The sequence below is a fragment of the Gastrolobium bilobum genome, unplaced genomic scaffold, assembly GCF_033153095.1.
Source record: "Gastrolobium bilobum isolate Gb01-03AN ecotype WA unplaced genomic scaffold, APGP_CSIRO_Gbil_v1 utg10255, whole genome shotgun sequence".
Lineage (NCBI taxonomy): Eukaryota > Viridiplantae > Streptophyta > Magnoliopsida > Fabales > Fabaceae > Gastrolobium > Gastrolobium bilobum.
This window is the reverse complement of record NW_026896644.1, coordinates 131062-203150: the sequence shown is the minus strand read 5'-3', so window position 1 is coordinate 203150 and position 72089 is coordinate 131062. Positions and strand designations below refer to the sequence as shown.

Below are 72089 nucleotides of genomic sequence, written 5' to 3'. Positions count from 1 at the left end.
CTTTACAGATGGTTTCCATTCCACCTACAACGACACCTATCGTGCAACCAGTTACAAGATGTGTGTACACTCTTGATCGCTAACAATCGGATAGAGCTTCAAACCTTGTGAGTGGTACTATTTATATTGGTGGTTGTGACATGGATGTGTTGTTTGATTCGGGGGCCACACACTCTTTCATTGCAGACCCGATTGCTGTGGGGCTCCATTTCTATGCTTTCTCCACCTCTGAGAGTTACTACTGCTACTGGGAAGAAATGCGACGCTTCATCTATTTATCAGGATGTGGCATTTCAATTGGATGGTTGAGATTATTTACCATATCTCATTTATCTACCCATGGTCAACCTTGAGATCATTTTGAGTATGTATTGGTTAAAGAAGAATTGTCCAATGATAGATTATCGTGCCAAGAAGATTGTGATGTCTTCGTGTGTTTTTACTACCAGTTCTTCTCCTTATTTATCAGTGTTTCAGGAAAGAAAGGCCTTGAGAGCAGGGGTATATGGCTATGTCATGTTGGGAGATTTGGTGAGTGGGACTCAATAGGAGGTTATCGGCATTCTTGTGGTGAGGGAATTCTTTGAGGTGTTTCTTGAAGAGATTCCTGAGTTTTCGCCACATCTGGAGATAGAGTTCTCCATTGATATTTTACTTGGTGTGGGGCCTATTTCATTAGCTCTATACCGTATGTCTCCACCTGAGTTAGCGGAGTTGAAAAAACATATTGAGGATTTTTCTGCGAAGAACTTCATCTAACCTAGTATGTCTCCATGGGGAGCATCGGTCCTCTTTGTCAAAAAGAAAGATGGAAGCATGCAATTGTGCACCGATTACAGGCAGTTGAATAAGGTGATAATCAAGAACAAGTATCCCCTCCCACGTATTGATGATCTTTTAGATCAGCTCAAGGGTGCTTGCGTGTACTAAAAGATTGATCTTCGGTCTGGATACCATCAGATCCGGGTTAAGCTGGAAGATATTCCTAAGACCATGTTTCATTCGAGATATGGTCATTACGATTACTTGGTGATCCTATTTAGACTCACCAATGCATTGGCGATATTCATGGGCTACATGAACCATATTTTTCAGCCGTATTTGGATTGTTTCGTTATTGTCTTCATTGATGACATATTGATTTATTCCAAGAGTAAGGAAGAACATGAGGAGCACTTGAGGATTGTACTGCATGTACTGAAAGAGAAGAAACTTTATGCGAAGCCGTCGAAGTGTGAGTTTTGGCTCACTGAAGTGAAATTTCTTGGGCATGTCATTACTACAAGACGAGTGGCAGTAGACCCAAACAAAATAGAGGCAGTATTATATTAGGAGAAACCCAAAACAGTTACCGAGGTTAGGAGTTTCTTGGGTTTGGCCGGTTATTATAGGAGATTTATTTAGGGATTCTCCAAGATGGTGTTGCCACTTACTCGCCTTACCTGGAAGGAGACTCTATTTGTGTGGACTCACGAGTGTGAGGAATGCTTTCAGAAGTTGATGGAGAGATTGATAATTGCACCAGTGTTGATCCTTCCTGATCCTGCAGAAGAGTTTGAGCTATATTGTGATGCTTTTAAGAAGGGGCTAGGCTGTGTGATGATGCAGACTTGTAGAGTTGTTGCTTATGCTTCGAGGCAGTTAAAGCCTCACGAGGAGAACTACCTGACTCATGATCTCGAGTTGGCTGCTATTGTTTTTTCCTTTAAAATTTGAAGGCACTATCTGTATGGAATGAAATTTTCGGTGTTTAACGACCACAAGAGCTTGAAATACCTTACGATCAGAAAGAGCTGAACATGAGACAATGAAGATGGATGGAATTTCTTAAGGACTACAACTTTGAGTTGAAGTACCACCCAGTCAAGGCTAATGTGGTAGTTGATGCTTTGAGTCAGAAATCTGTTAGTCTATCCTGCTTAATGATAAATGATTTTGATGTGATTGAGAAATTTCGAGACTTGATAGTGACATCTTTGTTTGGGGGTGCACTTCTGGGGATGGAAACTGTGAGAGTTTAAAATGAGTTGATGGATAAGATCAAAGAGGCGCATGTGCAAAAAGAATGTCTTGATTATTTGAAGAACCAAGATGGTATGTCTTGGAACGATCAAGGATTGTTATTGTTTCAGAACAGGATTGTGGTACCTAGGGGTTCGTTGACGGAGGAGGTGATGTCAGAGGCTAATAAGGGCCAATTCACTATCCACCCTAGGGCTACAAAGATGTACCAAGATTTGAAGAGAAATATAGTAGTTTATGTATCCAAGTATTTGATATGCCAGAAATTGAAGATTGAGCACCAGAAATTGTCTGGTATGGTTCAACCTCTTGAGATTCCGCAATGGAAGTGGGAGAGAATTTCCATGGACTTCATGATGGGATTTCCTAAGACTCAGGCTGGTTGTTACTCTGTTTGGGTCACTGTGGAACGATCGACTAAGTCTGCCTATTTCCTTCCAATGAAGGTGAGCTTCTATACAGAGCAATTGGCCAAACTATAGGTTCGTGAGATTGTGAGGCTTCATGGGGTGCCCGAGAGTATCATTAGTCATAGGGACCCAAAGTTCATATCCCGATTATGGGAGGCGCTGCAGGGAGCTTTGGTACTCAGCTGAGGTTTAGTACAACCTATCACCCTCAGATTGACGAACAGATTGAGCGGATCATCCAAATATTGGAGGACATGTTGAGGGCTTGCACTTTGGAGCAAGGCTCAGCATGGGATCAGTATATACCATTGGTTAAGTTTTCGTACAACAACATTTTTCATGCTAGCCTGGGCATGGCACCCTACGAGGTATTATAGGGTAGGAGGTGTAGGACACCTACCTGTTGGTCTAAGCTTGGAGATCGAGAGTTATTTAGTTTGGACTTTGTCCAAGATACTACCCAACAGATCCAGATGATCAGAGAAAATCTGAAGCAAGTACATAATCGTCAAAACAGTTACTAAGATAACATGCATAGGCCATTGGGGTTCAGTGAGGGTGAACACGTGTTTGTGAGACTTTCACCTGTCACCGGTGTTAGTCATGCCCTCGGAGTGAGGAAGCTTAGTCCGAGATTCATTTGGCTATACTAGATACTTCGTAGGATAGGGCCTGTTGCCTATCGGCTTGCCTTGCCTCTGAACTTGGCCAACATCCATGAGGTGTTCCACGTGTCTCAGCTACGGAGATACATAGCTGATCCTTCGCACATTTTGCAACCAGATTAGGTGGAAATACGGGAGAACCTTAAGACTCCCATAGGACCACTCAAGATCCTAGATCGTGGCGAGAAAAAGCTACGGAGCAAGGTAATTCCTATGGTCAAAGTGCAATGGGAAGGAAGACCTCCAGAGGAGTGTACTTGGGAGTGGGAGGATAAACTTCTCCGGCAACACCCAGAGTTCCGAGACAGGTATGTCTCTAATTTTACAAACAAAATTCTTAAAAGGTGGGGTGAATGTAAGAACCTGCTAACGTGCGCTGACGATGCCATGCAAATTATCGAGCTTTAGGTTTGTAGTGATAGGGCAACTTGGATCGTCTCCCGAAGAACCTGCTAGAAATCAGAAACACTTTGTAAAATAGAATATAAAAGGGAAGGGAAGGGGGATTTTGTTGATTTAAAATTTAAATAAAAACATAATTGAAATTGGGATTTAAAAATATAAATTAAAAGTAATCAACCTAGGGAATTATGATTCATTAATTTATTTCGTCATTGGATAAAAATAAAATTATCAATTTCTGATTAACCCCAATTGAATTCAGAATCCTCAAATTCAATTGCAAACCCTCTTTAGACTATCGCCTGACGTTTGGTTGAATACAATATTTAAACTATGCAATCGAAGTAGTTTAAACCTGTTCAACTTATGTTCATGGGGTTAGTTAATCTGACCATTAGATCTAACGATCAATTTTTCTTTATAGAATGCAATCGTATTATTCAGTTTGAATACCTACAACCGCATGATATTCAACCTGATTTGGAAAAAAATGAAATTGATTAAACAGTTGAAACAAATTCTCTAAAATAAACTAACGAACCTTGAATCCTTAGATTGATTAAAGGTGTTTAGCCTAGCATCACGAGGTTAAACATCATTCAAAATAAATAAAAATAGAATAAAAAGATGAAGAGAAAAGAGTGCAACATTTCGAATTCCAAAGAAACAAACTAAAAACAATTGTCCGATTCAAAATCTGACTACCGAAGGGTTTTCTAAAGTTTTCCTTAAATAACCCACATTCAGAATGGGTTAGGGTTCCACCACTTTGGCCCATACATAAAATAAAAACTTAATAAAATAAAATAAAACATTAAAACATGGCCTTGGGCCCTAAACACATCGGGTTCTAATTTAATTTACAAGTCCAAACGTCAAAATAAATTTCCAGCAAAACACGTCCATCTTGAACTCAGGTTTCGACCATCTCCCGTCCAAATTGGGCTTCAGTAGCTGAAATAGCGATTGTAGCCTTTCTGTTACCTACAAAACGCAACAAGAACGGAGTCAATCGGATATCTATATAGTGAGATGTGGCCAAAATACGAAAGTAGTGTAAATTTGGAAAATTTTGACAAAAATCAGTTAAACCCAATTAAAATCTAGAATTATAATTTGACCCAAAAGACCTTTATTTAACTCAAATAAATCCTAAAAATCTTAACCAAGAGTAATAAATAAGTGTAACAAAATATGCATTATCACTCGCACCACTAAATAATTAATTAGATAACATTATCGATGTCGGACCATGGATTTAATAAATATTATTCATAATTATGGTAATATAATTATTTAGAAAAATACTTAAGTCGCTTTTCTGATGAAAAGTCCAAATATCAGTTCTGCTTCGCGGTATAAATGCGTATCGGTGAAGTGTTCTAGAAAATTAATATAAAATATGTTAATTCCTAGTAAAATGTCTAAGTTAAGAATATAAATTTGGAAGAAAAATAATTAGTAGTGCTATTAGAACTAATATCGATGGATTAAGTGTGTGCACCTATAAATAGAAAATGCACATAAACCTAGGTCATTTCAACACAGCTCCTACGTGACTTTCATGCTGCCATAGTGCTCTCCACTTTGCCACTATACTCTCTTCCTCATGAAACCACCCAAGACACCACTTTTTCTCTTGATTCTTCATCTCTAATCTTGTAAATACTTGAGAGCAAACTTGGTGAGGGAGAAAAACCACTTCTTGAGAGGTTGGGGATTCTGTTAGTTAGTATTGAGGGGATGACTTCTTGGTTTGGGTGTGTTGGAGTCTTCTACATCACCATTGGAGCTCCAATGAGTGAACTTTGTGAAGAAATGATCAAGCTTGGGAGCTCAAACTCATGCCTCTTCTTGGACAGTACCTTGGAGTGGATTGTCCAACCCTAAAGACCCTCTTTTTTCTGTTTTCAAGCATTAGGTATATGTTCCTATCTTTGTCCTTGAGTTTTCATAGAAAAGAATGAACTTTGATGCATGTAAAAAGAGAAAGCTAAGTAACCTCAGAGTAAACTAGTAAGAACACACTTAAAGATGCATGATTGGACACCTGTTGATCTTAAAAATCAAAACTAAGTAACCTCAGTGTAAACTAGTAAGAACACACTTAAAGATGCATGTTTGGACCCCTATTGATGTTAAAAATCAAAGCTTGAATGGATATCTTCGCGAAAATACAAAATTGTATGGTGTCGCAAAATATCCCGGATATGTGACATCCAGATATTGATATCTGTATATGTCCCCGAGGAATATCCAGATATTTTGGAATTTTCATATTTTGTGTTATTTTGTCTAAACAGAACCGAGTGTGATGAGTTAAGATCCTTTAATGGTTAAAGTGAGCCTCTGTAATAATTTAACTAAGTCAAAACCCAAGTAGGTGAATGCTTATGGCTTTGGGAAAAGCCTACAGTCATTAAACGAAAAAGAAAACGTTGTCCTAATACAATGAAATTCTAGACTAAGAATATTGATGATGTGTTGTGTATAAAACGGATTGCAACTATCATATTGTGTGACTGTTGGTGTCTCTAATTATACCGAGCCTTTAGATAAGGACTTTAGCTGCAGGTAGTCTTTCGTCTCCTCGGTTTTATCCATTGATGGTTCCATCATACCTCATGGAGGGATGGTTTATATGCATGATGTTTTTTTATGAAAATATGTGTTATTACTTGAAGAATATTTTACATGCTGTTGAGCTATTTTGTGAGTGCAAATGCCATATATGTATGTGGGGTGTTCCACCCTAGACGGTAATCCCTAAGTATGTGGGTCACATATAAGAAGGTAACTCCATGGGTGAGGTATAGGAGAGGAGTCTTGTACTGTGGGATGTAGACGTACGTAATGCCTACCTTTTATTCTCTGGCCAATATGATGCATACACACATGACATAGACATGTGCTGCATTGCACAAATATTTGCCATTATATTGTTGTTATCATTTTTTAACTTATATTGCACATGTAAGTGACCTTGGGATGGAGAGATGCTTGAGGACCCTATGCCTTACTGAGATTTCTGTTAGAGATTTCACCCCGTGTGGGGCACATTTTTAGGTACACGTACTTCTGAGGTTGAGACCTCTAGTTGCAGGAGGCCGGAGTTAGTTGAGATGATGCATGCACCTTGGCATTTTATTATGATTTCTACCTTGTTGTTATATCATTATGGCTATTGTACTTGAGACATGATTTGACTATGTTATCTTATTTGGTGAGCATGGGGGTTGTCCATGCCACATTTGAATAAGCTGTGTTTAGTTCATACTGGAGTTGTATTATTGTATCAGGATTTGTCTGGTCTACGTGTTGTAGTTCCATGACTTGATACCTTATTTATGTTAATAAGGTTATTCAGTTTAGTTATTTATTACAATTTACATACATGCGATTTTTGGAAAAGAATCATTCGATTCACTGAGTCAACATGATAAGATTCATAATTTAAAATTTTAGCTTCCGCATTTATTGAGCTGCGCTTATTACCATTTATATGTTTAATACACCGGGTGCACTCGGAGTTTACATCTGGCAGCTCATAGTCCAATCTAAACTGCAAACTTATTTTAGCTCTTTCAATCTTGGTATTTTAACACATAATACTAGACATCTAGGTCTTAACACATATAACAACGAGGCAAACATAATAATACATTCCCTTTTGGGCAATCTGCTCACCAAAGTTACAACCAAGGTTAGAACCTCAGGTGAATTATTTAATGAACACGAGATATCATAATTAGGCCAACATGATAGTAAACTTCCCTTTGGCCAAAATACACAAACCAATGTCTCAACAAAGATGAAAAATATGATATGAGTTAATTAATAAGCACAACATTGAGTTCAAAAATTTGTTCCCTTTGGGCAGGAGGATCCTAACACCATTGTGTTTTGAATAGCTTTATCCATAACCCTCATATATAAGTTGCTCAATGAGAAAGCACTAGTTTAAAAAATTTATCCCTTTTGGGCAGATAGATCTCCTAGACAAATGCACCTGCAATTATTTTATCTCAGGCAAGCTTCTAATCAAAACACACAATAACCTCATTTAGGAAAGAAATTGTGTGAAATAACTATAAGCATTTCTTAAATAACAAAGAAATTTTCATGAACCAATATAAGCAATTTCACTTTGGTGGTAATCACCTATATTATGGCAACTATTGTACCTCTTGCCTAAAAAATGATATAGTCCACAAGAAGCTGTAACACCTTCATTAATCATGAATTCAAATAAAATAGCAGTGCCAAACAAGTTTTGCACTTAAGCAATTCAAACAAAAGCATACAACTCAATAAACAAAAATATTACATTATACATGTGAGGTTTAGAGTACATAATTTTACAACAATATCCAAGGATAATGAATATCATCATTAAGTAAAAATATGATAAATTAAATTTTCAATAGTTTATTTAATCAAAGTATACCAAAAAATATAACAACAAAGAATATGATGCAATTTAATATTTTTAAAACCTATTTATTGTATACAAAAAGTATGAAAATTATGTATAAAAGTTAAATTCGTAGATTAGAGTTCAGAACAGAAAACAATATCAAAAGCTCCACTATAGGCTCCATCTTCTCTCTCACTTTCCATGAATACAAGTAGGTGTTGCCGTACAAAACCCATCTTTATCCTCTAATGGTTAACTTAAATTACAAATAGATTTCTTCCATAAGAGCACCTCTTAAACTTTATATTGAAGCATTTTCAATAGTTTTTCGTATGGGTTTTGATCAAGATATTAAATTGAAAATAACAAGGAGAACTATATATAATTGTAAATTAATTTTCTTTCATTGCTTTTAACCATTCATTTGCTTGGTCACTTTCAAAAGCCTATTTATATATCACAGGATCAACTATCTCCTGAGCCTCACAATCATTTTCACCAAGATAGATAATAAAATCATCAGTGATGGTAGACTTTCTTTCCCTTTGTGATCTTCTCAAGGGTACAACCAAAACCTCTTCAGGTATATGATGGGTTTGTTATTCTTAAGAACAAAAATGATTGATTGACATAAATTAGTTATAGGCAATAACAAAAATAATTAACTATCATAAAATCTCCTTGGGGCAGAGTATATGATATATAAATTTTTTTGACCACATGAAGATATAAAAACAAAGAGAATTATATATAATTGTCTAAAATTTATTCCCTTTAGGAAGATAAATTTTAGAATTATATATCTCCATAATTCCTACATAAAAGGCATCACATGCAATTTTCAAAATATTTGTCAGCTTTGAGCAAATAATCATTTCAATTACATGTTCCCACCAACAAACTTTTATCTTCATATAATTTCCAAATTACTTTATATTAAAAACTCCCTCTGGGAAAATAATTAACATATAATAATTTTTTAATAAACAACTCATGAACCAAGCAAGACCAAACAACATAAAACACTTTTCCAACATGTTTTTCTAAAACATAAATTTCATTTATCAATCAAAATAGTCACGTCTACACATTTATCAATCAAAACTATCATCTTGGATGTGCCACATACGAGTCTTCTTCCTCTAGCCAGAATCCATCATTGACGACTATTTTGATGCTTTTTCAGGCGTAGTTTAAGGCATTTTTCGGTGCAATTTTTGCCCAAAAATCTTACAAATTCAAGGGACTATTGGTTTAAAACAAAAAACAGATCAAATTCATCAAGATTTGATGTGATTTTAATAACACAAACTTTATTCGCAATTGGGAAAAATTTGAGTTTCAATTTCAATGCAAAATGGCTCAACGAATTTTCCTAAACAATGAAAGAGCATCAATGTAGAAAAAAAAAATCACTACAAAATTTCATGTTTGCATCCATTAATCAAAGTCAATTTGCAAATATTTAGAACATTTTAAATGATGAACCCTAGAATTTGAAAACACAATTCCTCCTTCAATACTTCACGAAAACATATAGAAAAAACACTTATTATATATGTGGAACTTAAAGTGTATAAGGATTAGAAGATCAAACTACAAGATTTATCCTAGTTCACCTTTAAACCACACGAGAGCTACATCTAGACTACTGCCAATCATCTACTATCCGCAAATCTTCCAACCGGTGACTAAGAAACTGTATACAATGGAGTATTACAAATTTTTTGTCCAATCTTGGTCACTCTCTCAACCTATACACTTATAGGATCTCTCCTTTCACCAAAAATTTGTTCCTCCAACAAATTGATTACAAATAGATTAAGACAACATTTTCTTATTCCTATAAAAATGAAAAATCATAAATGACAAAGAAAATAATATTATCAAGCTTGTTCTCCATGTATGCCAAAATGCCTATAATATGATGATCTCAATGAATTTTGAGTTATTCTGTGTAATTTATTAGAAATTTTATTTGCTACATAATTGTGAGCTACATATATAATTATCAATTATATCATGCTATTTAATTATTGGGTGGATACCCACATTGGCCCAATAAGGTATAATGGGAGCCTGGTGGGCCCAATGACAAGGAATCAGGAAAAAGGTTATGGTCCCCCAATATGTCAAATCAGTTAGATAGTTTTCTCCTCCACATCAAAAAAGAACTTCTGAGAAGGATTCAACACTCTGGTGATTGGACTGAGGAAGACCACTAATCCCAAAATTCAAAGGCATAAAGAAACTACAACCATAGTGATGGAATCAGGTATACTTTAATTCCCTTTTTGATTCCTCGATGATCCAATATGATGTATCCAGGGGTTTGAGGTGATGGTTTTCACCATAGGATATTGGGAGAATCCCAAGAATTTGTATCAGAACCTCGATCATATTGAATTATGGGGGTTTATTGTTCAAACTTTTGGAACTTACATAAAGAATGAATCTTTTGAAAATCTAGGATTCACAGTTTAATAAGAGTTAGTTATTTAAACTTTTGAATCTGCATAAAGGTCGAATCTTTGGAAGAATTTGACTTCATAATTGATGAAGTTTCATTGTTTGAATTGGAAATTTGAATGAACAATGAATTCTTTTTGGAAATTTTTGGACTTGTGGTTTGAAAGAAATCAAATTTTTAAGGTCTTTTGGTTTTAGGGTTTTCCTAGATTTGATATTCTTTGTTTAAAGCCAAATAAGAAATTTTTAGGAATTGATTATGATGATGTTTTCACATTTAGAAACAAGGGAAAATGTAATTTTCTATTAAGTACCTGGCCCTTGAGCACTCATCTTTGGGGCACCCAGGCAGTCAGGATAAAGAAATTTTAAAGGATCAATACAATCAATCTAATATCATTGATGGGAAAGATTGATTTTATTACTTTAAAATGAGTTTGTTATTTCTTATTGTTTACTTTTGGAATTAAGTATGGAGAATTTATTAGGCAGAAAGATTTTCAGATTCTATAAAGTTGATTTAATTCCAAATGATTGGACAAATTTGTATTTATTGTTCATGCAAATAATGATCGGCCCAAAGAAATATTATTATTTGGCTGAGCAATAAATGTAGTGTGATCATGTGTGTATCTATTGTTTATGAAAATAATAGTCGGCCCAAAGGAAGGGTATTATTTGGCCAAACAATGGATGCACTTGTGGTAATAAATGTGCGACAATTATAAAGGAATTTTCATGTGAACAATAATCGGCCAAAAGGAAAGCTATGATTTGACAAGATTGATTGTCAATGTTTGATTACTACACGGAGAGCACCACTTACAAGTTGATATTTCTTGTCTATATGCTAGATATCTTGTTGATGAACCTGTTTCTTCTTCTTCTGATTTTTGGTCTATATCATGTATGTATATTGTGTTGTTTGATTATATATATGACATGACATTAATGTTGAGCATTTTGTTCTCTATTCAAGTTGCTACTACTGCTACTAATTTTACTACTCAAATGAACATAATCCCTATGCTGAATGGGACAGACTTCAAAGTGTGGAAAGAGAACGTGGAAATCGTTCTCTACTGTATGGATCTGGACCTTGCGCTAATGATGGAGAAATCCACTTCCATTGAGGAAAATCCGAATATGGAGAAAACTGACAAATGGGAATGCTCTAATAATGATGATGAAATGCATTATTCCAGAAGTGTTTCAAGGCTCTATTGCTGAGAACGCTGATGCCAAGAAGTTTCTCACAAAAATCGAGCAATATTTTGAGGCAAAAACGAGTAACACTTTGGCAAAACTCGTTGCCATGAGGTATCAAGGAAAGGGGAACATAAGGGGGTACATCATAGAGATGTCTAATCTTGCTAGAAAACTCAAGGCACTAAAGTTAGAGCTATCTGATGATTTGCTCGTGCACTTGGTTCTCATATATCTTTTTTTTCTACTCAATAGGGTCAGCTTTTTCACTCAAAGGGACAAATGAACTCATTTCTTAATTATGTGCAAGAAGAGGAATGACTTCAGCGAGAGAAGACTGATAGTGCTCACTTGACATCAACTATCAAAATAAGAGAAAGAAAAGAGCTAAGAAAACTGCAAATGAAGCACCCATGCAAAAGAAACAAAGGAAGCAAGATAAAAAAAATTACTTGTTACTTTTGCAAAAAAAAAAAAGATATACGAAGAAAAAGTGCTCCAAATATAAGGCATGGCTTGAAAAAAAGGGTATGACTCTCCCTTTGGTTTGTTCTAAAATTAATTTAGCTTTTGTACCTACGGATACATGGTGGGTAGATTCTGGTGCTACTACTCACATAAGTATTTCTATACAGGGTTGCCTAGGTAGCCGACCGACAAGTGATGTTGAAAGATACATCTTTCTGGGCGACGGCAAGAAAGTTTCAGTTGAAGCTATTGGGAATTTCAGATTATTGTTAAAGACTGGTGTTTATTTGAATTTGAATAAGACTTTTGTTGCACTGTCATTTAGATAGAATTTAATTTCTATTTTCAGTTTGGACAAATTTTGTTACTCATATTCTTTTGGGAATAATAAAGTTAGTCTTTTTCAAGATTCAAATATTGTTGGTACTACTTCTTTAATTGGTAATCTGTATATGCTTTTATACTGTAACTATTGACAATGAGGTAATGCACTCTAATGCAAGAGGTACAAAGCTAAAAAGTTAAATGAGAATTCTGTTACACTTTGGCATAGGAAGTTAGGCTATATATCTAAAAAGAGAATTCAGAGGCTTATTAGTGATGGAATTCTTAGTCCCTTGGACTTGGATGATTTTCAAGTGTGCATTGAATGCATTAAGGGGAAACAGACAAACATAAAAAAGGTAGGTTCATAAAGATATAAAGATGTCTTAGAACTAATTCATATTTATAATTGTGGGCTATTCCCCACAACATAATGGAATGGTCAATAATACTTTATTACGTTCATAGAAGGCTATTCAAGATATTGTTACCTATACTTAATATATGAGAAGTCATAATCGTTGGACGTGTTTAAAGAATCTAAAGCTGAAATTGAACTTCAACTAGGCAAGAAATTTAAAGCCATCAGATACAACCAATATGGTGAATATTATGGTAGATCTGATGGATTATGAGAACAACTTCCAGGACCCTGTGCTATCTTCCCGTAATACACAATGCCAGGAAAACCTAGCATGAATAGTGTTACAGAGAGATGAAACAGAACTCTTAAGGACATGGTGAGAAGCATCATTAGTCAATCTTGTTAACCTGAATCACTTTGGGGAGAAACACTAAAGACTTAAGTATATATCCTTAATAGGGTTCCAACTAAAGCAATGTCCAAAACCCCTTATGAGCTTTGGACAGGAAATAAACCTAGCATAAGGCATTTACATATTTGCTATTTTGTTGGATATGCTAAACACTCTTGAAGCTTCAAATTTTACAATCCCACTACTAATTCTTTCTTTTAGACAAAAAATGTGAGATTCCATGAGGATGTTGAATTTAAGGGGAAGGTAATATAAAGAATATTGTCTTTTAGGAGCAAGATTTTGTTTCTTTTCCCAATATTGTTATCATTCCAAATACAACTCCAGTGCAAACAAATGACAAGCAGATTTTCATTCCTGATGTTATTCCAAAACAATACAACAATGAAATTCCCCTTATAGAACCTATAGAGCAAATTCATCAATCTCAAGAAGTTCCATTAAGGAGATCTACTAGAGAAAGGAGAAGTGCAATTCCAAATGATTATATTATTTTTCTCCAAAAGCATGAAAATATGTTAGACTTAGAGGAAGATGATTCAATCAATTTTCAACAAGCCTTAGAAAGTTCTATTGCTCAAAAGTGGATTGATGCCATGAATGATGAGATGAAATCTATGAAAGACAATGGCATTTGGGATACTTGTTGAGTTGCCATCAAGAAAAATGTACTTCACACATAATTTCAATCAAAGCTACATTTGTTATAAATCCTATGCAAAATAATAAGCTTCCAATCAAAATAAAAAATGTATCATGACTTAAACTTATGAATTTTGGATATGTTATAGTACACTTCTCAAGCTTTCTAACAAAATAAAAATCACTGCAATCAAAGATCTACAGCTGAATATATAATTAGCCAAATTGTACTAAACAAAAACAAAAAAATCTGCTGAACAACCATGTTCATTAGTTAACCACAAACAATATATACAACCAATTTTTTTGAATTTTCCATAATTAAAGCATGTCATGTTAATTTTCAAATGCACTAGTTTCTTCCAAAAAGGATTTCTATATCTCAAGTTTTGATAGTTTAAAGTGAGCTCATACAAACCATAATTTAAAATATTGTAACAAACTTTCAAAAGTTATTGGGAGTAGGGGGATTAATGAAAAATCACTAAAATTTTTATATTTGATATTCATCATCTTATCTTTCATTTTCGATTTGTTTCATTCAAAAATAAATTTTCTTGCTTAACTTATGAACAAAATAGTTTAGCAATGTCAAGAATTCACTGTGTTAGTCAACCACCCATGTTTAAGTTTATGTGTAAATAAATTAATGATCAAGTGCACCAAATGATTTTCAACATAATACGATGTGCACATGAACCAATATCCTTCAAGGTATCAGTTGGTGCTTTTAGCCTTTAAGCACACTTATACCTACAAAACAAGTCATTTCAATGAACTTTTGGTACACAATACCTCTTGGGTCCTTGTTGGTTAGCCTTGGGTAGCCTTGTAACATGAGAAAAATGCGAAGGAAAGGTGCCCTTCACAAACCAAATTTTCTTGTATCCTTTTATATTTCTATTGAACTTGCATTAATATGCTTTATGTCCTTTTCTTCCACAAAAATTGTATTTTACAAATGGACTTTTAGACATATAGGCATAATACTCATGTGGGGTATTCTTTACATAATCATGATTCATATGCTTCTCATAGCCTATGCCATAGGTGTTATGTGAAGGTGTTTGTCTACCAAGCATCACATTCAATTTTCCCAAGTATATGTAAATTTCTCTAAGTCCTTTTTCAATCTTTCAACTTCATCTTTTAGTTTTACACAAGTAGTAGTAAAGGAAGATGCACCATCATTCCTAGATAAGCATAGTAAACATGTAGCACTAGTATCAATTAGTTTTAAGGTCTCATTTCAATTTTCAAGTCTACAATTTCCTAACTAAAAGATGCAATTTGCTTAATCAAATTATCATTATGCTTCCTAGTGGTCCTTAGGTTTTTAGCATATATCATTGTTTCATTATGGATTTAACTATATGCCAATTTTAACTCATCATAAGAAGAATCATAAGATGAGACTATAGACTCTACCTCATTTTCATAACTTTCCTCCTTCACTATCAAGCATAGGTTGGTTTCTTCATCACTTGATGAAGAACTTCCACTTGAAGAATCTTTATTCTATGCCAAGTATGCTTTTCTCCTCTTTTCTGCTTTTTCCTTTCTTTTTCTAAATTTTTGGCTCCGCTTGAAGGTTGGGACAATCACTCCTATAGTGTCCTTGATTGCCACATTCAAAACAAGTAATGAAATTATTAGAAATTAAATTTTCACCTTTGGTTTTACCTTAGGCAGTAGCTAGCTTGTTCTTTGAAGTTTTTTCCTCTTAAAAAAACTTGCCATACTTCTTAATAAAAAAAACAATCTCATCCATATCAATCTCCTCTTTATTGATTCCATCACTTTGTTGACCATTCGAGGTTATAGTCTTGAGTGAAACTCCTTTCATCTTTTTTGAAAAGGTCTCTCATAGCATGTCTTTTCATCTCAAATTTATATTCATGTAGCTTTTCAAATAAGGTAGCTATGGACATTGTGGATAAGTGTTTGCACTCTTATATGGTCGAAACTTTAGCATCTCATTGCTTGGTCATGTACCTCAAAATTTTGTTGACTAGTTGCTCATTATCACCATTGACTCCAAGAGCATTCAATCTTGTTATTGTGAGAGTGAACCACTTTGGAAAATCATAGACACTTTCCTCATCTTGCAATTCAAAAGTTTCGTACTCCATTGTAAGAGCATTTTGCTTTGTCCTCTTAACTCCATTTATCCATTACACATATTATAAAAGGTACAAGTAATATGAAACAAATAAAGCATGCTCATAATAATAATAATAATCATAATTGCTCTTTAGTACAATCATTTTCATTTGACTCTCAGATTGTCTCTAGGACACCTACTAATACTATCAATCTCCCACTTGGCTTATAGCCAATCGCGCTGACTCCTCAACCCCAATGACGCATAATGATTATCATGTTTTGTTTGAGAAACTCCTTTCATCAGAGAATCGACAAGTTATCATATGTGGGAACATAGTCCAACTTCACGTCCATCCTATTGACGATATCTTGAATTAGGTGATTCTTCCAGAGCACATGCTAGGATCTTTGATAAGACCTAAGTTCCTTTCCCTGGGCAATAGCCCCATTGTTGTCGCAATACAACTATATCAAGTCAACTATACTTGGAACAACCCCCAGTTCAGAATTGAATTTCTTGATCTAGACTGCCTCTTTAACTACTTTAGAAGCCACTATGGTACCTGCTCGTGATGCTCAAATATACAAAACATTCGATCTTGTACATAGCATGACATACATGACAGATGCAATAGCCGAAGTGTATGGTATCTGACGCATGCGATCTTTTTCTTGTTGTGTCTTAGAACACATAGCCTTGGAGATAAGTATGTCATGTCGCATGCGAAGAAAACTCCCTTTTTGACACTTCCATGCTAAACATGTTTAGCACTTTATCTATGTACATGGACTAAGACAGACCAAGCAGCCTCCTTGATCTTCTCCTTGAAAATACTTTTTGAAATGATTCTTGGACTAGTTCACTTCTCCTCTTTGTTTTTTACAGCTTTTATAAGCTTGTGCGACACACTCATCTTCTCAAGCTGTCCCTTTCTCTCTTAAGCTCAAAAGGATGAGGAAAGTTGTTTTTCATCCATTCCAATGGTGATGGAAGTCGTACCAGAAGAGAATAGGGGTGGTGGTTGGTTCGTACTTCTAATAGCTTTTTCTTTTTGGAGAGAGAATATGCTTCCCTACTCTCTTGGACCTTTAGCGCGTGTGGGTGTCGTTATTGCCTGCGCCTTGCATGGAAAATTCATAGGGATTCGTCTCTCTCTTCCTTTGTCTTTTTACTGCTTTTCTTTTCTTTAGAGTGGCTCTTTGATTTTTGTGTGTCCTTGCTCCGTTTGTTGTAGCTTCTCTTGTGTTTAATAAAACAACACAATCAGTTAAGGTTCGACCGGAAGAAAGGAAAGTGGATGATGTTGCAGCATATTTGCAAAAAGTAATACTATAACATAATATTTCAGGGCACAAAAATAAATTTTTTCACCAAACGTCTTTCTTAACAATTTAGATAGATCTCTTGTGGAGATTTATCAAATATGAAAATATATCATCTCATATGTTATTTAACATAAACATATTATATAAGAATCTTAACAATATAAAAGTAAATCAATAATGATGATTTTATAATTATTTATCTCAAATATTTTTTTATCCGTTCTCTTATCACCATTAATTCACTTTTAGAGTTTTTTATTTTTTATTTTTTTTGGTAAATGTAATCACAAATCTCACTAGATAAAGAAGCAGTCCAACATCTATTGAAGGAAGCATGGGGTTTCAAAAACAACACAAGGCCAGTAGAGCCCATTCAAGAAAGTTGACCGCTTAAAACAAAGCTCATAAAGGCATAGTCGTACAATGGAATTATAAGGGTGAGTGTTAAAAAAGAAGAATGGAGACAATGATCATATTGCCACTTATTAGGCAAAAATTTACCTTATTGCCATGTCTGAATTTTTTTTTGCCAAAATGCCACATCACAATCTCGCTGGTCTGACAAACGGGAATGGATTGGACACGTGTAAGCGTCTGAATGGTGAACTATTCTCGCTGGACTGCCCAGCTAGAATGACAGAATGTTGACACGTGGCAAAAGTACAGGCATTCTCTGGGTGTCTGTACTTTTGCCACGTGTCAGCATTCTGTCATTCTAGCTGGGCAGTCCAGCGATAATGGTTGACCATTCAGACACTGACACGTGTCCAGTCCATTCCCACTTGTCAGACTAGCGAGATTGTGATGTGGCATTTTGACAAAAAAAATTTCAAGTGTGGCAATCAAGTAACTTTTTATTAAAGGGGTGGCAATATGGTTAATATCCCAGAAGAATGTAAGGGTTAAGACGGGAAAACTCCTGCCGTTTTTGACCATTCCGCCGCTTTACACCACAACCCCTTTCGGACGTAATAGGAGCTGTAATGTCATTTTGGCTCTCTACTCTTCCGGTAACTTGAATAATCACAAGCATTTTTTTATACCTTTTTGGTGAACATATACTTGAGGTTTCATAACTAGTAGCTATCTATAACATTTCACTACATTTATCGTAGATGGCAAATTTTCTGACTCGCTGAACCATTTTTTATTGCTTTTGCTTTAGCTTTCGCGCCTTATTTCTACACTAATTGACACTTGCTGCGTGAGTTTCAGTTAAGTGGCTGATGGTTTTATTGGATTAATCTGCTTTGAGCCTAAAAATTTCTAGGAAGGCAAAATTCTTTCTATTTAATTTTTTACACAATAGTATATTCGTAAGTGGAAGTTTCTAATTAAGTTGGAATAACATTCATCCTAATTTTCTTTATCTTTTGTTATTATTTAAATTGTTTTCCAATAAATTAAGCATGAGAATTCAGGAGTTCTCGAACATCCTACCGGGGACGTTCCTCCATTTGGGTTATCCTTTCACTGTCATTGTATGTTCTTATATTAAAATTATACGTGACCTTATTATAAAAAAAAATTATATCTATTTCTGTAATAGATAGGATTCTACTGAAATTTTGAATATTTATAAAGAAACAGATAGAAATTCCCCATTCCCTTTCCACATCCATCTCGTCTTCCTAAGCGTGTCTAAGTGTCTTATCTCTACGCACGTCTAACCTCCTAAAATTTTTCATATGAACAAGGCCTCATCATTCTGTTCTTGATGTCCTTGTTCTGAAAGCATCACCTAAGTTCTTAGGTATGAAATACTTCTTTCATGTCAGTCAATCGTATTAGTTTTCATTCAAATGCTACCTCTCAGAAATAATCTCTATTACCATAATGTGTAGGCAAATCGAATATCATTTATGGTAAGTTTACAAGTGTAACGCTCAAATTCAGATGTCAGAAAGGGAGAGAGAAGAAATAGAGGGAGAGAGTGAGATCGAGAAGACAGAGAGAGAAATGAACCAAATTCTGCTTGCATTCAACTAACGATCATATAGTGCCCTATTCCCATTGGCCACGTATTTAATTACAAAGCACAGAAACTAAAAGAGTCTCTCAATTAACAATGCAACAATAGAAATTATTTAAAGCCTAATAACGTTTTTAACTGGTCTCATACTCCTTTAGATAGTTGGGTTGTCTGCGCTTCCGTTTGGTGTTCTCTTCCGAGTCTTGAGTTCGACTCTCAACGAGAGCACCAAATGTAACGCTCAAATTCAGATCTCAGAAAGGGAGAGAGAAGAAATAGAGGGAGAGAGTGAGATCGGGAAGAGAGAGAGAGAGAATAGAGAGAGAAATGAACCAAATTCTACTTGTATTCAACTAACTGCTAAGTCATCGTATAGTGCCTATTCTCATTGGGCCACCTATTTAATTACAAAGCACAGAAACTAAAAGAGTCTTTCAATTAACAATGCAACAATAGAAATTATTTAAAGCCTAATAACGTTTTTAACTGGTCTCATACTCCTTTAGATAGCTGGGCTATCTGCGCTTCCGTTTGGTGTTCTCTTCCGAGTCTTGAGTTCGACTCTCAACAAGAGCACCAAATGTAACGCTCAAATTCAGATCTCAGAAAGGGAGAGAGAAGAAATAGAGGGAGAGAGTGATATCGGGAAGAGAGAGAGAGAGAGAATAGAGAGAGAAATGAACCAAATTCTGCTTGCATTCAACTAACTGCTAAGTCATCGTATAGTGCCCTATTCCCATTGGGCCACCTATTTAATTACAAAGCACATAAACTAAAAGAGTCTTTCAATTAACAATGCAACATTAGAAATTATTTAAAGCCCAATAACGTTTTTAACTGTTCTCGTACTCCTTTAGATAGCTAGGTTGTCTGCGCTTCCGTTTGGTGTTCTCTTTCGAGTCTTGAAGTGGGCCTGATCCTTCACATGGGCCCATTACAACAATATAGCCGTAAGAGAGACATAATATAAAATTTTTGATTGACCTTCACTTAATAGCTTTAAATTTTTAGCTGAAATAGTTTTTTATATTGTATTAGAGTCTTCTGAGGATACGAAATCACGAATTCGATCCTTACGGTCCTTATTTTTTAGTAGAATTAAGTTAGCACAAGTTAAAACTAAATAAAGCAGGTTTGCACAATATTCACGCTTTAAGGATAAGAGACTTTTGTGTAAGGAGATGTGGTAGAGAAATATAATATAAATATAATATAAAAAACAATTGATTGGGTCATCACTTATTAGCTTAAATTTTTGGATTGAAATGATTCTTTACAATAACAAATAAAGAATTAATAATTTTTTATTATAATTTGTTTAAATATTGGTGCAGTAAATAAAGGGTAATGCTTTTGCCTTATTGCAGGAAATGCATTACCTCCTGTCATAGATTTTTTTAAATTTGAGCCATGAATTTTTTCTTTTCTTCATGTGGGCCCTTGAGAATGTCTCCCCAGGAAAGCCACTTGTATCCAACGACATAAAATTAGACAACCCCATAAATAAAATGCCTGTGTCTAATATCAGGAATGTGCAGTTTTAATTGATGGGATTGAACGCACTGATATTGAAGATTTTCAAAGTACATGCAATTCTATGTAACTGCTAAGATGAAGCCAAGCACATAACAACATATTTTTACGTTTACAGTGGCTAGCATGCTTTACACAGAAAATGGGACCTCCCTGCATATATGCATACTCTGCTCTTTTCAAATTTAGTTTTGCCACTTTGTGCAAATTAATAGAGTTCAAACAAATCACCCATGTGAGCTCTTGGTCGCTTATGCCTAATATTTGGGACCACTTACATGTGCCAACTTGCAGCGAATCTCACACATTTTTCTGTCTTGTGAATCTGAATTTGGTAACACAGCTTTTCTCATAATCACTATGCTTCTGCTTGTGACATAGTCATTTCCTTAAGCATTTCAACTGGGTTATAAGCATAAGGTTTCTCCTTTCCCTCCAAAATGCGAATACTGAACTAAGAAAGCATATGAAGACACATAAATTTAATGGAATTACATACATAATATGCCAATTGGGAAAAGTGAAAAATTCTGATATTTTTTTACAATGACTATAGTTGCATCAGGTTAAGATATGGCAGGTTAGCATAGAGAATCACTCATAACGATGGAAATAATAAAAAATACAACATAACAAATAGGCTTTTTATTACTAATTGAATGACAACATAGCAAATACAAAAATTTTGCAAGTCTAGTAGAGCTCAAAAGTACAACATGCTATAATCTATTAATGATTATCATATATATCATCTATGACAAACGCATCTGTAGTGGTATGGGCTATTAATTGGGTCATTTCCTTCTACAGGAACCTGCTCAGCTCTGCACTTATATTTACAGCCTCTACATTCATTGTAAGTGCAAGTTGGTGCTGTGGAACCAATCATCAGTCTCCTAGAATTCCTTATTGTCCATGCCTCATTGCTATCCTGATATTACCACATATTTACTGCATAAATTTATGTGCAGAGGGAAAATAGAGAAAGCAATTCAAGTAGATAATCTATGTATTTGGCTAACCTTCAAACTCAGTTCCCTTTGGGGTTGGGAGGATTGAGATACCAATCCTTCTGTTTCATTTCCTGCACCATTAGAATGATAAGTTTAGGATACATAGAAAATACATTCTTCAGCAACCAATGGTAGTAAAATTCATAGACACAAAGAAACTGAGCCTGGATAAGCCCTCTACAAAGTTGAATGCCAAAATACACAAACATGGTAGAAAACTGAGAAAAAGTGATTATGTTATGAAACTTGGGAATAGTCTACATGAAGAAAACCATTAATAGAATCTCTGGGATGACATATAATTGAAAGTAAATTTTAGTATAATAAGAAGAAACGAAAAGGGTGGGGGAATGAATGGAAGAAAGCATGGTAAGAACCAGGGGATAATTCATTGGAACTCATAAGAAAGTATGACATGACTATGACCTTGTATAACTTTAGCTGCAAGAATTAAGGTCAAGAGTAGCAAGAGTACTTTTGGAAGTTTGGGGTAGCCCATTCTCCCCTTTCGGTGTTGTAATGACTTTGAAGGGGATATGAGTATTGATGGTGAATATATTTAAGAGATAAATACGAGTTTGTAGAAAGATAAAGATGGAAAGGGAAAGAGAGAGAGATAATGGAGTTGTGGTGACCATAAGAGATAGACTGGCTAAATCTGCACTGGGACAGAGGAACATGATCAAGAGGTACAGAATGCTGGCTAACTAAATTCTAGACCCAACTTGAATTACTAGAGTGCCCATTTCCTAGTTAACCTGGCTAGAGTGAAGATAGTGATTGATTTGATATTGTGCTTGGGTAAAAGGGAAGTTTCACTGAAAAGAATCGTTTGGAATGGCCATAGATATGTAAAGACATGTCAACCACCAAAAAGAGCATCCATTCCCTTTTTTGGATGTGCCTTTCAGACTCTAAAGAAAGATCTTGAATAAATGTAAAAAATCATATTGGCTTCAATTCTTTCAAAGTATCATTTAATGCAGTCAATAGCAGCGTGAGTTAAATGTTGTCATTATTTTAAACTTTAAAATATCAATGTCCAATTCTCAATAAACCAACACACATTTATTAACTTAAAATATTTGCTTAGGAAATGGTGGTTCTGAACTTCGTGTTGTTATCTTTTTTCTGTACTAGTTATCAGAAAAATTGAAATTTTTTTAAGTATTTACTATTTATAGTAAAAAAGCCACAATGAAGAGTTACATTAAGGCCAAATACTTCTTGTGGACCCAAAAATTTCCCAAATAAAACACTGGCAAAAAAGACCCTTCTCAGTTTAATAGAACAAGATTCAACTCATTCTCACGACCTCTTTCACCCTAGACTGAGACCATAATTTGTCTTTCTAAATAGCTTCTTTAATCTCACCACATTCTTCTTGTTCATCTGACTCGAGCTTTTAGTAAGCATGTTGCATCATGCCTCTTCACCAGAATCAATAGCCAACAAGATTACAAGAACCTAATATTATCATTTCAAGATCAACCACCACTTTGTAATGGACCTTAATCAGAATTTCTATGAAGATAAAAGTAGGAAAATTATTACCAATTGGAGCCAAATCCAAATTTGAGTTCTAACCAATCCACATATTTCCAAACATCTTAAATTAAAATACTTAATGTCGTGTTGTTGGCTTGTTGCATTGAATTAGGAAATTTGAGAAAAAAACCCAGATAATCTCAAGTCAAATTAAAACATTTTGTCGTTACCTTTATCTTTTTTCTTTTTTGGAGACACTTTTTTTATCTTCTAATCATTAGCAAATGAAAATTACTGAAAATAGACATCTCTAACTTTGTAAAGACATTAGTTTGCAGATATCAAAATATGATTTCCAGATGAATTTTTGTCAAAATTCCCAAGTTCGCCATTTCGCAAGCAATTTTTTTTGGTCTTTGGGGCTGTGCTCCCCATCCCATTAAGAACTTCCATTGCTTGGATCATTGATATACCCAAGTTACCTATGTTAGCCACTTCGTGTCCTTTTTTACTGGTTTAATGGATTTTAAAATTTCATTTGGTTGGAGGGATACATTATTGTCCTTATTTTTACTATTTTTGTTGGTCCGGATGAACTCAAAAGAGGGTGAATTTAGTTTATTGAAAATTTTAGAATTTTAAAAAACATATAACTGCGATAAAATAAAGAGTAAATGAATGAAGTGACACAGTTATTTTAACGTGGGAAAAACTCAAATTGGAGGAAAAAAACCTATGACCCCAATTTGGATACCTCTGTCCAATTGGGAGACAAATTCACTATCGATTAATTCAAAGTACAAGGATAAACCATGTTCTACCCTTATACAATAATTAACCCAAAACCTTACCCTAGGTTCCTAAGATTCTCATGGAGTCTAATCAAACTCTCTGAAGCCAAATGGCTCCTGTCACTATTCACAACGAATAAATATCAACTTATTTCTAAGCCACGACCTTTTACAAGGTCAAGAAGAACGAAGTCTAATCAAAGACTCTCCGAAGCCAAATGACTCCCGTAAAATGTAACAGCTCGTTGTACACTGGTATTGTTAGCATTGATTATGATATTAAGCGCAGTTACAATCACATCAGTTCATTTATAAAAATGAGAGTAAACTTTTTTCCTTTTCATTACGCGAGCATTTAAAACAATAATAAAACGTAATGAGTAAAAGCTGTGATCATAACTGAAATCTAAACGTGAAATAATTATAAATGATGTCTAACTATCATATAATGCTTCTCTCAAGTCACTAAGGGGTTCCCATAAACCTACTTAGCATAATTCTCACTTTTACGGTTTTCACGTATCTAAGCAAGGTTCAGTATTCTGTACATTACGAGAGATCTGCATGCTATGAACCTCCCATCTTTTAGAATGTTATTCTAGACTTAATTATCTTTCCAACAAGCTATCAGAAGCTCCTTAAAGTTCTCGTTTGCTTTGGTTATTACCGTTTGAAGTTGGACAAGCAAAGCTGTCAGCCAACCTCAAACTACACCACCAATTTCTCTCAAATTTTTATACAGTAAATTACACACCTCAAGCTTCAATTTGAGATATCATGGGCCTAATTTGACCAAGAATTGATGGATAAATAATTTTCCCAAAATATGGTACCCGACAGCCCCTGCAACAGGGCATTTTGGACAGTCCATATTCAAACATATCTACAGGTCTGCGTACAAATCCAATGGATACCAAATTTTGATACAATATATTTGACTTCACAAACTTCAAAATTTTGTATGGAACGTCTCTATTGGACCTCTGTGGAGGTAGATATGCTCTCCCAAAGTTAACCTAAAATCTGCCATTTTATAGAAAATTCGACGGCATCTCTTTTGTTTATTCAACCTATCCCACTTTATCAAAAGTGTGTTATTATCCTCAAATGGTACCTAATAGACAAGGGTGGCACTCAAGGACCAGCAATGCCTTGGTGCTCTTACAACCCATTACAATTTACATCGAATTGCTCACTTTACATTTCATTTCTTACATTATAAAACTTCAACCATTTCAATCACTTTGTTCCATTTGCATGCATTCTTTAAAAATAGATATAATCATAACTTAAAATAGACCTATTGCCCTTTCGTCATACATCATGCTTCAAGATTACACAAGGTCCAATAATTACAATTTACATTTCTCCAATGAAACATAATACAAATAAATTCCCCAAGATACGATGAAATAAACCTCAAAATAAAACAAGGTACTTTATCAACTAAACTTAGACAAAATATGGCATGAACAAATATGACAATATGCATAATCCTAAATCAACATACAATGTTCATGCCCTAAGTCTAGCCTATGCCACAATGGCCTCAAAATGCAAAAGTGCACAAGTCTCAAATGCTCATCCTATGAGCCTCTTGCCCACAGCTCCAGTCTCACTACTAATGCCTGAAATAAATGCTCCAACACGGGGTGAAATATACGAATATATCTCAGTAACCCAGAGATTCTGAAGATTACTCCGCCCAATGGCTCACTCAGATGTAAATCAACAATATACTACAACAACAAAAGAGGGATAAAGCAAGGGATTTAGTGAAGTAGGGATGCATATGGAGTAAAAATACGATAAAGCTGGAATGGTCAATGCCAAAGCCACGCAACATCTGGCCTATTGGCCTCGGCATATAGCCTACGGGTTCTCATCCAAGGAAGTATTCCCAGAACATCAACCAAGGCATCCTCCATCCATATACACCTGAGACATTCCTAGAGTGCTCCTCAACGGATGACACCCCATGACCCCAGGTCAACTGGAACTCCCTCATGGAGACCTATCCAGTGGAATTTCGTAACGCCCAAAGGCAACAGTCTACTGGCTAGAGACACGGTACATCCTATGTACCCACTATATATACATATATGCATGAACATGTTGTAATACATTATTAACATACACCTCCAACCACTACCCCCAAGGGTCATGGCAGAGCACACATGGAGACTAACTCCAGTACCAAGGGATTTCCTGATGGAAGCTCCCTCTCTAGATAGCTCCAAAGCAAAATACCTCCGAGCTTGGTCCAATAAGAAATGCCTACACATAGGTCATTCCCATTTCAATTAAAACCACATAACCACATCAACTTGGTTACTCAAGCATTCATGAATTTTTACATAGACACTTACCACAATTCCTTTGGTTAAGGACCAAAGGCAACCCACCAAGCTCACCGTTCCAAGTTCACGTCTGTAGGAGACCACCTACAATGATCACACAAGGATCATCAATACCATGGTGCAACCAATCAAAATACAAAGCACCACAAGCCCACCCACTCATGCATAGGTTCGGCCAAATGGCCTATAAATACCAAACCATGTTCTTAATTTTATTTTAAGGTTCAACTAGCTTCCTAAGCTTACCACAACACCAATTTATGTCCTCAATTTCATTCAATTACCATTCAACACCATTTTTCCCAATTATCCTCCTTTAGGCCAATTTCTACACTTAGGCATCTCCATTGGTTCCACTTCCAATTCACATACATCAAACCAACATACAACCTATTTAAACTTAGCTCCAAGCGTCAAAATACCAATTGCATGAATTTTACATCATCCAACCCCTCACATGGCCGAATTCAAGGAGCATGCATACCAAAGGATTTCTAATTCATTTCAACACTTCCAAACATCATACAATCCTATAATTAACTCATACAAACACTCCATAACTCAATTACACAATCCTACAATCATGCCATTTCACAAAAGTCTTGAAATTCCATAACAATTTTGCCTAAGTTACCAAACATTTTCTCAATAATTTTTATGAGCTCAATCATTATAAAACACCATTCTAAGACATATTTATCTAATACACATTTTCAATTTGAGGTCCCCTACCATATCAATCACACACCACATGCTCTAAGTTTTCAAAATTTGATCTCAACAATTAATCCACAATAGGTGGTGAAACTTACCACAAATCAATGCTTAAGCCTCCAATGAATATCCTCCAAGCAACCAATCAAGCAAACAACCACTAATGTCTCCACTTTCCTCGACAATTCGCAACTTTCTTGGAGAAATATCTCACTCCACAATGCTCCTACACCGAAAATGAATTAGGGGTTTTGTTCTAGGGAGAAAACCAAGCAGCTTTGGCTTTGGAACCGTTCAATTTCGTTGAGTGTAGCTTCAGTTATTAATTTCTTAAGTTTTAACTCTTTTCTTCAATAGTGGAGGAGGGGGGCTGCATTTTTGGGCTGATCAACGGACGAAGATGGTGTTTTAAAATGAATTTGGACATGTGCTCGTTTAGTCACTTAAGTGGGAGTGGGTCCCACAAGTACCACCTCACTTAAATTCACCATTAATCTTTCATTAGTTCATGAACTATCCATTAAATCCAAAATTTAATATTCATCAAAATCCTTTAATTGTCTTTGGACAAATGGATCCGGAGTTTTTCGGTTGTTCGGTGAATTCACAGTTTTAAGCTGTTATGCGTGTTGTGGACATGCTTCCCCAAAAACCCTAGTTTCAATCAGTTTTCACCAGAAATCATAATTCCTAGTCCTATGTGTCATTTATAACTTATTTCTAAACCTAGAGCTCAAAATTCATTTGGCACGCTTTTCGGTGAAATCGTACCACAATATTTTTACCCGGTAAAAACATTATTCATCAAATTTTCAGAAACTTGCTTAACCACTCAATTTTTCCTGAATCTATTTCCAAGGTTAGTTTTCCCATTTGAGACCTTCTACTCAAATTTCCTTTCCTAGGGTTACGTGTTTGTTAAATTACCGTTTTACTTTTTTACGTATTTTGGTTCTAAATTCAGGATTTTCATAATCCTACCCCTTTAATCCATATTTTAAATATAATAATATGATTTAGAATTACGAGGTGTTATAGTCTTTATTTGCAATAAATGAAGACCGAGTTATTTCTAAACCACGACTTTTTCCAAGGTCAAGAAGAGAGGAAAGTGCCATTTTAGTGAGAATCCATGAAACCTAATAAAGTAAACACCAAAATGTCCTAGAATCTTTTCCTCATCACCATTCCACTCTCATTTTCGAACTTGGTGACTTATGGAGAGGGATTTCATATTATAAAGCTTTGGAGAAACTTAGGGTTTCTTGGTGTTTAAGGGAATTGGAGCTAAAGGATGCTTGGAAAACCCTTCCTACAATACTTGAAGGTTGTTTATGATAAGATTTCTTAACTCAAAGCAAGATTCTGTAAATTTTCACCAATGTTTGGGTTCCATGAATAGTAAATCCAAAAATGCATGACATGTGTAGTTAATGGATGTTTTGAATATGGATTCTTTGGGAAAAGAATCTTAGAATAAAGTCTTGTTAATAGAAAATCAAAGAAATGGTTGATTGGAACACTTTGAAAATTGGACATATATATGATGTTGGAACCCTTGATGTTTAATTACTATGGAATTGGAATATTGATGGTAGATTATTATGTTGGGTGGTGTAATGTTGAGCAATAAGATATTTTAGAGGAGGAAGGCTTGATGGAATCACCATTGATTGAAGACCACCAATCTTGAAAGTTTCCCTAAGAGGGTAAGTCATGTTCCAAGGGAAAGCATGATGTTCTAGTCAATAGCTTAGCATGTTGTGTGTTGTATCATAGCTAGTGTAACTCACACGTGCATCCATGTGATTAAAATCACATGGTTTAAGTGACTTGTATGTACCCTCTTCACATAGATTTCCTCTCATTTAATCATGACCTAAAGGATTTCCTCAATATTTATGCCATAGTCCCCCACTTGTGAAGATGTTAGAATTTGCCCCTGAATTTCTTGAGTTATAATTATGTCCCAAAACATAATAATATCATTTTCAAATCAGTACTCCCTCCACACTTATTTTGTTTAATTAAATAGACAACTATTTAATTAACTAAATGAACACATGAATAATTAATAAAACCGAAGAAAATTTTATATTAAGGTGGAACCGGGATGTCACAGTCAAAGATAGGATCGATTATCTAACCTCAACTTCTAAATTTTTTAAGCTAAGAAGTTCACTATTTGAATCTAAATCCAACATATATAATCCATTCACCCGAGATGCGCAAGAATAAACAAAATCATTCATAATGATAGAAAACTTGCCATGAAAATCAGATTGTTCCAAACGAGAAATAGAAATAATGTTTCGAAAAATAAAAAGAACATAGAAACAATTATTCAAATGTAAACAAAGGCCCATAGGTAATACAAGATCCACATCTCCTATAGCTAATGCAACAACTCTTGCTCCATTCCTGACGCAGAGATTGACCTTATTCTTTTCTAACTTCCTAGGATTCTTTAGTGCTTGAAACAAATTGCAGATATGAGAACCCTAACTGGTATTCTATACCCATTAAGCTGAATCAACCCATGAAAAATTAATTGCTATAGTGAACATACCAGAGGTAGAAGCATCACCATGCTTCTTTTCCTTGCGGCTCGTAAGGTACAATGGATAGTTCCTCCTCCAATGTCTTTCCTTTTGACAATGGAAGCATACAATAGTAGCAGTGTCCTTCGACTTCTCCTTTTCCTTCCCTTTTCCCTTGCCCTTCTTCTTCTTGGGCTTGGCTTTGGGCTTGAGCTTGTTTGACTCCACAGACTTATCCTTGCCTTTAGTCTTAGAAGGCCAACCAACCAGAAAAGCTTGGGTCATGTTCTTCTTAAGAGCACCCACAACAGTGGTCAGCAAACTCAACAACTCAATCTTAACAATAGTCTCATACTTGTAGAAAATTTATACTTGACAACCTTGACCATAATTAATGATAAAATATATATCCAAAGATAATATCTAGTACTATTTCAGATAAAGTCCGCGGACAACATAATAACTGTTAATTGGACAATCCATCAAATATCCATTAAATATCACATTTTCACTCAAACAATCCATCAAAGACATGGTATTTGATTCTTGACCAGCCATAGTCGAATTGGCTCTTTTAAATATCAACAACTCATATGATTCTTTTAACAATCCTTTGGTGTTCCTTTTCACATCAATTGAAAAACCAACCATGTTCTACAACTTAACATATTAAACACCATCATAGGACCTCCATAAAACTTCATGAAAACATAAGGTAAACCTAGATCCATAACACATTTTCCAACCAAATAAAATAACATTTAATACCTTAAATAGCTTCCAATTGATGAATTTAGGCTTCCCAATCAATTAAACCAAGCAAAAGACACTTCCACACATGAAGAACAGCAGTTAGATTGCTACCTTTATTCTGCAAAATCTCACTCAAAATACGTTCTCAAAGTTAGATGTTTAGTTGGTTATGATCCTAAGATGATTTACAACAACTTTCATGTTGAAACCTAGGTGCAATTGTGACTAGAAAGCATAGCTCACTCAAGCTCTTCTCTCTTGAGACTCAAGGCCAAGACCAGAGATATAAGGAAGAAAGAAAGCATTGAAATAGGAAAAGAAAGAGAGATAGTCGACTTTGTAAACAAAATTTGGCATACTTGACAAGTTTATACTTAATTTGACTTTTACATATTAACTGAATTCCTATTGGTTAGTTTTTATTACCATTGATCTTTCTCTTAATGAAAGTCACGACTAAAGAGAGAAAATGAAGAGGAATGAGCATGGGAAACAAGCTTAGGATGTTATTGTAAGAACCCGCACCGCTAAATTAAGAATTTAAATAATTTAATTATGAGTTTAGGAAATAAATCCATAATTGACGTGGAATAAATATGGAAAAATCATAATAATTAATATTAAGTCACTCATCTGAAGGAAAGTGTAAACACCGGGTATTTTGCAGTATAAATGCACACCAGTGAAATAACTCAAAAAATTATAATAAAAATATAAATATTTCTAGAAAAATATCTAGGTTAAGAATATCAAGTTTGAGGTAAAAATAATAAGCAGTGATGTCAAAACTAATACCGGGTATTATAAATGCATACCGGTGAAGTGTCTCAAAAAATTAATGTAAAGATATGATAATTCCTAGAAAAATGTCTAGGTTAAGAATGTAAAATTTTAGAGTTAAATGAAGAGCAAAACTAATTAAACTAATACTCTTAGTTTAAGTGAGTGCACCTATATATACCTAAGGACACAAAACTCTAGGTCAGCTTTCAGACCCCAAGGTTGATCTTTATGGCTGCCACCTCTCATTCTTCATGAAGACTTGAGCGTTTTGCATTAAACCTAGCCAAGAAGCTACATTTCTCCACATTTCTCTGTTCTTATGTCATTGAATCATCATCATTCCTTGTAAAGCTTGAGTTTTGTGGGAGAAAAACCATGTCTTGAGAGTTTAAGCTTCTGTTTGCATAAGATGAGGGGCTGTCCACTTGAGTTTTGAGTGTGTGAACCATTATTACACTCCAGGGAGCTTTAAGAACCAAACTTTGTGAAGAAATGACCTACCTTTGAGTGTGATTTTTGTGCACCACCAAGTCAGTAGCTTGGAGCATCTTCAAAATCCTCAAAGCTTCCCCATTTTTCTGTTTTGAAAGGTCCATAGGTAACTATAAATCATTCCCCTTGTATTTTCTTGAAAATGGCTTATTTTGTGAATTGAAAAGGGGAAACCTTAATGATTCATGTAATATATGATATATATATATATATATGTTTAATCATATGGTTGGAACTTCAGTTTGATGAAAAATTGGACCTTAGACCCTTGGAAACTATGGAACTCGCAGATTATGCAAAAAAATCTTCAATTTGCATGTTCTGTCTCGTGGTAATCGATTACCCCCTGCATGGTAAACGATTATCGTGTTGAGTAATCGATTATCCTATGCATGGTAATCAATTACCCCCTATTGACTTAATAATTAATCTAAGTATCATCTAATTAAATTAAAGATACTTTGGACCTACTAAATTTACTAGACTAGTTTACTAAACAGTCAAAATCACGTTTGGGCCTAATTTTGCCTAATTACCAAATGACCCTAACTTTCACCAATATGACATATATGTCCCAACACATATTATAATTCTATTTGGGTCCTAGTTAACTTATTAGACATGAATTGTATCCATATTCTCGTTATCATGTGAATTACATGATTAACTTGTCATAACTCCCTTGAACACATACTCAATTTTCTCAATACTTGCTTGATTCCTTGTTTAACCTAACTTGATAGTGAGGGTTGTTATATATCATATCCATAATGTTTGAAATTAAAAATTGGATGTAAAATCTTTCCAATTTGAATTCTCCTATCATCACAATCATATCCCCTTGATTATTGCTTCAATTTCTTTATTTGAATTCGTAATTCAAATAATAGGATTATTTGAAGAATCCTTATCCATTCATTATCATATATAGATTTGGACAATTTAAAATTATCCTAATCCACTTAACCTCGAGAATTTAAATATGAATCTGAATTTCAAATTTCAATTTAAATTCAAATCCAAATACATTATTGTCCTAGTTTGTAATTTAAATTTGAATTCAAATTCCAAATTCAAGATTTCAAAATTCAAAATTCAAATTCAAATTTTAAGTTGCGCCAAAACTCATTTTACCTAACCCAACTCTTTGACTTACTAGGACTCATGGCCCAAGACCTTATTGGGACCTTATTAGGCTTGTTAACACACATTTGGGCCAATTAGTGGAAAAACTAACTTCACCACTAAAAGCCAAAATAGGGCGCATGATACTATTGGGCTTAGAGTCCAACTCCAACCCAGTTACACCTATAGTTGAAAATGCCCAATAACAATTATTGGTCCAGACTTGCTGGAATAAAGCAATCAAGAACAACTTTAGTGTGTGACCCATTAGGCCTAATTAGTCCTTTAACGGACCCAATTTATCTAATGACCATATAAGATACTAGCAATGCTTTGTGGCACCAAAACTAAGTTGATCAAGTGATCTACCTATATAATTTGGATACTGGACCGACATCATCCCTCATAATGTCGTTCACATTTAGTCGAGAGCAACTATAAAGTATCATCTCTCTTGGTAGACTAAATGTAGCTTTTCACAGAACGAGAAATCTTCTTCTATTGACTATAAGACAAATCATGAATCCTCATGATCGCTTACTATGGATAGGTTCTGAAGTCAAATAGAAGTCGTATAAGCCCTGCTAGTCTTGTGAACAACTAATCCCTTGTAGGGGACTATGAGCCCTTTTAGCATGTCCATCTATACTCATGTATTTGAGTTATACCCAATAGTACACTGTTCTTCCCATTTTTTAGGCGGATAGAGTTGTACGTCAAATTATAACCCTAAGACATAGTGTTCGATGACATCCTCAAGTCTAGGACGATCTGCACTACCTAACGATGAGAGACATTACAAATTCAATGATACTCTCTACAATGAATCCTTGTGGAGTCTCACAGTGGGTCAATTCAGTGCTATCTGTTCTTTAACATATCCACGCACAACATCAGTTAAGGCATCACCATGCCTGCATTCCATGATGTCTCTACCTTGTATCTCCATACAAGTAGATGATATTGTACTAGTCTTATTGAGATCATCAATGCCCTATCTTGGTTATTCAAGACTAGGGACAAGTTTCAAGCAATAGTATGTAGTGTCCTTGAGTCCTCTTGATCATTATCCCTATCTTATATCCTCGAGTGAACACCTATTCTATTCTTAGACCTTTATCTTGAACTGCATATTAACCGTCAAATATAGGCACGACATAAATATGATAAAAATAAAGTGTGCTCAAATATATAAATCATGAAATACCAAATAATACAAGTTATGATAAAATATATTATCTCTAAGATACCTACATACTAACAAAATCTTTGACTTCGATTCCATGACCAAACAAATTCTAAAACTTATCAATTATACATATCTTTTTTTTTTTTTTTGGTGAAAAGCAATTATACATATTTGATTCTTGCAATTTATTTTTGTGACGGAATATCATTTTTTAGGGGAACAGATCATCTTTTGTTTTGTTTTCAAATAATCATATTATGTGGAATATTTCTATGATTAATTCACAGATCAATGTCACAATTTTAATAAATAAATTTACAAAACAAGAAAATGAAAATTATCACTTTAATTGGTAACTGTTAATATCTAAATGAATGATTGAGATTTAATAAAAAACATGAAAGCATTATTTATCAAAAAAAATAAAAAATGAAAGCATCCACCCTCATCTTTTTAATTATCCTTGTTATAAGATACTGAGAATCTCAATACATCCTTCATCTTCTCTTTTGAAAACTTTGAAGCCTCCTTACAACCCACTAGTCTCTCATTAATTTATTATAACAGAATATTATGGATAATAGTCTAACAAGAACATCATTAGGACACCAAATGAACGGGATAGTTTTATTTCTTTTCTGTTTTATTGTTTTTGTTGGTTTTTCTTTTCTCTATTTTGTATTTTGTATTTTACTTTTCAATTTCTTGTATAAAAAAAATAACATCATTAGGACACCAAATTTTGTTAACAAAATTGCGAAACATTTAGAAAGCATAAGCCCACTCGTGAAAATGAAGGGAGGAGAAAATGCAAGTAATGAGCTTCTTGTTTCGTGCAACATTAGTGGATGACTTTGAAAATTGACCAATGCAAGCTTACCATGCCCCATTTGGTGCTTATCAATTTGGTTTTCTACCTGAATATTATTTGTCTTTAGACATTTTAGAGTAGGTGCGTAATTATGTGTTCATTATAATTTGTCTTCAAGAGCACTATCTAATGGTTGGCCTTTCACATAGGAGTATGTAAAATAATCAAAAAATTGAACCGAACCATGAACCAAACCAAACCGCCCTTAAAATAATCGGTTTTTAAAAATCAATTCATGAACCGAATCGGTTTTTAAAGAACCAGTTCATGAACCGAATCGATTTTTAGAACCAGTTTAAACCGAACCATTTTGAACCTAACCGAACCATTTTCGAACCGAATCGAGCTGTTTTCAAACCAAACCAACTTGATTTTTATAACTTTATTTTTTAAATTTTAAATTTTTTAATTTTCAAAACAGGGTCGACCCGAACAGGTTCCGAACCGAACCGAACAACTTTCAAATCGAACCAGTTTTGAACCGAACCGAATCATTTTCGAATCGAACCATTTAAACAAATTCAGTTCGATTTTTCATAAAATTCGGTTCGGTTCGATCCATACACATCCCTACTTTCACATAAGAACAAAAGTAAAACAAACTCACGGAAAGTTTTAAGGCACATAACAAAAAAATAAATGTAAAGAATTTTTTTCTCTTTCCTTTTTTCATAAAGATAAATGTAAAAAAACAAGAAGTTAAGTTATAGAACTAATATTATTTTATAACTGAAATAATTGTTTTATATAGGATAAGATATTATTATTACCAAATAATATTACTATTAATGTTACTATCATATTTTAACCATTGATTTTCGCCTATCAACGGTTATTATTTATTGTGAATTAATAATTAATTAATGAGTTTGATTTGTGAAAATAATAACCATTGATTGACAGAAATCAACCCTTAAGATATAATAGTAACATTGATACTAACATTATTTGGCAGCTATCCCGTTTTATATTTAGCACTTATCTTAAACATGTTTTAAAATTGTAGGAGATGAATTAATTTCTTATTGTAATTAAATTTTTTATTTAGAATTAATATTGCAATTGGGTTTTGATCTTCAATAGTGCTGAGCAAAGATGCACTCTTATGTACTAAAAAAAAATCCACTCTTATCCACCGATTGACAAGCTATCATAACTAAAACCATTAAGTTTATGAATTCCGCACTCCGATGAATGATACTGTTTGCTATTTGGTTTGAATTGGATGGAGCTATAGTCCTACCTTGCACCGATACCGACACTGATACGGGACATGACACGATACGATACGTCGATACGTTAATTCTAAAAAATATCATACTTCGACACATTATGACACGTTTTGATATTAAATAATGTTTTTAATATATAAAATCTAATTTATATTTAATACATATAACAGTCTATAATAAGTTATATAACTAATCAAATATTCAAATTTCATAACATAAATATAAACAAAAATAATTTTTTTGTACCTTGTTAATTTTTCATGTCAAATTTCATAACAGAAAAAAATTGATTTATATATTATTTTTTTTATGTTTAGTTCATAAAATAAAGACTAAAAAAAAAATGTGTGGGAGCGTTGATCGCATATCGAAAAAAGTTGATTTTGTGTCGAAAAAATATGTCGAAACGTGTCAGAGAGTTGACCGTGTGTTCCAAAATATTGACCGCATATTGGACGCGTGTCGCAACACGTCAGAGTATGTCGATGTTCGACACGTGTCCGACACACATTTATTTCAAAAATGTGTGTGTCCGGGTATCATTATAGAGTATGGTAATGATGATGGGATTCTGAATTATTTTGAGTATCAGTGTACAAATTAGATAACTGATAATAGCTAAAGTTTTCTTTACTAGTATTAGATTAATGTTAATATAAATTCAATTTGATGTAATATCCATCAATAAAATTAAATAACTTAAAAAAATACACAAGAAGCCACTAGGATTGGTGACTAATGGTGAGGGACTTGAGTAGGTTGTATTAGGTTGTGTCTTATAATCAATTTATGGTATCATTGTTTGAAAGAATTTATAGTAACTTATAATCAATTACAAAAGGCTTATCATCAATTTGAGTTTATATTATCATTGACTTTCTTTACAGTCATTAGAGGCAAGGAAGATCAATGATTAATAATAGATAAAAATTTGTAGACTTAATATTTTCCTTAGTTATAAATATATAATTTCAACTTCTAATAAAAATGTATAAATTTAAAATAAAAATTTCAGTATTTATTTTTGGTAATTTATGATCTCTACTTCCCGCCCAAAGTGACCATGAAGCTTCTACGATATTCTTGTACTTATTCTCAAGAGAACATTATATTCATTGAAACATATTTGTGGATCATTGAAAACACATATTGAATTTCATTATTAGTTAGGAACAACTCAAAATTTAAGTGGTTAGACATGGTCTTATATTAAATTTTTCTAGCACGTTCCTCACATAAGAATTTATTATTGGGCTTGAAGGATAAACCATGTATATGTGCTCTTATTTATGCTAAGAAACTCAATATGTCATAGAGAATTAATTCAACTCAAAAATTTAAAATATTAAATAAAGTTATATTATATTTTTCTAATAAATTATAAATACAAAAGTCAATGAAAGCAATCATACTTCGTGCTTCCTCCGGTGATTGTGGTGGAGGCAAGTTTGCAAGTCAACATTGTCTGCTTAAAGGGTTCCACTTCCACCATCAACCCCACATTCTATTTTCTTCATAAGAAGCACTTGGCTCTATGAAAATTGGGAAGGAGGAAAATCATGTATCTGTTATACAAAGTCATTTTCTTATTATTTCTATGCAGTTCAAGTGCAAAATCTGAAGATCCCTTGGGGAAATTCTGCAATAAACACAGTAACATTAGCAGTGGAGGCAAATTATCAGTTAATATTGATAAACTATTAGCTGAGTTAGCCCTTAAAACTCCCTCCACCGGTTTTGTTGCTACAACATATGGCAAAGACCAAGACCAAGTTTATGGCTTGGCTCAATGCAGGGGTGATGTTAGCATCGAAGACTGCTCCATTTGTATTCAAGAAGCAACAAAACAAATCCATCAACTCTGTCCAAACATAGCTGATGCAAGGATTTGGTATGATTATTGCTTTTTAAGGTATAATAACAAAACTTTCATTGGTGAAGTTGATACATCTTTTGGTATATTCTATTTCAATGTTGAAAATGTAACTGATCCTGAAGCTTTTAATAAAGAACTTGGAGTTCTGATGGATCAAATTAGAGCACAAGCTGTTATGCCCAAAGAGGAAGGGCTTGGGAAAGGAAAGTCCATTTTGTCACCATTTGTGACACTTTATGCTTTGGTGCAATGCACAAGGGACCTTTCTGAGCTATCCTGTGCTCAGTGTTTGGCTATTGCAGTGAGCAAATTTCCCATATTTTGTAACAATCGTAAAGGGTGTAGAGTGCTATATAGTTCTTGTTATGTTCGATATGAACTCTACCCATTTTTCTTCCCTCTTGATTCAAACAATACAGGACCTTCCAATGCAAAAATGGCCATTGTTTATCGTTAATGCCAAAGTAGCATTCTTGTTCAAATGTTTGGTTGGGTACCAAAATGACCTTTTTCATGGAAACTATTGCCATCATCACCCCTAGAATATGGAAGTTGCATTTGAAAAGAGTACTTTGTCGCAAAAGATGACGAATAAGAAGACTTTGTCTCACTTGTAGGCATTACTCAAACTATGTAGTTAGGTCAAAAGCTTGATATTTTTCTTATGTATGATATGTCCTTGGGCATGTAACATATTTTCTATTATGACTTTTTATTGTTGCAACACTATTAGAAAGGGATAAGTACAATCTCACCCAGTCACCCTTCAGTTTTGCAAAGAGGCTAGTTGAATACTTGAATCTATTACCTTCCGATTTTAAAAAATATCCTTGACTCTGTAGTTGCAATACTAATAAGATTATTCCTGTAGGCATATAAATTTCATGATTTCATCGGTAATAATATTTTAAAGGGAAAAATAAACAATTGATGTCTGATTTGAAGTGACTTTTCTCTTGCAAAATGAATAGGTAGCACTAAACATTTTATTAGACTATAATATGAAACATACGGAATAATGCTTAAAAACGCCATCTCACATTTGTATAAGATGGCACAATAGTGTGTATATGTATAAAACGAGGTGGAACTGACTGTAATCAAACTGATAATTGTGTTAAGGTAAAATAATAGAGAAAGGATATATTTATAATCTATTTTCGTTTACAACTTCTTACAATCATATCTTAACCATTGATTTCTGCTAATCTGACAGTTATAATTTATTGGAAATTAATAATTAATTAATAATTGTGACCCAATAAATTATAACCGTTAGATTGATTGAAAATTACAGTTAAGATGTGGTTGTAAAATAGTTGTAATTCCATCATGCATAATCTAATACCAATGTATCATTTACATCATTCACCATTTGTTTTGCCATTTACACATCATATGGCTCATTTTACATCACAAGTATGTAAATGCCTCTACACACAAAATATGTGGCCATGGACAAGTCTCATGCTAACCAAGATGTCAATATAAACAATAGACATGAAATGTGAATCAATTACAAACGACTTAGAATCTAATCATAAACACCACAAAAGCATGGCAATATCAACATGCAATATGTTCATGATCTAAGTCCCAAAATGCTAAAGATTATGCTATGTGCATCAAATAATATTCTTCAAAATGTCATGCTATCCATATGCACATCATGATTCAACTCCTCCACTATGCGGACCTCTTGCCCGATGGTCCTTCATGCTCACCATGACCTGAAATGATGTCCCCAAACGCGGGGTGAGATATACAAATATATCTCAGTAAACCAAGGGTACTAGAGGATAACTCCACCCCATGGTTCACTCAATGTGCATACAATGATCATCATATAAAATGCATAACATACAAAATCACAACACTAGGCTCACATCCAAGAACATCCCCACAAGGATTCCGTTCAAGGACCCCATCATATAACTCCCGAGAAGCTTCCAGGTGCCTCTCCCATGGATAAGACCCCATGGAAGAAACCAACTTGAACTCCTCATGAGCCCTATCCAGCAGAAGTCCCACGTTTGGATCATCCTGGTGCCGCTCCTAGAGTCGGCCCCACGGAAAAACCCGACCGGAATCCCCCAAAGGGATATCTCCAGCGGAAGTCCAAACCACACACATCTACTGGCCAGAGATCACAGAATATACCACACATTCAAAGCAATAATGCATGAACATGTCATTTCACACAATGTCAAAGAGCACAAAATCCAACCACAACCTTCCACTAGGTGTGGCGAGACACACAAGGGATAAAACCCAAGTACCAAGAGTTTATCTTAACTCCAAGAGTAATGCTCTTCCACGTAAGCTCCAAGCTTATTCCACATCTATTGGTTCTGTGAGTGGTAACCTATATGATCAAACAACATCATCATCAATACAATTTCAATGCATTTTAATTCACTTTCAAAATACTAATTCCCAACTAATTCACTTAGGCCAAAGGGCTATTTTGCATTTATTCTTCCTTAATCATTTCTATAGGTCAATTCCCACACCTACATATTTATACCAAATTCTTTCTTCCAATTCCACTATATCACCTTACCCTACCTTCCTTTTAAACACCATTCACAATCATACAACACCAATCATACCATTTTTACATATCAAGCCATCCATGACCATAATAGGTCGAATTGTTCATGCCCACCACTCTAGGGGTATTCAATCCAATTTCACACTTTCACACATCATACAATCCTATAATTAACCCATACAATTACTCCACAACTCAATTACATAATTACCCAACATGCCAATTTCACAAAGTATTGAAATCTCATCACAAAATTTCTTAAGTTATCGAACAATTTCACCAATAATTTTTATGAGTTTAATCACTCTAACACATCATTCTAAGCCACTTTTATCTAATACACATTTTCAATTTGAGCTCACTAACTACATCGATCCATATACACATGCTTTAGGTCACCAATTTCAATCCAATTCAAAATCAAAGTTTGGAGAAGAAAGCTTACCACCAATCAACTCCTAGGCAACCCAAGAACAAGTTTCAACACTTGAACGGTCCAAAACCGCCACTAACCACCACCAAAAATGTCCAAAAATGCCACCACAAGTAGGGAAATGATCTCCGTGTACACTCAATTTCGTGGCTCACTCAAGGAAGGAAAGATGTTCACAAGGTGATTTGGAACAACTTTGATGTTTTACACTTTTGGATTTGAGTGAGTTTTGATGAAGTTTTAGTTGGTTGAAGTTTTGAGCAAAAACTTGCCCAATAATAATGGTGTCCGCGGGTTGAAGAAGAGAGGAGGAGAGAGAGTGTTAAGATTTTTGGTTCCAAATGGTCACTTACACACTTAAAACACTTATGTGTGTCCCACACGTCACTTAACTTTCTTAAATCATCCATTTTAACCCACAAATTCATAACCTATGTATTTTTCTCGTTCACGTCATATTTTTACTTCCTAGAAATACTGATCATATTTTCACGCTTATCGGTACAATTATACCGTAGTATTTTACACCGGTAAAATCACTATTCATAAAAATTTTCGAAACTTGCCTATCCACTCGATTTTTCGTTTTGAATCCATTTCTGGCATTATTTTTGCCATTTGAGACCTTCTACTCAATTTTTCTTGCCTAGGGTTACCTGTTTGGTAAATTACCATTTTGACCTTTTTACGTATTTTGGCCCTAATTTCAGGATTTTCACTAATCCTACCATTTAATTCACATTATCACATATAATTATATAGTTTAGAAATGCGAGGTGTTATATTCTCAGCTTCACTTCTATATTTAATTTCAATGTCAAACTCTTGGAACAGCAATATCCACTGGATGAGCCGAAAAGTAGCATCTACCTTCTTCAAAAGAAACTTCAAGGTTGTATGGTTAGAGAAGACAATTACTTTAGTATCAAGCAAATATGATCTAAACTTATCAAGTGCAAAAACTATAGTTAGAAGATCTTTTTCAGTGAGAGTGGAATTAGATTGGGCAGAATCCAAGGTCTTTGACACGTAGGCAATAACGTGCGAGGCTCTATCAATTCACTGAGCAAGAACAACACCAATAGCAAAGTTGGAAGCATCACACATCAACTCGAATAGAAGAGACCAATCTGGCGGTTAGATCATCCGAGTCATGGTCAGGCATCACTTCAACTGATCAAAAGCCGACTTGCAATTATCACTAAACTCAAAATCTGTGTCTTTCTGCACAAGGTTAGACAGGGGCAGGGCAATCTTGTGGAAACTCTGAATTAAATGCCGGTAGAATCCTTCATTACCAAGAAAAAAAGAACTTCCGCACAGACGTGGGGTGAGGTAAAGCAGTAATAACATCTATCTTAGCAGGATCTACCTTTATACCCATTCTAGACACTATGTGTCCCAAAACTATCCCTGACTAAACCATTAAATGACATTTTTCAAAATTTAAAACAAGATTAGTCTCAATGCATCTACTCAAAATCCTGGCCAAATTGCCCAAGCACGCAACAAAAGAAGATCCATAAACAGTAAAATCATCAATAAACACTTTTATGCAATCCTCTAAAAATTCAGAAAAGATGTTTACCATGCACCGCTGAAAAGTGCCTGATGCATTGTGATAACACATATTTTGTTACACTTATTTATTACTCTTGTTTAGTATTTTTAGGATTTATTTGAGCTAAATAAAGGTCTTTTGGGTCAAATCAGAATTCTAGATTTTAATTGGGTTTAATGGATTTTCGTCAGAATTTTCCAGATTTACACTACTTTCGTATTTTATCCATATCTGACTCTACAAATGTCTGATTGACTTCTTTCTTATTGTGTTGTGAAACTAACAGAAAAGTCTACAATCGATATTTCAACAACTTAAGCCCAATTCGGACTGGAAGATGGTCGAAACCGGATCCCAAATGACGTGTTTTTGTTGGAATTTTATTTTGACGTTTGGACTTGTAAATTAGATTAGAACCTAATGTGTTTAGGGCCCAAGGCCATGTTTTAATTTTTTATTTTATTTTATTAAGTTTTTATTTTATGTATGGGCCGAAGTGGTGGAACCCTAACCCGTCCCGAATGTGGGTTATTTAAGGAAAACTTTAGGATACCCTCCGGCAGTCAGATTTTGAAATTGAACAATTGTTTCAGTTTTCTTTATCGGAATTCTGCATTCTTTTCCTTTCACCTTCTTCTTCTCTTTTATTTTATTTTGAATTATGTTTAACCTCGCGATGCTAGGCTAAACACCTTTAATCAATCTAAGGATTAAAGGTTCGTTAGTTTATTTCAGAGGATTTGTTTTTAACTTTTAAATCAATTTCATTTTTCCCAATTTAGGTTGAATATCATGCGATTGTAGGTATTCAAACTGAATAATGCGATTGCATTCTATAAAGGAAAATCGATCATTAGATTTAATGGTTAGATTAATTAACTCAATGAACGTAAGTTGAACAGGTTAAAACTACTACGATTTCATAGTTGAAACACTATATTCAACCAAACGCTAGGCGATAGTCTAGAGAGGGTTTGCAATTGAATTTGAGGATTCTGAATTCAATGGGGGTTCATAACGAATTGATAATTTTATTTTTATCTAATGACGAAATAAATTAATGAATCCTAATTCCTTAGGTTGATTGCTTTTAAATTCTGATTTTTAAATCCCTTTTTTTCAATTCTATTTTTATTTAAATTTCAAATCAATAAAATCCCCCTTTCCTTTTTATATTTTATTTTACAGAACGTTTTTTATTTCTAGCGGGTTCTTTGGGAGACTTCTTAGTGCCCAGATTATCGTTCCCACGAAGATAGAACTCTAATTAATGCCTTAAACTATTTTAAAAAGAATAAAAATGAAAAGAAAAGTTAGTAATTGACCTGTTTGGTCAAACATTCCCTACTGTCTTGACAACGTTCCTCAAGAACAGTAGGTTCAATCTGATAGCAAGCAGTTCATCGCTTCGTTATGTATGATATCCTTCTTGTTGAGAGAAGGAACATCAATCCTCAAACAACTCAGAAATAGTGGATTAGGCTGCTCAATTTCAAAGAATAGCTCAACTTCAGAAACTTGAGCCAATGAGTAATCATGATCTTTTCAAAGAATGAACTACTTTCCATAGGTGAAAAGTAGAAAGAATTTGTTCCAAGGTAAGTGAAGGCTTCTGATCTTTGTCTCTCTATCACTCAGGACTTGGTGTTTCTCTGTCCATTCCTGGATGTGATTCTTCAAAATTGCTGATCTGCTGCTTTCCTAAGTGCAGGTGTTTTCCTTTTCAAAGGATCTTTGTGAAAAGGACTGAAGGGGGTTTTTAAAATGGAATGGTCAAAGGTCTTGGGTCAAGGAACATTTTTTCAGTTTTTTTGTTTCAGAGCTGGACTTTTCTGGTGAGGGAACACCTTGTCTTTTTGTACCTTCTTTTCTTTCTTTGGAGGAATCTTTTCTGGTATCTTCTTCTTAATTCTTTTGAATGGTTGTTCCCCTTTTTCTTTTTTTTTCTTTTCTTCTTGTCCTCTTTGCTCATTTTGGATTCGTTCCTTGCTCCTTTTAGTTGACCAGGGGATGAGTATGAGCGTGTGGGGTTGAGCTACGGTATGAATGGGAATGGAAGTGTTTCTTTGATTGTGAGGGGGTGAGTGTTTGAAGGTTGATCCTTGTTTGTGAAATTCACCTGTTCTTCAGCAGTACTTACAACATCAAGGAAAGTTTAGAAGTTTCATTGCGGTGACACCGCAGGAACGCTCTCATGATTAAGTGTTTGGCATTTTTCGTTCCTCACCAGTTTTAGCTCACACATATCAGTATCCTTCAAAAATCTGAAGATTAAATTCACTTCACTTTTCCTACTTCAAGCATTCAGAGTAAGAATAAGAATAATTACTCATTGACTTTGTGTTTCATGCCATTGGTTATTCAAATTTTCACAGGCACAATACTGTAATTGAAATGTATGCTCCAACCAGTTTGATCAAAAAGGATTTTCTATAAAGAAATTTAAAATTTACACTAGGGAACAGAAAAGAAAACAAAAGTAAACTTGCAGAAAGCAATAAATGGGAAATAAACAAAATATGAGGGTCTTTCTCCTTTTCACTGTGGACGTCTCTTGCCCAGCTCAGAATTCTTTTCAGCATCTAGTTCCTCCTGCGTAAGTGGCCTTCTCCCAAGCTGGTCTCTTAATCTTCTTACTTCAACTTCAGGGAGCCACTTCTCAGCGTTCTTCAGTAGATCACTGATCACAGCAGTGAGGTGCACAATGGTGGATCTCATCATTATCTTGCCATTGTGGATATGTACTATCTGCCCTTCAACATCCATCACTCGATGTTCCAGCTGAGTGATTCTCCCCTCCAAATATGTACCAAAAGCCTTGAGAGCTTCCGTGGTTTCTGTTCGCTCTTTAGTGTTTTGGAGGTAGAGTCTTCTAAGTTATTTCTCAGCTCTGGTGTTGTGCATGGAATGAGCAAACTTTAGGGAATCAGCAGCATTTCTGATTTCGTTCCTGACAGCTTAAAGGGTAGGTGTAGAAGGTGCAGAATTGATGCTTTTGATGCTGGCCTGGATGGTGTTGAGGAGCTTCTCCCTGTCTTCCTTTTGTTGCTCCTGGAATTTGATGAAGGAATAAGAGAGTTGATCCAATCTGTTCCTTAGAGCCTTCAGCTCTTCAGTAGTGCTGGCCATGTCCAGCTGAGGAACGGATGGTGCTTTAGGTAGCGGTTTCTCCATTTTCTTCCCCATCATTTCAAAACTCTCAGCAATCCCAATCTGAGATTTTCTCCTTGATGCAATGGGGATTGCTGGAATGGGGGAGTCTGGTTTATTCTTCTTCTTCTAGTTGTTGTTGCTGCCAGAAGCTGGAGGTTCTTCAGGTGCTTGCCTGATTGCAACCTCCTTTATTTTTGAGGAAGAGGGGGCTGTTGTAGTTTGTTCCTCCATCAGTAGAGGAATTTCCACGCCCTCCTCTTCTGCTAGAGCCCTAGTAATGGCCTCGTCCCCAGAAGTATCAGGACAGATAATGGGGCAAGAGAGAGGTCCTCCCAGACTGATTTGCCTGGGAGCAGTTGGTTTTTTCTTTTTAGGGGATTCATTTCCTTTGTCAAGTTTCTTTTGTGGCTGAGCCTCTTGCTCAGCCACCTATTCTTCAGCAGCAGGGGCTGCATCCGTTTCTTTAATTCCCTCTCTTTGATATTTCCTAGGAGAGGGTTGTTGTGTTCTTGGTGGTGGTTAAGAATGAGCAGGTGATGGTGGAGGGACGGAACGTTAGAGGAATCAGAATTAGCAGAGCTACTTGGGGACGTCTCCTTAGCAGCTGATGTAGGTCTTGACGTTCCTCTTGTTTTCAGCCTTTTTGCAATAGGCTCATTGTCTTCACTATCCTCCTCCTTGTCAGAGAGAGTGATGGACTTCTCAGAGGATGCTCCCTCTGGCCTTTTGGTGCTGTTGAAGGATCTCTTCAGCCTCTGACTGGAATGTTCCCCCTTTCGAGGGGGGCTTTGACAGGAGATTTCTTTTTGCCCTGTTTGCTCTCAGTAGCAACAGGGGCTTCCTTCTTTACCTTGGTGGAAGGGGGAACAGTTCTTCTTGCCTGGGTGTAGGAAGAAGTGGTTGTTGATTTTGAAGGGGTGGCCTTCGTGGTTTTCTTCTTTGGGGCCTCAGGGCCCTCTTCATCATCAATTTCATCAACGTCACGTTTGACGTTGTAACTTTCAGGACATGGAATGTCTATCTCAATGTAACTAGTCCTCAGACCATTCCATGTTTTGAAATCGATGAAAGACCCCAACACTAGGTCTTTATCCTCATAATTTTATTTTAGCTCTTAGATAGAGCTTTGTGATCAGGCAGGGAAGGCAGACGGTAGTCTTCCCGATCTCCTTCTTCAGGCAGCCATATATGAGAGGTACTGCATCAAAAGAAATGCTCTTCATGATGCAGTAGAGTTGTACCTGTAATGGCCACTTGACAGTGGTATCTTGAGTGGAGGGGGTGAGGTTGGTGTTAGCAAAAAGAGACCATAATCTGGCCTCGTCCTTCAGACTGCCCTTGCAGAGGGCTCCTTTTGCGTAAACAGGATCACCAAAGGTGATCAAGTTCTTTGTAAGAACCCGCACCGTTAATTAAGAAAAATAATTAATTAAATGTGTGAAATTAGGAAATAATTCCATAATTGACCTTAATAATTATGAGAAGGCTTAAATAAATATAGAAAGTGATTAAGAATGCTAAAAGTCGCTTTTCGGACGAAAAGTGCAGATACCAGTTCAGCTACTCGATATAAATGCGTACCGATAAAGTATCCCGGAAAATTATGAAGAATGTGTATATGTCACTAGAATAATATATAGGACTTGTAAAAAAAGTTTCAAGTTAAAATAATGAGAACTGGTGCCAGAACAGATACTGGCTATGGAAAAGCGCGTACCGAAAAGGTGCTGCGAAAAATATAATAAAAATATGAAAAATCTTAGAAAAATGAGTAGGTTCAGAATCTTAAGTTTGGGATTAAAATGCTAAGCGTAACTATTAGCGCTAATACAGTGCGTTTAAAATTTAAGTGGCCTATATAAGGCCTTGGCACATGATCCTAGGTCTACTTTGGTGCCTCCTTCGTAGGAATTTTCTGAGTTTGAGATCTCCTTGCTGCCTTCCTCTTCTTTTTCTCTTCACCTAAACACCTTGCGTGTGTGTGAACAATCATTGTGGGTGGGAAAGTGGCTTCTTTTCTGAGTGTGGCTGTTGTCTTGTGAGGGTGGGTGTGCTGCCTTCTGGTTTTGGTGAGGAGGGAGCCATTATCTTGGTTGTTGTAGCTCGAAGAAGCTACCTTTGTGTAGAAAGAACCCATCTTTGTGTGCCATTTTCGTGCACCTTGTGAAGTCAGACTTGAGGAGCTGTTGGTGAGCTCCAAGAGCACCTTCTTTCTCTGTTTTGAGCTTGGGTAAGTGTCACCCACCTTGATCATGAGTTTTAATGGTTAAAAGTGGAAACTTGATGCATGTAATGAATTAAATTTAATAACTTGGGGTTGGGTAAGCTTAAACACACCTAGAAATGCATGTGTTAGCTTCTGTAATCGGTAAAAATAGATCCTTGGGAAAGATATCTCGCGAAAATGCAGAATCTAGGTTCTGCCGCGAAATATTCGGATATTGGGTTGGAAATATCTGGATATTGATATCCGGATATGGGGTTCTGAATATCCAGATATTGATATCCGGATATTGCCAGAGAGGTATCCGGATATGCCTCCGACAAATATCCGGATATTCTGGGTTTTCGAAGAACAGAAGTTGTTCTGTTCATACAAAATGTTATTTATGGGTTTGTGGACCCATGATGGGTTATGTTGAACCTCTGTAATAATTAGTTAAGTAAGAATCAAGGGATTAAAGGCTTGTGGCTTTGAGAGAAGCCTTAAGACATGAAACGTAAAAGGAAAGGTGTTGTCTTTATGTCATATGCTTGTATGCTAGGATATTGATATGGTTGATGGTCCAAAACATATTGTGATTCTGCTGTGTGTGGACTTTGAGCTTGTGTGGATTCTTGGTTTGGATAGCTAGCTTGAAAAGTAAGCTTTTGTGTCCTCGGTTTAGCCATTGTTTGTTCCACCATTTCCCATGGGGGATGGTTGTATGCAGGATGTGTTTTCATGTACTGTTTTATGGAAATGCTAATGAGCTGTTAAGTGCAATTTCTTATGATATGTATGTGGTGTTACGCTTACAGGAGGCCAAGAGGTGGTCCTGTGGATGGGTGCAGAAATGGCTAGTACCGTGTGGGTTTAGATGGATTCCTACACTTCTCTGATCAGTAGAATTGTTATAACACACATGACATGATTATCTGCTGCATTGCACTATTTTGGAACTTATACTGTATAACTGCTTTTGGAACTTATATTGCACATGTAAGTGAGCTTGGGGTGGAAGATCCTTGAGGACCCCTTGTCTTACTGAGATTTCTTGTTTAAAGATCTCACCCCACATTTGGGGACGCTTATTTCAGGTTCAGGTAACTTAGGGGCGGATGCCTCTAGCGGCAGGAGGCCGGAGCTTAGTTGACTATTTTATGTTGTATGCTGACATGACTAGATATTGGATGCTGTTTATATTTTCTGTCATGCTTATGTTATTTGATTTGAGACTCTTGTTGGGCGTGTTGCCTTATTTGGCGAGCATGGGGTTTGTCCATGCCGCTAGATGTTAGTACCTTTTAGCTTGAGTTGTATAAACTATCAGAGTTGTCCGGTCTACGTGATGTAGTTCCGTGACTAGAGACACATTTATGCTAATTATATTTTGAGGTATTTCAGTTAGCTGTCTTTTGCAATTTACATACAGGCGATGTTTTATGAAATGAATTAAGTAATTCAACTTGACTAATGATAATGACGTCATAATTGAACAGAAAAAGATATTCTGCATTTTTAAATTAAGCGTGGTTGAATACGATGATATGATAACAAACCGGATATATACGGAGTGTTACATTTTATGGTATCAGAGCACTTTCTAGGAAAAAGCCTATATGTATTGCAATAACTTAGGATGTTTTGTTGTGAGTTGTGTCTGTGTGTTCTCTCCATTGGGTTTGGCTATAATGATGCATGTGTGACCACATTGCATGGGCTTGATCAACTCATTCTATGTGTAACTTGTGCTGAGTCATGGTACTACCTCGGAGGAACCAAGACACTAGCGGAGATCAACCGGATCCTGTCCTGGCTGCATTGGCTGAGATGCAGGTGGCGCGACTTGCCGAATAGGAGGCCATGAGAATGGAAAACCAGGCTATGCTGGACGCCGTCAGAGAGGGGAACAGGAAAGTCACTAAGGATGTATTGGAGGCGAACCGCCTGGCGAACAAGACTATGATGAGGGTCATGTTGGAGGAGTTGAGGGTTGGTCCTGCTGTTAGTCAGTTCCCTCCGCCACCACCACCTCCACCTTCACCTAGCCTTCAGGACGAGAGCATGAGTCACGTTGAGGGTGCCACTCCTCTTACTGGGGTGATGGAACCCTACTTGGAGCCTGTTGAGGACCGCGATGCGATTGACCGCCGGCTGAATGCTTTTTGTAAGCATAAGCCACATTCTTTTGATGAATCTTATGATCCCATTGTTGTTGCGAGATGGCTACAAGCGTTTGATAAGATTTTCTGAGTTATGCAATGTACTGATCCGCAGAAACTGATGTTCACAACGTATATGTTGGAGGGCGATGCACATGAGTGGTGGATGAACACCTCTCACCCTTTTGAGATGCAGAGTCATGTGATGACATGGCCATTCTTTGAGGGGAACAGTGACCATTTTGCCACGTTTGGACAAAAAAATTACCAGACTGCCACGCCAACAGTAAATTTTGCCAAAATGCCACGCGGCATAATTCGCTACACAGTGTAGCGAATTATGCATGCAAGTAATTCGCTACACAGTGTAGCAAAATATGCCACGTCAGAACCAAAAATGCCACATGTCAAATTTTGAGACCTTCGGGCGTGGCAGTCTGGTAATTTTTTTGTCCAAACGTGGCACTTTGGTCACTGTCCCTTCTTTGAGGATTGCTTTCTTGGGAGATATTTCCCATATGACGCGCAGGAGCAGAAGCAAGGAGAATTTGACCGTTTGGTGCAGGGCTCGTTGTCTGTTGACGAGTACCTGGCAGAGTTTTATGAGTTGGTTAAGTTTGCTCACTTCCGGATGGCTATGCCTACTCCGACCTTTTTGGCTGCTAAGTTCCGTAGGGGACTTAGCGAGGAGATAGTTGTTCCTCTTGCTGGAGTGGCTTCAAGAGACTTTGGGACACTGGTGTAGCAGTGTCGGGACATCGAGGATGTCTGCATCGTTAGTAAGTCCAAGAGGGCCAAGGTTGCTGAGACCAAGGGAACTGGTAGTTCCATTTCTTGGAGAGACAGGAAGTTTGGGGGCAGAGGTAAAGGAAAGCAGCTTCAAGTCAAACAACTGTGCAACAAATTCAAGAGGACTTCCACTCCAGGGAGTTCAGCGAGACCTCCTACTCCCAGATGCACGGGATGTGGGAAGTTTCATCTGGGGCCATGTGCTACCGGCTAGACTATATGTTTCCAATGTGGCAAGGAGGGCCACTATACTAGGGAGTGTCTGTCGTCTATGGCGAGGGCTGCAGCAGTTCAGACAACTCATATTCAGATGTTTCCTGCACCACCAAAGACTGGCCGTGTTTATGCACTGGATCGTCAGCTGTCGGACCGAGTTCTGAACCTTGTCAGAGGTATTGTTTCCATTGGGGATCGTTGTTGATGTTTTGTTTGATTTCGGGGATACGCATTCATTATTGTAATCCCGATTGTTGTGGGGCGTGAGTTGCCCATATTTGTGCTTTCTCCACCATTGCGGTTGACTACCGCCACCGGAGAAAAGTGTGTTCTACCACTGTTGATCGAGATGTCGTGTTTCAGTGGGATGGCCGTGATTTTGGTAGATCTGATTGGATTGCCGATGGCTAACTTGGAAATCATTCTAGACATGGATTGGTTGTCCAGAAATTATGTGTTGTTTGACTGTTGTGCCTAGAGAGAGGTGATGTCTCCGTGTGACTCCACAGCCAGTTCCTCGCCGTATATATCATTGTTGCAGGCTAGGAGAGCCTTGAGTGCAGGGGAATCCGGATATGTCATGTTGGGAGGTTTGGTGAGTGGGGCACAAGAAGATATCACTGGCATTCCTGTGGTAAGGAAATTCCTCGAGGTATGTCCTGAGGAGATTCCTGAGTTTCCGCAATAGCAGAAGATAGAGTTCTCCATTGAATTGTTGCCTGGTGTGGGGTCTATTTCATTAGCTCCACACCGGATGTCACCACCAGAGTTGGCCGAGCTGAAGAAGCTTGTTGAGGTTCTTTCGGCGAAAGACTTCATCCGACCGAGCGTGTCTCCTTGGGGAGCGTCGGTCATCTTTGTTAAAGTAAGATGCCTTACGCCATTACTTAATCGTGATGGTGCTCTGTTTGAGAATGTGAAATTCTCTTCAGAGAAACTGAGTGCGTAACACTTGGATGTTGTGGTAAGGGCCACGCGCGATCTTGTATATGGGAGTTTTGTGCATGTACAAGTAGTTTGGGGGTTGAGTGGTCTCCATGACTCTAGGTTCTTATATTGATTATTAATATGCTTCATAAGTAGTTAGCATGTTAACACCTGGAGTAGTGTAAAGCATGAAATAAGTACGATAAATTGTGGTAATGTATCAAGGTTATTTCACCTTTAATTGACTCTCGATTTTGCAGATACCATGGCGATTGAGGTATACCGTTGCATTGAGTTTTGATTTATTATGTTATTGAAATTGAAAATTTTGCAGGTGTACGCGAACTAAGGTACGTTATTATTTGAATGAATATGTTAAATAACATGTATTGGGTGAAATGAACATGATTATGATTTCGTACTATAAAATGAATATAAATTTATGTTGAGGATGTTGATTATAAACTGTAAGTCTTGTTGAGGCTAGATTCATGGAATAGGGCCAAACTCACTCAAGTTTGGTGTGGATTTGAGTATGTGGGGATAGGTCACCTCTATTGAGAAGGTGACTGGTGATCCCAGTGTCTCGAGTGACGCTTTTGATGTCTTGTGAAGTTTCGAGTTTTTCAGTGACTTCCTTGTTTGGGGGTGCACTCCTCGAGACGGAGACTGTGAGAGTCAAGAATGAGCTTTTGGAGAAGATCCAATAGGCGCAAGTGCAGAGAGAGTGCCTGGACTTTGTGAAGGACCAGGACGGTGTGTCTTGGTTTGTAGAGGGACAATGTTATTTTTGTGTCCAAGTGTTTGATTTGTCAGAAGGTTGAGTTGAACACCAGAAGCCGTTTGGTAAACTTCAACCTCTTGAGGTACTGCAGTGGAAGTGGGAAGGTATTTCCATGAACTTCGTGGTGGGTTAGCCTAAGGCTCAGGCTGGTATTGACTCTATTTGGGTCATTGTGGACAAATTGTCAAATTCTGCCCACTTTCTTTCGGTACAGGTGAGTTTCTGTAACACCCACTCTTGTACGCGTCCAAGAGGAATGATACTTCAATGCTATTAGAGTGGTTTGTGATGTTAGATTTATTAAGAGTCAATCCGGATTGAAAAGAATCGAACTTACTATTTTGAAGAACTGAAAACAATGGACAAAGCTTTAAAAACGTTAGGAAATTTTCTTCTAAAAACAGTCTGTATTGCACGATTTTTATAATATTCTACAGTATTCTAATTAAAAGAGAACATAAATGAAACAGCAACCAAAGTGTCTTGCAATTAATACATAACAATTCCAGCAACTTATGAAGCCCAATAATTTCCAATCAAGAGCACAAACAGTCAACATTGTATCACCCTTTAAATGCTTTTTCGTCCGCCTGCATTTTCATAGAAAATGAGCCCCCAAAGGGGTGAGAATAATCCCAGTAATGCGGTAACTCAGCCAGTAATGCAACAGTATGGATTTAAATAAAGACTTACAAAATGTAACATATGGGTTAGGTGTTAGTCAAAGCGCGTATATAACGCCAAAACGCATGTCCATAGCACTAAGGTGCACATGCTAACAAAACTCCAAGTGATATTCTTTTTGGCTCACAAAGCTGAATATCCAAGGAACCTATGCGCACGGAGCCAGGGTGCTCTTGCCGGGTACCTTCGGCATGCCTAGATGATGCATGCTCACACAAATGATAAATTTCGAAAATATTTTTCCATCTATACCTCTCAAAACCGTGAGGACCATGATGCATGCAACAAGACATATGCTTTTCACACAATTAGTTCAAGTGTTTGATGAATGCAATGCACATGCATGTCAATTCTCATATCCGTATTTATAGTCTCATAACTATAATAATCAGAACGGATTGTGCCAACAAGTAGGATCAATATTTCGCAAAACTCAAATTCATATAAGGCACATATGTCACATATAAGCAATTCAATGCTTAGATTCCATAGTCACAGAAGGTTAAATCACCAAGCACTTACATAATCTTTGAGATACTTAACCAATAGAGTCTCCAAATCAATGAGAGTTCCTAGGAGCTTTTGTACCTATTTAACATTCAACAAAACAGAAAGCTAATCATTCTCTATTCACTTAAGTGCTACGGTTTTAAGCCCCCATCAATACATTTTCTTATTTCCATTTCTTGAGTACTATAAGGTAGAGAGTTATCAACATTTTATTATCCATCTTCTATCCACATGCAACTAGAGATAACAAGGATAAAGTGAAAGGAATACTCCTACCCTTATACCCTCGTGAACCGAAGCATAGAAGAATAGGGAAGAGGGTACTTACATGTTCTTTGCAAGGCTATACTAGGATACTTTGGAGGAAAACTTGAGAGCGTAAAGAAGTTGTTTTCTTAGAGCAATAAGTTCAAGTTGTAGCTACATGCAAGGGAAAGCTCTTCATTAGAACCGAAAAGAAGAGATAGGGCTGGTCAAGGAGATAGAGAAAAATGGATTACCTCCTTGATGATGGAAAACCGAGGAAAAAGAAGAGATTTCCTTCTCCAAAACTTGATTATCTTCTTTGCTTGTATGGCTGAAGTTTAACACAAGATTAATGAAGGAATGAGCAAGAAACAGATATGGTATCTTACCTCTCTTGCTAGCGCACAAGAGAGGAGGAAGTAGTGTGGTTGTCCAAGTTTTCCTGGGAGTTCATTGATGTGCAGCGTATGGTTAGGCAAGGTAAGGCTTTGATGTTTTTAAATTGCAAGGAGGTGTAGGTGGAGCATAAATTTTTTGGTCACAAAGAAAGAGGTCAGCGCATGAGTACAAGAGGGAAGGATTAGGGGAGTTGCTTTTTCATTTGCATGCAATTTGATTGGTTAAAAATTCTGCTCACAAGGCTTGCAAGCAATCAGATTTTTGGTGAAAGAAATCAGCTTTGGCAGTCATGCATGCCAAGCTATAGGCGCAGATTTTTTTTTCAGGTTTGTCTTCTCTACAAGGCATCATAATTTTGAAGGAAGTGAGGCTACTTTTCAGACTTAATTTGACCACCCATGACAGCCCTTTTCTTGTGATGATTGGCGCAAAAGAGGGCAAAAGGTAGACCACACAATGTCATGCAACCAATCAGCCATTCACTTAGTATTTTGATTTAATTTTTTCTATAGTTACTTAGGTGATCAAGGTTTCTTTTGGGCTGGATGAGACTTAATGTTAATGGGCCTAAAGGGTTAGTCTTTAGGTTCAATTCAAACTTTAAACACATGAATATTTCACTACAACAAAGCTAGGGCCGAAGCCCACCATATAATCTCCACCAATATGTATCCATTTATTTTATGTAGTTTATTAAGTAATAAAAGGTTTTAGCCCTAGGGATTTTGCTAAATGTTAATGTCTATATTTTATTGTACGCTTTCAAATTTCTTAAAGTGCTGAAATTATTATTTTTCCTGGCCGATCATGCTGTCTCTAAAAATTCAAATAAAATCAAGTTCTCAAAATTCAATTGTAAAGTTTTTGTAATCAGATACTAGACACGTGGGGCTACGTGTGCATATAAAATAATAACGAATCGGAGGTCGTTTGCCCCTCGAAACAGAACTCGCAAAGTGCTCGCAAGGCCTAACTAAATACCCCAAAGTCCTATACTAGTGTTCTCATCATGTTCAAGTAATTGTGAACGTTTATGGGTTGTTACACTCTCACTACCTTAAATTGAATTTTGTCCGCAAAATTGGAATGACGTACCTATTCAAATAATTCCGGGTATAAGCTTCTCATTTCATCTTCACGTTCCCACGTCGTCTCGTAGGCAGTCCTATCGTTCCATTGAACTTTCACCAGGGGAATTTCCTTTGAGCGTAGACGTTTGATGGATCTTTCAAGAATCTGTAACGGACGTACGGAATAAGTTAGGTTCTCTCTGAGTTTCACGTCCTTAGGCTGCAACACATGCGATGAGTCATAGATATATCTCCTTAACTGAGAAACATGGAAGACGTCATGGAGTACGGCTAGGTTGGGTGGTAAGGCTAGACGATAAGCTGATTCACCAATTCTGTCAAGAATAAGGAAGGGTCCCAAGTAACGAGGACTCAACTTCCTCATCCCCATTCTCCTGCCTAGTCCAGAAGTCGGTGTGATCCTCAAGAATACATGGTCTCCTACGTCAAACGATAGAGGCTTGTGACGATTATCATAATAACTCTTCTGTCTTGCCTGAGCCCTCTGCATCTTCTCTTTAATCATCTGTACCTGATCTGACACTTCTTGAATCATTTCGGGACCTAGAAAATGTCTTTCTCCAACTTCAGTCCAACACAAAGGTGATCTACATTTTCTCCCATACAAGGCTTCGTAGGGAGCCATCCCGATACTAGAATGATAACTATTATTATATGCAAACTCCACAATGGAAGATATTTGTCCCAACTACCACCTTGCTCCAGAACACAAGCACGCAACATGTCTTCCAGCGTTTGGATAGTTCTTTCCGTCTGACCGTCCGTCTGCGGATGATAAGCAGTGCTCAATCTTAATTGAGTCCCAAGAGCCTTCTGAAAGGACTCCCAGAACCTCGAAGTAAACTTCGGATCACGATCACTGACGATACTTGTTGGAACTCCGTGCAACTTCACGATCTCCCGTAAATAGACTTGTGCAAGCTTCTCGGTGCCGTAAGTAGTACGAACGCTCAAGAAATGTGCTGACTTGGTAAGCCGATCAACAATTACCCAAATGGCGTCATAACCTTCCCGCGTCCTAGGAAGTCCAACAACGAAATCCATCGCTATGCTGTCCCATTTCCACTCTGGAATTTCCAGAGGCTGTAGAAGTCCTGAGGGTTACTGATGTTCAAATTTTACCTTCTGACACGTCAAGCATCGAGCCACATACTCCGCAATATCCTGTTTCATACCAGGCCACCAGAAAGAAGTCTTCAAGTCATGATACATTTTAGTGGATCCTGGATGCACCGAGTAATTACCCTTGTGGGCTTCATGTAACACTTCTTGTTTAATCTCTTCATTTGGCACTACCAACCGTCCTTGATACCTCATCACTTTATTCTCATCCCAAGAGACATCTTGGTGACCAGCAAATTTATGAACTAGTCCCTCATCTCTCTGTGCTCTTCTTATACGACGAATAAGCTCATTCTCAATTCGTATTATTCCCAACCTTATGCTATGCTTCCTTCGGGTAACAGACAAATTCATATCTCGGAAAGCTTCAAACATTTTCATCTCCTCCATCATCATTGTAGAAGTATGAAGAGTCTTACGACTCAAGGCATCAGCCACTACATTTGCCTTCCCGGGGTGGTACATCAACTCAAAGTCATAGTCTTTCAAAAATTCCATCCACCGACGCTGCCTCATATTCAACTCCTTCTGGTCGAACAGATACTTCAAACTTTTGTGATCACTGAAAACATCAAATTGTGCACCATACAGATAATGTCTCCAGATTTTCAATGCGAATACCACAGCTGCTAACTCCAAATCGTGGGTTGGGTAATTTTCCTCATGAGTTTTTAACTGCCATGACGCATAGGCCACAACCATGCGATCTTGCATCAACACGCAACCAAGACCCCTCAATGAGGCATCACAATAAACTTCAAACTTCCTTGTAGGGTCTGGAATAGTAAGAACTGGTGCACTAGTCAATCTTGTCTTAAGCTCCAAGAAACATTCTTCACACGCATCAGTCCACTCAAAAGGTATATCCTTCCGAGTGAGGCTAGTAAGAGGCTTCACCAATTGAGAAAAGTTTTGGATGAACCTACGATAATAGCCAGCTAACCCCAAGAAACTTCTTACTTCAGTAACAGTCTTAGGCCGCTCCCAACTCATCACGGCTTCCACCTTGCTAGGGTCTACGGCAATGCCATCTGCAGAAATCACGTGACCCAAAAACTGCACTTCAGTCAACCAGAATTCGCATTTTGACCACTTGGCGTACAACTGTTTCTCCTTCAAAATTTGTAGAACGATTCTCAGGTGTTCAGCATGCAACTCCTCCGATGTAGAGTAAATCAAAATATCATCAATGAAGACGATGACAAATTGATCCAAGAATGGACGAAAGATACAGTTCATGTAATCCATGAATACCGCAGGAGCATTAGTGAGTCCGAAAGGGATCACCTGGTATTCATAGTGTCCACAACGGGTTCTGAAAGCTGTCTTTGGAATATCTTCTGGTCTTACCCGGATCTGGTGGTATCCCGACCTTAAGTCAATCTTTGAAAATACTTTTGCACCGCGTAGCTGGTCCATCAGATCATCAATCCTCGGGAGTGGATACTTGTTCTTCACTGTAACCTTGTTCAGTTGACGATAGTCCACACAGAGACGAAGACTACCATCCTTCTTCTTGATTAGAATAGCAGGAGCACCCCACGGTGAAGTACTGGGCCTGATAAACTCCTAAGACAATAACTCTTCAAGTTGCTTCTTGAGTTCTCGCAATTCTAACGGAGACATACGATAAGGAGCAATGGAGACAGGTCCAACTCCCGGAAGAAGTTCAATTGGAAATTCAATCTCCCGATGTGGAGGTATTTGAGGAATTTCATCAGGGAACACTTCAACGAACTCATTAACAATGGGAATATTACGAAGTGAAACATCAACAGCATCTTCAGATAGAGAAAGCAACAGATATCCTTCTGCTCCTCGAAGTAGCTCTTTACGGACTTGCAATAAGGAAATAGTAGAAAAGAATAGAGAATTATCGTTCAGAGGTGGTACGATAACCTTTCCAGCTTGACAGTCCAGCTTCACGTTATTCTCCGACAACCAATCCATGCCAATAATCATCTCAATACTAAACACAGGAAGAACCACCAAATTGATAGTGTATGTCCTCCCTTCGAACTGAAGAATGACGCCTCTACAAATTCCCGCGGCAGTACAATATCCTCCCGCAGGAGTGTGAATGTGCATATCAAAAGGTAAGGGAGCTGGGGTGATACCCAGTCTCAAAGCAGTATATTCCGCAATAAAAGAACCAGTAGCTCCAGAGTCAAATATAACAGAAATAGGGTAACCATTCAAGATTACATTACCTTGGATCAAATTTGGATGTTTCCTGGCTTCATTCGCATCTAGCGTAAACACGCGGCCTTGGGTCGGAGGCTGATTAGGACGAGCTTGATTAGTATTCTGGGGACAGTCAGCAGCAAAAGGTCTCGACTCTCCACAGTTGTAACATAAGTTATTTTTGCGCCTGCAAGCTCCAGGATGATTCTTTCCACAATAGGTACAGGTAGGATAACTCTGGCGTCCAGCTGAAGATGGTCCGGTGGCAGTGTTCTTCTTGAAATTTCCGGTGCGAGCCTGCATATGTGTGCCCTTGCCTTTATTCTGACCGGTGAACTTTTTGAAGAAACGCCCAATCCTGCTTCCTCCTTGCTGTAGTGCAGATTGCCTGGACAAAGCCTTAGCGTCATTAATGATTCCCTCCGCTTGCCGACTTTCATTGATCAACTCTGGAAGGGTACAGTTTGCTGAGGACAAAATGAGCTTGCGGATTTCTGGGTGCAATCCACTCTCGAACCTCTCTATCTGTCATTCCTCATCATAAATAGTTCGATCGAAGTTTGCATATTCCATCAGCTGCTCGAACTTGGCAATGTATTCGTTGACGGTCATATTGTTTTGCTGCAGAGACAGGAGTTCTTTATGTTTCATTTTTCGCAAAGCCTTCGGGAAGTACTTGTCGAGGAAGACGCGTCGGAAAACAGCCCAGGTAAGGTCCACATTTTGAGCTACAAGCAATGCTATCGCTCCTCACCACCAAGTCAGTACCTCGCCCACAAGTTGATAAGAGGCGTAATTCACCTTCTGCGCCTCGGGACAGTCCATACGCTCAAAGATGTGCTCTATCATCTGTAGCCAATGCGCTGCCATCTCGGGGTTATCTCCACCTTCAAAAGTTGGTGGCTGGAAGTTACGAAAATCTTTCAGACGTCGACGAGCAACCTCTTCTTCGTCAATTTGCGTGGGATGCTGATTAGGATTGTGATTCCCATAGTCTCTCCATTCCTGACTCATATTTTGAACGAAAGTGGCTAGACCACCAATTGTCGTGATAAGGTCCTCTGGTGCATTGCTAGGTCCTTCTTGCTGAGGTCCCCGTGGACGTACCATGATTCTGCACTCACCATACCAAGAAATGAGGTGATCAATCTCACTGCAAGATATAATTAATAGCAGCCTCATGTAGGTATGCGAGTTCCTTAACAACGAGGTTAACAATACATCAGTCCTTACCTCGACATAATCCTAATTATTTGTCTACTCCAAATCTAAAGTTTCTCTTAAATTTCGAAACTACATAACAGACATACATATATCATTTGATTCATAAAAATTTGTTCACAAATATGGAATTAAAAACAGCCAACGACATACAAAACAATATATATATATATATGACTAACAACATAATTTAGCCAGCAACAATTCTCATAATATCAATCAAATTCATATCTTAAATAATAGGCAAACAACCAAACAGTCAATTCAATCACACACACACAAGCACCATGAATCAAACGGCTCTGATACCATTAGTGTAACACCCACTCTTGTACGCGTCCAAGAGGAATGATACTTCAATGCTATTAGAGTGGTTTGTGATGTTAGATTTATTAAGAGTCAATCCAGATTGAAAAGAATCGAACTTACTATTTTGAAGAACTGAAAACAATGGACAAAGCTTTAAAAACGTTAGGAAATTTTCTTCTAAAAACAGTCTGTATTGCACGATTTTTATAATATTCTACAGTATTCTAATTAAAAGAGAACATAAATGAAACAGCAACCAAAGTGTCTTGCAATTAATACATAACAATTCCAGCAACTTATGAAGCCCAATAATTTCCAATCAAGAGCACAAACAGTCAACATTGTATCACCCTTTAAATGCTTTTTCGTCCGCCTGCATTTTCATAGAAAATGAGCCCCCAAAGGGGTGAGAATAATCCCAGTAATGCGGTAACTCAGCCAGTAATGCAACAGTATGGATTTAAATAAAGACTTACAAAATGTAACATATGGGTTAGGTGTTAGTCAAAGCGCGTATATAACGCCAAAACGCATGTCCATAGCACTAAGGTGCACATGCTAACAAAACTCCAAGTGATATTCTTTTTGGCTCACAAAGCTGAATATCCAAGGAACCTATGCGCACGGAGCCAGGGTGCTCTTGCCGGGTACCTTCGGCATGCCTAGATGATGCATGCTCACACAAATGATAAATTTCGAAAACATTTTTCCATCTATACCTCTCAAAACCGTGAGGACCATGATGCATGCAACAAGACATATGCTTTTCACACAATTAATTCAAGTGTTTGATGAATGCAATGCACATGCATGTCAATTCTCATATCCGTATTTATAGTCTCATAACTATAATAATCAGAACGGATTGTGCCAACAAGTAGGATCAATATTTCGCAAAACTCAAATTCATATAAGGCACATATGTCACATATAAGCAATTCAATGCTTAGATTCCATAGTCACAGAAGGTTAAATCACCAAGCACTTACATAATCTTTGAGATACTTAACCAATAGAGTCTCCAAATCAATGAGAGTTCCTAGGAGCTTTTGTACCTATTTAACATTCAACAAAACAGAAAGCTAATCATTCTCTATTCACTTAAGTGCTACGGTTTTAAGCCCCCATCAATACATTTTCTTATTTCCATTTCTTGAGTACTATAAGGTAGAGAGTTATCAACATTTTATTATCCATTCTATCCACATGCAACTAGAGATAACAAGGATAAAGTGAAAGGAATACTCCTACCCTTATACCCTCGTGAACCGAAGCATAGAAGAATAGGGAAGAGGGTACTTACATGTTCTTTGCAAGGCTATACTAGGATACTTTGGAGGAAAACTTGAGAGCGTAAAGAAGTTGTTTTCTTAGAGCAATAAGTTCAAGTTGTAGCTACATGCAAGGGAAAGCTCTTCATTAGAACCGAAAAGAAGAGATAGGGCTGGTCAAGGAGATAGAGAAAAATGGATTACCTCCTTGATGATGGAAAACCGAGGAAAAAGAAGAGATTTCCTTCTCCAAAACTTGATTATCTTCTTTGCTTGTATGGCTGAAGTTTAACACAAGATTAATGAAGGAATGAGCAAGAAACAGATATGGTATCTTACCTCTCTTGCTAGCGCACAAGAGAGGAGGAAGTAGTGTGGTTGTCCAAGTTTTCCTGGGAGTTCATTGATGTGCAGCGTATGATTAGGCAAGGTAAGGCTTTGATGTTTTTAAATTGCAAGGAGGTGTAGGTGGAGCATAAATTTTTTGGTCACAAAGAAAGAGGTCAGCGCATGAGTACAAGAGGGAAGGATTAGGGGAGTTGCTTTTTCATTTGCATGCAATTTGATTGGTTAAAAATTCTGCTCACAAGGCTTGCAAGCAATCAGATTTTTGGTGAAAGAAATCAGCTTTGGCAGTCATGCATGCCAAGCTATAGGCGCAGATTTTTTTTTCAGGTTTGTCTTCTCTACAAGGCATCATAATTTTGAAGGAAGTGAGGCTACTTTTCAGACTTAATTTGACCACCCATGACAGCCCTTTTCTTGTGATGATTGGCGCAAAAGAGGGCAAAAGGTAGACCACACAATGTCATGCAACCAATCAGCCATTCACTTAGTATTTTGATTTAATTTTTTCTATAGTTACTTAGGTGATCAAGGTTTCTTTTGGGCTGGATGAGACTTAATGTTAATGGGCCTAAAGGGTTAGTCTTTAGGTTCAATTCAAACTTTAAACACATGAATATTTCACTACAACAAAGCTAGGGCCGAAGCCCACCATATAATCTCCACCAATATGTATCCATTTATTTTATGTAGTTTATTAAGTAATAAAAGGTTTTAGCCCTAGGGATTTTGCTAAATGTTAATGTCTATATTTTATTGTACGCTTTCAAATTTCTTAAAGTGCTGAAATTATTATTTTTCCTGGCCGATCATGCTGTCTCTAAAAATTCAAATAAAATCAAGTTCTCAAAATTCAATTGTAACGTTTTTGTAATCAGATACTAGACACGTGGGGCTACGTGTGCATATAAAATAATAACGAATCGGAGGTCGTTTGCCCCTCGAAACAGAACTCGCAAAGTGCTCGCAAGGCCTAACTAAATACCCCAAAGTCCTATACTAGTGTTCTCATCATGTTCAAGTAATTGTGAACGTTTATGGGTTGTTACAGTTTCTCTTCATTGCAGTTGGCCAAACCGGTCGTTCGGGAGATAGTGAGTCTTCACGGGGTGCCCGAGAGTATCATCAGTGATAGGGACCCGAAGTTCACCTCTCAGTTCGGGGAGGCGCTGCAGAGAGCTTTTGGAACTCAGTTGCTACTGAGTACAGCCTATCACCCTCAGACTGTTGGACAGACTGAGCGGATCATCTAGACCTTGGAGGACATGTCGAGGGCTTACACCTTGGAGCAGGGACCAGCATGGGATAGGTACCTGGCATCGATTGAGTTTTTGTGCAACTGTGTTTTCCTTGCTAGCCTGGGCAAGGAACCCTACGAGGCGATGTTTGGTACGAGGTGTAGAACTCCTACTTGTTGGTCTGAGGTTGGAGATAAAGAGTTGTTGTCTTGGACCTTGTCCAATTTACCACCAGCCGATTCATATGATCAGAGGAAAGCTGAAGCAGGCGCAGAGTTGCCAGGAGAACTACATTGATGTTAAGCATCATCCTCTGGAGTTCAATAAGGGTGATCACGTGTTTGTGAGACTTTCATTGTCACCGGTGTTGTTCAGGCACATGGAGTGAGGAAGCTGAGCCCGCAATTCTTTGGGCCATACCAGTTACTTGGTAGAGTAGGACCTGTTGCCTATCGGCTTGCCTTGCCTCCGAACTTGGCCAACACCCACGACGTGACGTGTCTCAACTTCGTAAGTTTGTGAAAGTTCGAAACTTTAGCACCATCATTGTCGCACAATGATATGCCTACATGAGGGAAAAATAAAAAAATTTCTGAAAGCGGAATGCATAGACAATCTATGCCCTCATGTGATTTAGAAAGAAAACGCTCATTGAAACACGAGAGGATTTAGAATTACCTTATTCTGATCTCTTGTAGGCTTCAAAAGGATGATGCCCTCTAATGATAGTCCACACAGCTATCTCCAATGTCACAGCAGAGAACTCTTCTCCTTGATCCTCCTTGTCCTTAATTGCTTGCTAGGCGAATGAAGGCTAGAGGATTTACAAGTGTTTGATTAATTTTCTCAAGACTATGATTGTTGTCTTGAGATTAGGTGTGGGCCGAAAATGGAGAAGAATAGGTGATGATCTGTATTCAAAAACACAGAGGAGCTTCTCTTGTAGAGAGGGGCGAATTTTCAGTCTCTTGAGCCCTTTGAAAAGATGCTTGCTTTCTTATATCTTCACAAGTGATCTTTAAAGATTCTTAATTTAAAAAATCAGAATATTAAATTTAAAAACAAATCTTCAAAGATATTAAAAGATTGAGTAGTTTGAGAGAATATCTCTTCCACCAATTTTGCTAAAAATTCGAAATCAACATCTCTCCAGAGGCTCCAAAATTTCGAAAAATTCCAAGAGCTGAAAATATGAAATTCAAGTGTTGAAATTTTGAATTAGATTCTAGAAGAACCATCTTCAAAATTTCGAAATTCATCACCATGATCTTCTCCATTTTGTAGCTCCAACAGTATTGTTTCAATTCTAAATTCAAATAAAACTGTTCAGAAAATCTATATCCAATCTCCATTAGATATCAATCAACAACCCAATCTCATGAGTTCAAATTTCAAATTCAAATTTTAAACTTTTCAAACTTTAAATTCAAAATTTAAACTTCATTGTTATCCTAGTTCGTAATTCAAATTTTTAATTCAAATTTGAAATTCAAAATTTCAAAATTCAAATTTCAAAATTTAAATTTCGAATTTCGTAATTAAATTTGAATTCGAATTTCAAAATTAAAAATTTCAAAATTCAAATTTTGAATTTGTCCAAAACTTATTTTGGTCAAATCAACTTCTGACTTTCTAGGATCCATGGCCCAAAGACCCTGTTGGGCCTAACTAAACATTTGATCCCATTAGCAAGAAACAATTTCGCTCTAAAGGGCCAAATGTGGCCCATGTTTTTGATTGGGCTTGGAATCCAATTCCAACCCAATTCAACTCATAGTCTTGATAAAACCAATAACTTATTATTGGCCCAAACCTGCTTGCAACAAGGAATAACCTTTGTGTGTGACCCATTAGGCCCAATTAGTCACTGACATAAATGAACTTGGACCAATTAAACTCTTTTAACCGGCCCAATTCATTTAATGACCACATAAGACACTAGCAATGCTCTGCGACCCCAGAACTAACTGAGTTGACCAAGTGATCTACCTTTCTAATTTAGATACCGTGTCAGAATCATCCCTCATATCATCATTCACATTTAGTCGAGAGCAAGGAAATAGTATCATCTCTCTTGTTGACTAAATATAGTTTTTCACAGAACTAGGAATCTTTTTCTATTGACTCTAAGATTGATCATGACTCCTCATGATCACTTACTATGCATAGATTCCCGAGTCAATCAGAAGTCATCCAAGTCCCACCGGTCTTATGAATGTCTAATCCCTTATAAGGGACTATGAGTCCTCTCGGCATGTCCATCTAGACTCATGTATTCAAGTTATACCCAAGAGTACACTGTTCTCCCCATGTTTCAGGCGGATAGAGTTGTACAGTCAAAGTATAACCCTAGGACATAGTGTTCGATGACATCCTTAAGTCTAGGACGATCCGCACTATCAAACGATGAAAGACTAAACAAATCCAATGATTCATTTATAAAATACGAGTAAACTTTTTCCGTTTATTACGCGAGCATTTAAAACAATAAAAAATGTAATAATTAAAAGTTGTGACCGTAACTGTAAACTCTTTACAGAATACTTATTTAGACTATTTTAATAAATTATTTTACTTACCATAAGTCACTAAGGGTTCCCATAAACCCACTTAGCATATTTCTCACTTTTACGTTTTCTACCTAACCAAACATGGTTCAGTCATTAATTTTCTGCGGATAAACCGCATTCTACAAGCCTCCCATATTTTGATATGATATTCTACACTCAATTACCTTTCTAGAAAACTATCACACGAGTTATTTAGAGCTCGTTTGCTTCGGATATCGCCGTCTGAAGTTGGACAAGCAAAACTGCCAACCAACCCCAAAACAGCTCCAAACATCCCTCACTCCACGAATTACTGCAGAAACTCCACTTAACCAATTGCTCTCAAATTTTTATACAACGAACTAGACACCTCAAGCTTCAAGTTGATATATCATGCACTTAATTTGAATAAGAAACGAAGCGAGAATTAATTTCCCAAAACCGGTCCAGAACTGCCACAAGTGCAATGTGCAAATGGGCAGTCTGCACTCTTTGTCTTCTCCATGCTGATGTTCAACCCAGAATTCTATGAAATTATACCACAAGATATATGACATCTCAAGCTTCAAAATGGCATATGGAACGTCCCTATCAGACCTCTATGGAGGGAGATATGTTCTCCCGAAATTCGCCTAAATTATGCCAATTTCTAAAAAATTCGCCAGAGTCTCCTTTGTTTTTACCAAAAATCCCCAAGTTTGCTAATGTATTCTAGGACCTCAAATGTACCTAATAATCATTGGATGGCACACACAAGGACCAACAATGCCTTGGGGCACTTACAACCCGTCACATTTTATCTTACTTATACAAAACGTATCACATTGCTTCCTTTGTTAATACTTAATAAGTTTCAATCATCAAAGTCCAATTGCATGCATTTGCTAATCATACACAATATCATAATCCTAAAATAGGCCTATTGCCCTTTCATCATATTACATATGCTTCAATTACACAAGATCCAAATCACAATACTTACAATTATCCAAATTACAACATAATTCATAAATCTCCAAATGCCATAAACTACATGTACCTAGACTTAGGCAAAAATAGCATGAACAAATATGACATAAAACTCATCCTAACAACATATACAATGTTCATGCCCTAAGTCTAGCCTAGGCCCAATGGCCATCAAAATGCAAAATATATAAAGTCCTCCAACGACTCATCCTACGGGCTTCTTGCTCGCCGCTCCCGTACCACTGCTACCTCATGAAATAAAGCCCCCAAGACGGGGTGAGATATACGAATATATCTCAGTAACCCAGAGGTTCCAAAGAAAACTCCGCCCAATGGCTCACTTCGATGCATATAAATAATATAAAACAACATCTTGAAAAACGGGATATAGCAAGGGATTTAGAGAAACTGAGGAACATAAGGATACAAAATACGACTAGGTTGGAATGGTAGCTACCAATACCACGCAACGTCCTGCCTAATGGCTCGGCATATAAGCCTACTGGTCTAACCAAGGCGTGTTCCTAGAACATCCATCCAAGGCACCCCTCCCATCCATATACACCCGAGACTTTCTAGTGTGCTCCTATCCGGATCACACACCACAACCCTAGGTCAACTGGAACTCCCTCTCGGGGACCTATCCAGTGGAAGTCCGAAATGCCTGAAGACAAAACTGTCTACTGGCCAGAGACTCGATACATCTAGTGTACCACTAACATACATAATAAATGCATGATCATGTTATTCTATATTACTTACATACACTTCCTACCATCACCATCAACGGGCATGGTAGAACACACAAGGGGATCAAGCTCCAGTACCAGGAGGTTAACTTAATAAGCCTCTCCACTTAGCTCCAAAGCAGTATATTCTCCGAGCTCGTTACTCACAGAAATGCCTACACAGAGGACATTCTCAATTACTTAAAACTCATACGAACACATGCAAGTTAACAATTATACAAGCATGATTCCAATCACTTACCTCAATCCCACTTGGTCCAGGATCAAGGGCAATCCACTGACTCACGGTTCGGGGTTCAAATCAACGTACGGCAACCTACAACAACCATGTACGAATCATCAGTACACGTCAATTCTATCAGAACATGAAAAACGTCATAAACCTCCCCTACACCTTGTAGGTTCGGCCAAACATGCGTTAATTCACATTTTATTTTTCTAAATTTTCTTTCTCATTTTCATAGGCATCCTTAGGTTGCCAAAAGGCCAATTCAAGTGCCACTTTTTATTTTACGTCTTTTAAACGTCGTTTTGCCTAATATTTCGCTCTAGGTCCAATAAACCACTCAACACTCTCAACTATTTTTCCATTGGTTCTCTAACCTTCCAACCACCATACAACCCATCTAATTACCATTTAATTACACAACACATCATCCAAATAATTTTTCAACATAAATCCCTCACTTTTCCTTAAATGGCCGAATTGCACCAAGGCAATTCCCAAGAGATTTTCAATTCAATTTCATTATTCCACATCTCATACCATCCTATTATATCATCATACAACCACACAACGACTCCCAACACACTTCTAACAACAATCCAAAAACCCAAAGTCATGACAACCTCAAAATTTTCAAAGTTAAAAATTCACATTTTTCATCAATAATTTTTATTGCATTTATGGCTACTACACATCATTCTAAGACAAATTCATGTACAAACATTTTCCATTTGAGCTCTCTAAGCACATCAATCAACCAAGCCCTCTTTAGGGTTCATAAATCCAATCCCAAGATTAAACCGTTAAAATGCAAGGAAACTCTCTCAAATGCTTGGCACAAGGCTCCTCCTAAACATACTCCACCATTGGAGCATCTAGAAACTCCATGAACACAAATTTTTCAAGGTGAGCCGCGACCTTTGGGGAGTGAAATCTCAAAAGTGGCTTTCAAGGCTTAGGAGTACCACCAATGGGTTTAGAAGGCAATTTCCATCAAGTTTCAAGTCAAGGATCAATGGATTTGGTTGCGTTTTAAGTGAGTAATGAAAGATGGAAAATTTGAAGGCAAACTTGCTCTCCAATGGGTTGGCCGCGGGTTTCAAAGGGAGGAAGAGAGAGGAGTGATGATGAATAGTGACATGGAGTCACATGTGTTAAGTTACTTAAGTGAGGTGGGCCCCACTGCCACCTCACGTGATTTCAAACTTATTTAAATTTTTCTCTGATTCCACTAAACGTACTTAAATTCAAAACCTATTTCGAAACTCTAATTTTTAACATTAACCATTGTCCTTTAATTACTCTTGATCAGATGAGTCTTGAGTTTTCCGATCGTTCAGAGAAAATGTTGTTTTAAGCTGTTACGTGCGCCGTAGGCACGCTTCCCCAAACTTACTAATTTCCATCAAATTTTATCAGAAATCACATTCCCTAGTTCTATAAACCATTGATAACTCATATTTAAAATCTAGAGCTCGAAACTCAATCGGCACGCTTTACGGTGTAACTGTACCGCGATATCTTGACCCGGTAAAACACTATTCACTGAATTTTCTGAAACTCGCCTAATCATTCAATTTTTCATTCTGAGTCCATTTCCAGGGTTATTTCTATCATCTGAGACCTTCTACTCAATTTTTATCTTCCTAGAGTTGCGTGTTGGCTAATTACCATTTTGTCCTTTCTTTGTATTTTGGCCTTATCTTCAGGATTTTCACTAATCCTTATCTTTAATCCTCATTTAATATTTTAAATTTAATTTAAAATTGTGAGGTGTTATACCATACCACACAAGTCTTAACCAAATTTCATACTTTAACCTTGGACCCACAATTCTAGTTAGTTAATTACTAACCCAAGTAAATACTTATCATTTAATTAATGCATTTTCACATCACAAACATCGCACAACCTTTAATTAATTTTATAAACATACCATGATATTTAATTCATCATGGCTGAATTACAGATCATCAAAATCATGCATTTTCATGCATTTTTTCCTTTCAATTAATTACTCAAATTAACATACCATTCAATTTAATTTATAACCACCAGATATTAGGTTATTTTCATGTAACACATAAACTTTACACAACACTTTAACTTGTACTCTTTCACATACAATTTATATACACTTTATTAGTGTAACTTCCTTTACAATTTATCATGGTTACAAACTTTACATAATTTGAATTCAACTTCCATTCACTTTATTTTTCTTACATAGTCATATTGACACTTATGTAAATTCATTTACTTTCTTCACATCATATTCAATTAAACTATGTTCAATCTTTATTCTTTTTACCAATTGAACATCACACAATATTTAGTTGTCAAGTTACACAAATTTAGGTATTGTAACCTATGTTGGCCGAAATATGTATAACATTTTTCTACATGATTAGCCAACTTAAACACCATATAATTCAAATTAAATCACACTACACAATTCATTAAACATCTAGTTCACTTACATGATCATTACTTGACATAAACACCTTATGTTTTCCAATGACACTTATATAATTTCTATGTCATCAATTTGATTTCTTATCAATAAAAAGCATTTCAAATATTAATTAAACATACACTAGGTACATTTTAATTAATTAAACACAACTAATTAACAATCCTAGCCATTTTAATTCAATATGGCCGAATGGCCTTAATTAAATTTTCAAGACTTTATCTTACATTTTCCACTTAATTTCTCTTTAACCAAACATCATTAATTTATTCTAGAATCTTAATTTCATCATTACATTTCATCAACACATCATTCACACAATTAAAGTCTCTATGGCTGAATTATATGTTGAAGAATTACAAGATTCTTTAACTTGTTTTAATCAATTCCAAACATAGTTTTGCATATAATTAACATACAACCTCAAAATAACTTCAAACCACATCAAAATTTCATGATCATCATAAACCCTAACCAAACTTTAACCTCAAATTAAATCATCTTCCAACAATTAAAATTAGAAATTAATACCTTGAATGGAATCCATGAACACCAAGCTTTCTTTTCCACCAATCAATTTTCAAAAATCCTAACTTTCTCTCTCTAGATAAATAGTGTCAACATTCTTTGGATAAGAGTTTCCCACTCTACAAAGCTCTCCAGGAAGAAAGAAATATAAATTCAAGCTCACAAGATCAATCTCTACAACTTTTGTGTAATGAGTTTTCTTCAAAAACTACTTGAAATTCCAAGAACACAAATTTCTCACTCTACATGAAAGCCACAGCCATGCTAGGAGGAAGAAGAAAGAAATGGACGTTGGACACTCATGGAAGAGTTTGTGACCGATTACACTTAGTGAATTATCACTAAGTTACTTAAACTTTTACTTTAACACTTTAACACAAGTTAACTTCCTATTGATTCTTTAGTCTTACACTTGCTTTGTCACCTTTTTCTACAACCTTCTAGGTCCTTCCCACTTGTAGGAACTGTCCAACCAAGGCCAAGGGGTGATTAGGATAGCTTACTTGGCATTTTTACTACTTTAGGACTTTCAAACTCAACAACAATTGGTCCATTTGTTCAAAGCTAGTCAACTTTGATTCTTATTGGTTAGTCAACACTTAACTTTGACCTTTAAGAATATAAATCATACAAGGTCTCAAAGAATCAATCATACATCAATAATCATGCAAAGAATTCACAAAGTTAAGTTTTGTTACTAACTTAACAACTTTGCATATAACTTTGACCTAAACCAACTTTCATTGGTTATTAATTTTTCTTACTTTGACCAATTTTTAGAAATTAATCTAAACATGGTTTGATCAAGATAAGATCATTTTGAATCCACAAAATTAATCATAGAATTTAATTACATCATCAAAATCAACCTTTGACTTTACCTTGATCAATTACCAAATTACTACTGACTTTTCACTTAATGACATCTTCTCCTCACATATACCTTATACTTATCCTAGGGTCCTATTAGACTTGTCTGGCATGAACTGTATTCTTAACTTGATTATCATGTCAATTACATGATTTACCGTTTACCGATTACTTGAATACGTGTTTAAATCTCACTTAAACACTCAATTAATTTACTGTTAATTATTTGACAATGAGGGTTGTTATAGCAAACATGAAGTAACTAAGAGTCACAATCTATAAACGACTTGTAGAGGTCTCCCTAAGGTACAAATTACTCGAATGCCACGAAAGCACATCATAACATGCATCTCGATGT

At 36.5% G+C, this 72089-nt stretch overlaps 3 protein-coding genes across 4 annotated transcripts; 1 reads left to right on the top strand and 2 right to left on the bottom strand.

Annotated features, from left to right (window-relative positions):
• Positions 1-21343: 21343 nt before the first annotated feature.
• On the bottom strand, positions 21344-22404 carry LOC133301245 (EPIDERMAL PATTERNING FACTOR-like protein 9). Of its 2 annotated transcripts, none has more exons than XM_061500863.1 (3): positions 22227-22404; positions 21761-21822; positions 21344-21669 (listed from the first exon to the last, which is right to left on the bottom strand). In XM_061500863.1, the coding sequence occupies exons 1-3, from the start codon at positions 22387-22389 to the stop codon at positions 21487-21489; spliced, it is 408 nt and encodes a 135-aa protein (XP_061356847.1). In that variant the 5' UTR covers positions 22390-22404; the 3' UTR covers positions 21344-21486. The 2 variants fall into 2 exon arrangements, with proteins under 2 accessions (XP_061356847.1, XP_061356848.1); XM_061500864.1 differs by having other exon boundaries at positions 21348-21669; positions 22178-22386.
• A 15233-nt stretch (positions 22405-37637) lies between these two features.
• On the top strand, positions 37638-38743 carry LOC133301244 (cysteine-rich repeat secretory protein 55). Its single transcript, XM_061500862.1, has one exon. The coding sequence runs from the start codon at positions 37649-37651 to the stop codon at positions 38420-38422; it is 774 nt and encodes a 257-aa protein (XP_061356846.1). The 5' UTR covers positions 37638-37648; the 3' UTR covers positions 38423-38743.
• A 19625-nt stretch (positions 38744-58368) lies between these two features.
• On the bottom strand, positions 58369-60093 carry LOC133301240 (uncharacterized). The gene is made up of 2 exons (XM_061500858.1): positions 59752-60093; positions 58369-59508 (listed from the first exon to the last, which is right to left on the bottom strand). The coding sequence occupies exons 1-2, from the start codon at positions 60091-60093 to the stop codon at positions 58369-58371; spliced, it is 1482 nt and encodes a 493-aa protein (XP_061356842.1).
• Positions 60094-72089: the final 11996 nt, after the last annotated feature.

Bases quoted from the DNA above. Each gene is read 5' to 3' on its own strand.
- LOC133301245 (XM_061500863.1), bottom strand. From the start codon at position 22,389: ATGGTCACCACAACTCCATTATCTCTCTCTCTTTCCCTTTCCATCTTT. The intron at 21,823-22,226 runs GTACTCTTGCTA...CTAATGGTGCAG, and splicing joins GCTACCCCAAACTTCCAAAA to GAAATGAAACAGAAGGATTG. The intron at 21,670-21,760 runs GTTAGCCAAATA...TGGTAATATCAG, and splicing joins AAAGGGAACTGAGTTTGAAG to GATAGCAATGAGGCATGGAC.
- LOC133301244 (XM_061500862.1), top strand. From the start codon at position 37,649: ATGTATCTGTTATACAAAGTCATTTTCTTATTATTTCTATGCAGTTCA.
- LOC133301240 (XM_061500858.1), bottom strand. From the start codon at position 60,093: ATGGTACGTCCACGGGGACCTCAGCAAGAAGGACCTAGCAATGCACCA. The intron at 59,509-59,751 runs GTACTGACTTGG...GAGGAATGACAG, and splicing joins CTTATCAACTTGTGGGCGAG to ATAGAGAGGTTCGAGAGTGG.